Source organism: Chelonia mydas, chromosome 1, assembly GCF_015237465.2.
Source record: "Chelonia mydas isolate rCheMyd1 chromosome 1, rCheMyd1.pri.v2, whole genome shotgun sequence".
NCBI classification, from domain to species: Eukaryota; Metazoa; Chordata; order Testudines; family Cheloniidae; genus Chelonia; species Chelonia mydas.
In genome coordinates, this window is record NC_057849.1 from 7,420,550 (window position 1) to 7,486,507 (window position 65,958).

Sequence of the window (65,958 nt, forward strand, 5' to 3'; positions counted from 1 at the left end):
AATCCAGCTTCAGGAGAATGGCCCGGAGCCGCAGCCGCCATGGCCCAGTGGGGAAGCAGCTTCCGTCTCTGGAAATCGCGGGCCACCTGGAAATGGACCATTGCACTTGCTTGGACTGCCCGCGCTGCAAGCTAGAGGGGCGGGACGGCGCCCGCACTCTGGGGGCCGGCTCTCCTGTGTGGCATACACAGTGTATCTGTGCAAGGGGGTCAGCAACTCTCCCAGGAGACACAGAAGCTCCAAGCTTTCTGCATGCCGAGCCTGCATGGCAGGGGCAGGACGGTCCCAGAGCGGCGAAAGATGAACCGTCTGCCTCCTCTCCGTCGTCTCCGGAGGGCAGTGAGTCCAGGGTCTCTGACTGGTCTGCGGGAGAAAGCGCTCACACTGCCTCTTGCCCAGCGCCTGACGAGCCCTCGCTGGCACGGGTGCATCTCGCTGCTCCGCGGACAGCAGCACACCGGCTTGACATCCACCTGGCGCAGAAGGCCCTGGGCTCCTTCATCCTGCCGCCCTGCGTCATACGCTCTCAGGCCACCTATGCTGACATGGAAGCTGAACGGCTGAGAGCCGCTGCCCAGGAACACAGGCGGGAAATGAACATCCGGCTGCAGCGCAGGAGGGCCCAGAAAAGCCAGCTGGGAGGGCCCTGTCAGGAAGCCCTGGGAGAAAGAGCCCACCCCATGGGCACAGGTCTGCCGGGATTCCCGACAGCTGGCTCCTTGGGCCAGAGACTGATCGGAGAGTCCCAGAGCCAGGCAAACCAGTACCTGTGTGAGACGTGCCACGGCCTCTTCACCGCTGGTGAGGAGGGACTCAGCCCCCTGCCCTGTCCTGCCGAGGGGGCTGGGAAGTCAGATGTGGGGAGGACTCAGCTAGACACTCGCGTGTGCCCAAGGGACAGGGAGACGTCAGGTGATGTCTGCAGAGGGGAGCAAGGTGCAGCCTACCAGCAGCCTCAGGATCTGGGCCGTGCAGCTGGCACCCCCCTGTACGAAGGTCTCCCTGGCCCTGAGGATGGAGAGGGAGCTGGGGGCCAGACCTGGGCCCCACCAACACATCACCCCCAGCCAGTAACCAGAGACGATGCGGGAGACAGAGGCTCGCCCGCAGCCTCCGATGAGCTTGTGTGCACCCTGTCCAGCAGCCAGTGGCCAGCCAGCCCCTCGGAGCAGCGTCCCCGGTCTGCAGAGGGGCTGTCCCAGTTCAGCACTGAAGGTGAATGGGAGATGGTCGGAGACTGGGACAGCGAGGCCGTGGCAGCCTGGGACACGGAGGGGGCAGGCAGCCTGGGGTGGAAGGAGAGGAGAAACACCGAGGGGCAACACAGCATGGGAGAGATGCCAGCGGAGGGGACACGCCCCAGGGCTGGAACCAACATGAGGCAGACAGAGGCGCTGGTGCTGACTGCGGCACTGCCCAGGGCTGAACAGCCGCCCCGTGCACCTCCAGGGAGAGGGGCCGAGCCACCGTCTGTCCCCTGCAAGGGGAAGGGCCCCACCTTCCGGGGAATCATGCTGGGCTTCCTCAAACGCGTCACCTCCAGGGCATCAGTGGGGAAGAGGGAATGGGTCGACGTGTCAGTGGCTGCACCCCGCGGAGCCCCGCCACCCCCTCGGAAACTCGCCCCATCCCCCAAGAGCGTGACCTTCAATGCCAAGGTCCATGTGCAGGCAGAGGTCAGGAGATGCCAGCTGTGTTCCAGTGGGGAGGAGATGGACGGTGCAGGGAGAAAGGATCCAGCTGCAGCCGCTTGGAGCAGGGGGCTGCCAGGGAATGGGGCTCCCCAGGGAGCTGGGGTGGCCTCCACCGATACCAAGCGAGGAGAAAGGTGGAGGGGCAGTGTGACCAGGGGAGAAGAGTCTTCCCCAGAGGGAACAGGGCCCTCAGCAGAGTATGGTGGATACCAAGAGCAGATGACTCTGACAGTGACCAAATGCAGGGAGGGGAAGGCACATGACCACAGTGGGACGCCGGCTGCGCCAGCGGGACCTCCCGCCCCATGGCCACCACCCCCAGCCTGCCCTGCCACCAGGGGCACCAGAACAACCGGCAGGCACACGGGAGAAGGAGGCGGAGTCACGTCTCTCAAGGCGGCAGACCCACGGCAGCAGGGGGCTGGGCGGGCACACGGCCACGCAATCCGGCACGTGTCCACGGCAGGAGCCTTCACCTCAAGCCAGCTGGACGAGCAGATGGTCATCATCGGGCTGATCCTGGAGAAGAAGCTGGGCTTGCGTCATGGCCTGTACGCCTGGGAGCGAAGCCAGAGGAGGAGGAGAGCCCTCTGGGGTCCGGGAGGCAGACGAGAGGGTGCCGGTGCTGAGTGTGCTGGGGACATGGAGGACACAACGGAGGAAAGCCAGTTGGGCGATGGGAGCTGCGTGGCCAGGGCTCATGCAGGTGCTGGACCCGCTGTGGAAGGAGCTGTCAGAGCAAAGAGGACTGATGTACCCCAGGGCCCAGGCACCGACCTTCCCTGGCCGGCCAGGGCCGAGAATCCAGAGCCCGTCCGAGGTCACAGCTCCAAAAGGCTGCAGCGGCAGGAGCACTCGGCAGGAGTCTCAGAGTCTGGCTCCAACCAGCCGTCTCCCAGGGAGTCCTCCAGAGCAAAGCCCAGAGAGCAGAGGGGTTGGAGACTCAGCCCTTCGCTCCCCCGGGGCCGGTCCAGGAGCCCGGTGGAAGGCCCGTGGGGCAGTGGCAGGGCCAGGGGAGCAGACAGCAGGGGGATCCAGGCTCGGAGCAGAGAGCGGAGATCCAGCAGCAGAGGGAGGCCCACCGGCAGAAGAACAAGGTCCAAAAGCAGACAAGGGGAATCCCTGGTGCGAGAGGGAGTCCAAGATCAGCAGGGCGCACGCAGGAGGCCAGGCAAGGCCAGCTCACACAGGGTAGCCCCGCCAGCCAGTGGGGTGGGAGGGAATGCCACCGAGGACGCATCCGGGACAGTCGGAGCTTCTCACCTGGAGCGCCGTGGGCACCAGACCGGGGTGGAAACTCAGCTTCTGCAGCCAGGGTCACGTCCTGCCAAGAGCACAGGCCACGTGTGCTGGTTCCACCAGCATCATGCTCACGCCCACCTTCGCAACGTACACGACAGAACAGCAGCGCTCCGCCAAGAGAACCTGTGTGCCCTCCGGGAGAAGATGCAGGCCCGGCGGAGGAAGCTGTCCCCGTCACTCAACAGCGCTGCCTCCGAAGAGGACAGCTGCCTCCGGGCCTTGGACCAGAGTTAGGGTTGGGTTTTGCAGTTGGCTAATAAACCTCTATTTTGCGTGCAATCCACAGGAGTGATCTGGGGCCCGACACAGCAGCGGGGGGAGGGCAGGGTCTAGTGGCTGGTGCTACTGTTGCCAGGTGTCCAGTTTTTGACAGGAACGCCTGGTCGCTGACCAGGCCATTAAAAGTCCACTTGGCTGCACAGTGGGGCTAAGGCAGGTTCCCTGCCTGCTGTGGCTTCGCGCGGTGCCCGGAAGTAGCGGTGTGTCCCCCTTCCGGTTCCTACGCATAGGGGCAGCCAGGAGGCTCCGCACACTGCCCCCACCTCAAGCGCCAGCTTCACAGATCCCCTTGGCCATCTGAGGACAGGGCAGCACGGAGAGCCCCCTGGCCATGCCTCCGCATAGGAGTTGGAGGGGGAACATGCCGCTGCTTTCAGGAGCTGTCTGAGGTAAGCGCCACCTAAATCCTGCACCCCGACCCCCTCCTGCGCCCCAACCCCCTGCTCCAGCCCTGATCCCACTCCCACTCTCCAAATCCCTCAGCCCCATCCTGGAGCCCCCTCCTGCACCCCAAACCCCTCATCCCCAGCCTCACCCAAGAGCCTGCACCCTCAGCCTGAGCCCTCAACCCCCCCCCCATGCCCCAAATCAATGCCCCAGACTGGAGCCCCCTCCTGCACCTCAAATCCCTCATCCCCGGCCTCACACCAGAGCCCACACGCCCAGATGAAGTCCTCACCCCCGCCCCACACCCCAACCCACTGCCTCAGCCTGGAGTCCCCTCCCACAAGCCCTGGGCTCCTCATTTCTAGCTTCACCCCAGAGCCTGCACCCCCATCCAGAGCCCCCATCCCCTCCCGCACCCCAACCTCCAGAGCCAGCCCAGTGAAAATGAGTGAGTAAGTGAGGCTGGGGAGAGTGAGCGATGGAGGGAGGGGGGATGGAGTGAGCGGGGGGCGGGACCTCGGAGAAGCAGCAGGGGGCGGGGCAAGGGTGTTTGGTTTTGTGCAAGTAGAAAGTTTGCAACCCTATCTGTGCAGTGCCTGGCACAACAGGGCCCTGATCCCAGCTCGGGCAGGGCCTGTCTCACGCGGTGTCTGGCCAGCGCCCGGCACAACAGGGCCCCGATCCCAGCTGGGGCAGGGCCTGTCTCACGCGGTGTCTGTGCAGTGCCTGGCACAACAGGGCCCTGATCCCAGCTCGGGCAGGGCCTGTCTCACGCGGTGTCTGGCCAGCGCCCTGCACAACAGGGCCCCGATCCCAGCTGGGGCAGAGCCTGTCTCACGCAGTGTCTGGGCAGCGCCCGGCACAATGGGGCTCTGATCCCATCTGGGGCAGGGCCTGTCTCACGCGGTGTCTGGGCAGCGCCCGGCACAATGGGGCCCCGATTCCAGCTGGGGCAGGGCCTGTCCCACGCGGTGTCTGGCCAGCGCCCGGCACAACAGGGCCCCGATCCCAGCTGGGGCAGGGCCTGTCTCACGCGGTGTCTGGGCAGCGCCCGGCACAACGGGGCCCCGATCCCAGCTGGGGCAGAGCCTGTCTCACGCAGTGTCTGGGCAGCACCCAGCACAACAGGGCCCTGATCCCAGCTGCAGCCTCTGGGTGCTGCTGTGAGATAACTAATGATAATGAGCAGGAGGTGAGCTGTAATTAGCATCCTTCGAACTGCATTCAGGCCCGTCAGCCCCATACCGGAGCAGAGTCCCCTGTGCTGGGCAGACATGGCATATCCCAAGGGGAGAAGTGTGGGGCATTAACGCTGGGGCCCAGCACCTCCACAATGCTCCTCCTGTCTCAGTGGCAAAACTGGGTGGCTGGGCAACAAAATGGCAGATGAAATTCAATGTTGATATATGCAAAGTAATGGACATTGGAAAACATAATCCGAACTACACATATACAATGATGGGGTCTAAATTAGCTGTTACCACTCAAGGAAGAGTTCTTGGAGTCATTGTGAAGAGTTCTCTGAAAACATCCACTCAACGTGCAGCAGCCGTCAAAAAAGTGAACAGAATGTTGGGAATCATTAAGAAAGGGATCGATAACAAGACAGAAAATATCAGATTACCTCTCGATAAATCCATGCTACACCCACATCTTGAATACTGCATGCAGATGTGGTCGCCCCATCTCAAGAAAGATACATTGGAATTGGAAAAGGTTCAGAAAAGGGCAACAAAAATGGTTAGGGGTATGGAACGGCTTCCGTATGAGACAAGATTAATTAATAAGACTGGGACTTTTCAGCTTGGAAAAGAGAAGACTAAGGGGGGATATGATAAAGGTCTATAAAATCATGATTACTGTGGAGAAAGTAAATAAGGAAGTGTTATTTACTTCTCATAACAGAAGAACTAAAGGTCACCAAATGAAATTAATAGGCAGCAGGAAGTATTTTTTCACACAACACACAGTCAACCTGTGGAACTCCTTGCCAGAGTATGTTGTGAAGGCCAAGACTATAACAGGATTCAAAAAAGAACTAGAGAAATTCATGGAGGATAGGTCCATCAATGGCTATTAGCCTCAGGGCTGGAGAAGCTCTCACTCCCCGCTGCGGCCATGGGGCCGTGGTGGGGGAAAGAGCTTCTCTGGTCTTGGGGCCTTGGGGGGGGGGGGCAGAAAGGAGCAAATGGGGGGTGGGTCCACAGTGGGGGGGTGGAATGGGGCAGTACTGCGGGCAAAATGGGAGAAGGGCCACATGCAGAAGGGGCAGAGTGGGGGCAGGACCGCAGGTAGAAGGGGTGGCGCAGGTCCATGGTTCTGGCGCCAGGGCCCCCCCACTTGCCCTGGCCCATGGCCCTAGGAGACCATGGACCCGACCCACCCCTTGATCTGCCTCTGTTCAGTAGCTATCTCCCCACAGCCAAAGGAGCTGAGAGAGAGAGAAAGAGAGAGAGAGATCTTCTCTGCCCCCCTCTGTGCCTTTTAACAGGGCCATTGGCTAGCACGTAAATCATATTTTAGGATAGTTTGTAACTTTTTATTTGAATCCATCATTTCTTTTATATGTTAATAAAGCAAACTGTACCAAATGAACCACCCCACGGACGTATGAGCTCTGCATGCTATCGCTGAGGGAGGTGGGATGGTCCAGTGGAGAGGCTACATGGGACTCAGGAGACCTGGCTCCTCGGGAAAGTCACTTTACCTCTCTGTGCCTGTGTCTGGGCAGGTGGGGCGCATCAGCTGTGGTAGGTCATCCCCCTGGGGAAGGGAAAACTCTGATTTCAAACCAAGAACATCAGACCTGGCCAGCTGGTTTGTGAAAGTTGTATCAATCACACACTGTGGGTCTGCATTGACTAATGGGACAAGGTGAAAAGACGACATATCATAGCTAAACTAATTTAACCTTGAAGAGCTACAGGTCAAGTCAAGGGCACTTATTATTTCCCGGTTGTCTTACAAATCATACTCATTTGCATCCAATAATATGCCCAGCAACCACAGTGTCATTACTGAAACAGCTTCAAATCCAAGACCAGAATTGCTCTGTCATATATTCACATCTATTATATTAGATACATAAAGAAAAATGTTATGCTTTTAGATCTTCTGTCTGTAGGGTGATTGCTCAGCACACAATCAGGCGTGATTTAAGCGTTATAAGGCCATTCTCTTTTTGATCATGGTGCTGCTATATTCTCTCGGTGTTGCAGAGATTTTTTTCCCCTTCATAGTGAGTGAGATCCCCTGTTGATTAAATTTCCCAAATGGGGTTCAATGTAATATATTTATAACAAAGCTAGGCCAAAGAATTTTGGGCAAAACTTTTTTCAGGGAAAAATGCAGGTTCGATGACACTGAAAAAGCTCGTGCCAGTTTCACTGCATTGCTCAGGTTGGAGAAAAAAGAGGAAAAAAAATCCTCAAAAAGTCAAGATGTTTCCTTTCAACTTTTTTTGAAAGAAAACATTTTGGTTTTTAGATCAGACGTGACTTTTCATTTTGAATTGTCCTTCACTTTGATTTTAATTTTTTTAAATATTTAAAAATGCTCAAAAGTGAAAAATAAATGTTTAATTCGATCTGAACCCTTTTTTTGTCCTTTTCCTTTTCGGTTTCCCAGACGTTTAGGAAATCCTTCATTTTGGATCAACCTGAAATTATTATTGTTTTCCCCAGCACTGCCAGCGAAGCAAACAACCAGTGAGTCACACAGCTCGGTAAAGTACATCCCTCCCGCCTCAGACCCCATCTAATGCTCTTGGGAGCGGGAGAGAAAACGGTGGGGAGAGAAGGAGGGATAGAGATTGGGAAATTAAAAGACGGAAAGGGAAAATGAACAGAAGGGAAGAAGAGAGGCGTTCTTTACGGAGTCACTAGGCCACCAGCAGCTCTGCCCACCTGCCTGGGAAAGGAGCAGCCCATGCTCCAGGAGTTGGCTAAGCCAGCTCTAAACCTACCTGCAGGCAGGAGCTATCTGTTTGAAATCGGGTAAGGTATCAGCCCCCGTCATTCAATGGAACGGGCCCTTGCTATTGAAATAAAGGGCATCTGCATTCAGTACCTAATGGGCGGCTGAAAGTGCTGCTTAGGAATTGCCATATTGGGCTTCATCTTGTTCAGTATCCTGCCTCTGGCAGTGGCCAAAAGGAGCCACGATGAGGAGCCACCCATGCAGCAAGTCTGGGCCAATCTGCCCCTAGTTACATCCCAAGCCCAAATAGCGAGAGGTCAGCTCATTCCCCAAAGCAGGAAGGTCCAGGTCCTGCCCAAACTCTTGTCATGGTGGGCCTTACTGGCTCAGCTCGGGGTGTTCTCATTCCTCACAGACATGCCTGCTCTTCTCCTGAGTCCACTTTTGCAAGCTAGCCTATGCCTTTGGCAAATGCTGCATTCTGGTTTAGACACAGCCATGCTGCCGTCTCTCCAGACTGTTCCCTCCCCTGATGGCAGATCAGGTGAATGGGCTGTCAACGGGGCCATGAAATCTCTCTTCCGCTACCCCGTCTCCTTTTAGCAGTGGTGTTATTTTTGTACAGCTGAACAGACTGGATCACCGGCGGTAGCCAAAGGAAACCGAGGGTTGTAAATAGATGCTCACATGCGTTTTCCTTCAGGAGAGGAAAAACCACCACTCGTCCAGGTGTCTGGGGCTCTGTGGGCCTTGGGATGGTCCCAGGAGCTTCTGTTGGGCTCTGCCAAGACCTAACAATAAGCTTTGGTCTGTCCCTGCGTTTCTTGCCTTTTGATTCAGGCGCACGTGGCAGATCGTTCTCTGGCTGTGGGTGCTCAATCCCAGAGGAACCCTGCATCCTGAGCACTGCTCAGAGCATCACAGAAAAGAAATTGGGGTGAAATTCACAGTGGATCAGCCATGCACGGCCTATGCACCATTTGAGGGGGAATTTCCACACCGGCTTTAGATGGTGTCACCATTCCCCAGATGATGCTAGCTCGTTTTATCCCTGGAGCTCGTCTACAGACATCCCAAGGGTGCCTTTTTGAATGTGGTGGATGCGCCTGATCGCACAGATATCGTCAAAACATTTTCCCATGGGAGGATCCCCCAGTGTCCCCTGTTCCACATGGTCCCTCTTCACCCTCATATCAAAGTTCACTAGCTAACCCCTGCACTGCATTATAAATATGAATAGGATCAGTGACAAGGAACATGGAATAAACATTGCTGGAAATGCACTTAACTTCAGCATGTTTGCCAAGCGGGGCTGCCTCCCTCCAGGGTATGGGAAAGTGGCTTTTGTCTCAATGGGAAAGCAAAGCAAGGGATTCCCCAGTTTCTGGTGTCCCTCTTTGCAGCACACCCAGCCCTGGGAAATGGGATTAAGCAAAATCACAGGAAGGATAATTGTGTGGGAGTAAATTGTTCAAATGTCATAGCGATGAGCTCTGTGTGTGTGTGTGTGTGTGTGTGAGAGAGAGAGAGAGAGACCCAGCTAGGGGGAAAGTCAGCAGATTCAGATGTCTACACAGCTACTTGTATAGTGCTAGTAAAGTGGGGTAGTAGCCACCCAGTGGGCACGGGACTGGGGCTCAGGACCCCTGGGTTCTGTCCTGGCTCTGCTGCTCGGTGACTGTGGGAAAGTCACGCCCCCGCTGGGTGCTTCTATTTTCTCTCCCAAACATCTGCTTTGTCTGTCTAGACACTGAGCTCCACATGTGCACCCAGCACGCTGCAAAACGGGGCCCCAGACGCAGTGGGTCCCTCTAGGTCCTGCCGCAATGACGGGCGATCACTCGTTACCGAGTATGATCATCTTCCATGGGAGTGATGGGTCCTCAGGTGGCTAATAAGGCCAATCCTTGAACCACAAATTCTATTACAATGCGGGCAGATGTTTCCAGGCTCAGCAGGAGGCTGCTGACAGTGACTGGAAGCCAGTCTCTCCTTCCTCCTGCCCATCATGTCCTCTTCAGCTTCAGCCTCTTCCTGCCGCAATAAAATCATAATATGAAACCCCGAATGGGCAGGGGACAGAATTAAGGTCTGAGGTCAAGGTTCATTCTGGCATTTCCAGCCTCGTATTCTTGACCCTGCAGCTTTAATCGTTAGGGAGAGACATGTACATGTAGACACACGATTGAGTCCTGTCGTGCTCATCACAGATTCCGTGCATCTCCTGTGCAGAAGCTGAAAGCTTACAGAGAAATGAGGAGTACTTGCTTGACACACAGGATAAAAGGAGGGGAAAGAACCCAAAAAGGAAGAGCTGTCAGAAGCCAATAGGCCAGCGATGGACCCCAATAGCAAGGCTATGAACTGAACCATGGAAGGGCCCGGGGGACACCCGCAAGAGAATCCCACAGGCAGGATGCTTGGCCCAGGATATGCAGGTCTCATGTGGACCTTGGAAGAAGATGGAACAGACAGAAGTTACTATCTGGGCTGGGGCTGTTAGTAGCGGGAAGGCGGGGGGGTGGGGCACCAGAAGTGAGTGAAATAGAAACACCAAGGGCCATATCCTGCTCTCGTTTACATGGGTGCAACGCCTATTAACTTCATTGGGAATTGCACCTATGCAGATCGGAGCAGAAGTTGGTTCCCGGTGTGAAAATATGACCTGGCGTGTATGGCAAATATGGCTTATGTCTAGGCCATTTGAGAGATTCCCTTTGAATGTTCCAGAACTGCAATGAGTCTAGGGAAACACATATGGAAATGAGCCAGGAATGCAGGGTACATTCATTTGCACCACGGGACTGACATTTTTCTCCTCCAGCCTGAACACAAGTCGCCAAATCCGTGCATGTCGCTGGACTATGTTGCATTTAACAGATTGGATGGAAGGATGCTGTTGTGGTTAATGAACCACACTGGGACATAGAAGAGGTCACTTCAATTCCCTGCTCCGCTGCAGGTGCTGCGTGTGAACATGGGCAAGTCCCTTCTTTTCTCTGTGCCTCAGTTTTCCCCATCTGTAAAATGGGATAACAGCGGTTTTCCTATCTCACAGCAGAGGTTGTGAAGATAAATTTATTAACATGAGAAACTCAGCTACTGCATGGGACTGTACGAGTCATTAGCTAATAAAGCTTCTTTTTCTGGAGCTGTAATATTTTGTCTGGTTTTTATTGTGCATTCCATAATATTTTATGGTTTTTAAATAAATCCGAAGCACAGTGGGGAGGGCTGGAGCCATTTCACCTCCCTTATTCCCTTAGCAACATGTGATGTGTGTTTTCCTTACAATTTATTACTTTTTTAATTACAGTTTCAATCTCACAATAAAAGTTATTTGTATCCCAGCCCGCTGCTTTGTCAGTCATAAATCAGGGCTAACTGTAAACACGCTGCCCAATAAGCCAGCAGGGGAGAAGTAGGTCTACTGAGAAAGCCTTATAAATGGAAAGATCATTTGCTTTCCACAGTATTTTCCCTTGCACATTTCACAGTGTTTACACTCAGAAAGCTCAGGCTCCCCTGAGACCCTTGATTGGTTACATGACCCCAGCTCGATCATTTTCAGGATGTGTTATATATACCATCTGCCCCACCCTGGGAGACGGATGTCAGTCCTTCGTTCGGTCTGGAATTGGATTGTGCCGCTTTGTAACGTATGGACAGGCCGTAACCTCCCACTGCTGTGTGAGCCCGGTGAGTAAGCTGGTTTAGCAGCGTCTTGATGGTTCCTTGATGTGTTAAATTCAGCGTGTAGCTAACAGGAGGGATATAGTTTATGGAGGGGGCGTGGACCTTTAAAGTCGGGAAAAGTGTCTCTGAAACAGCATCGGGGGTTCCAGGTAGCTCAGTGATTCGGTTGAGAAATAAGATGTGTCGTTACTAGGCACTGATCAGATCCAAAACCCTGCTAGAGCCTCATCGCTAGTGATGCTGGTCCAGCCGAGGGCCATGGTACCAGACAGGTGTAATGAACCTCTGGTGCAGCTCGAGGGAAAGGCTCGGCACTGAAATCTGCAGCTGCTGTCTGAGCCTCATAGGTTCCAGTTCTCTCTTTCCCCACTTTACGGCTCTGCAGGGCCAATGGAAGTAACAGACAATTAATTTTGGCCTCTGCAATCACAGCACACAGGGTTTCAAGGGGCTGTTTTCAGTCACTTTTCTCACCACCCCTGCTCCTTAATTCAATGGCCATATCCTGGCTGTCTTCACGTGATGTTCAGCTTGACAGGCGGCGAAGGCAACGAGTGACCAGCTCTCACCCGGATGGCAATGGTTCTCTGCCGGCTCCGTAGAATTGTGAAGTGCCCTAGATTCCCTTGCAGAGAGAGCTCGTGGGGAAAGCTTTCTCGCCAAAGCCACAGACACAAATCACACCAGAGCTTCCAAGAGCATTGGGAAAGGTAAAGGGCAGAACCCTCTACCAAGTCTGCTATAGCCAATCAACAAGGACTGCCATCTTTGTTACTTGTCTGTACAATGCCTAGCACAACTGGGCTTTGGTCCTTGACTGGTGATGACTAGGTGCCAGTGTAACCTAGCACTGCTAACAATACTAACCTGCCCAGAGGACAGTTTCTTCCCAGTGCCTATTGGTTAGACATTGGCGTGTGGCCCAAGGAGGAGAATTCATGTCCCTGCCAAACTTTTGATTTCATTATCATATTTACAAGCATGTTTAGAGACTAATGGATGAAATCTTGCTAGGAATGAAAGTCACGTGTCACTGAATATTCATATAAGAATATATGGCCATACCGGGTCAGACCAGAGGTCCATCTACTCAGTATCCTGTCTTCCAACAGTGGCCAATGCCACTGCCCCAGAGGGAATGAACAGAACAGGTAATTAGCAAGTGATCCATCCCCTGTCGCCCATTGACAGCTTCTGGCAAACAGAGGCTAGGGACACCATCCCCACCCATGCTGGCTAATAGCCATTGGTGGCCCCATCCTCCGTGAATTTATCTAGTTCCTTTTGGAACCCTGTTATAGTCTTGGCCTTCACAACATCCTCTGGCAATAAGTTCCACAGGTTGACACATATTAATCTGAAATGAGCTCTATTAAATGACGCATTCTGCGCCTGCAGCACTATCATAATTCAACTACGATCTCGTCACACTTGTTACATTTTATACCGAGAGTTAAGTATTATTTAGGTCCAGGACAACCAGGCTCCTTAACAGAACTTTTCATTTCAGTTTAGACCAAGAATAAGAAAACACTTTAATTTGTGTGTGTATTGTCATAGGGCCTAACGGCTCCAAGTGAGATCAAGGCATCACTGCACTAGGCGCTATACAGTCTCTGCCTTGATGAGCTTACAATCTATATAGACCAGACAGACAAAGGATAGGGGAGGAAACAGAGCCCCAGAGAGATGAAATAATGTAGCATCCAGTGCCAGGTGCTTCCGAGGAAGCTGCAAGACGCCCTGCAGCGGGTGGCTCTGACTAATCTGTTCCCAAGGACAATTTCCTTCCTAACCCCATTAGTTAGAGGTCAGCATATGCATGAAGCATGCCAGATCAGACATCCACCATCATACAGCGCAGCTGGGTAGATTCTGATAGCACTTTCAAATGAAACACATCCCTGGCAGATATTGGTGCCTGCTCATTGCTAACTAACAGAAGCCTTGTGTCAAACTAAGCAGCCTGATTGTCAGAGGTGCTGAGCACCTTTGGCTCCCATTAACGTCAGAAGGAATTGACGGTGCTCAGCACCTTTGAAAAGGCTGGCCTCTATCCCTGCCCCTGAAGCTGAATGCATTGATGGCTGACATTCACCCCAAAGGGGCAGAGATATAGGCCAGCACTAACTCTATGCCTCTCTGGACACCTCCAAACAAGACTTCAGTGTCTGATGAAGTTTTTGAATTTCACCCTGATGTTTGTAAAGCCCCATACAAGCCTCAGACAGGTGCCACAAGAGAGGTTCACAGTATTGTTCACAAAAATCACAGGTGCTCTTTGAGTAGAACTTTCTCTCATGGGTTTTCCTTCCTCTGGGGGCTCTATCCCTCTCTGCCGGCCATTGGATACTGAAATGAAGGAGGACTGGCTGTAGACCAGTAGTTGCAGAAACTGAAGCTCAGATGTCTTGGTCTGGTGGATTGGTGAGAGGACAAATTCAGAACTGAGGGTGAAGGAGGCTGAGGGCTCAAATCTCCACTCTGCAGTGTCATTTTGACACTGGAGTGACTGCAAAATTGGTGTAATAGCAGCAAATCAGACCTTAACTTTCACCTTCTTCCGAGCCTTCGGCGTCATCTACACCAATTTGTACCTGCTTCCCAACAACACCTCAGTCTAGGTGGCAATTGTGGTAGAGATTCCCTAGTGCCTAAGAAATTCTATAAAGAGGCATCAGTGATACATGACAGTGTCCGAACGTGGGGGTTTAGTGGTTGTTAAATGGATGTATATCCTGTAGTGCAGTGTAATTACATGCAATTTTGTATCATTACATGATTGTAGGTTCAGCAGAGCATCTAGTCATATGGGGGGCTTTGGTAGTTATGTGGTCATATGTACCACAGAGCAGGTAATCAGATGGGCGGTTGTGGTTTTAGGGTACACTGTACAGCATCAAATGACATGGGCAGTTTGTTGTGGTTTTGTTTTTAACTCTAGGCTGTGCGACATCTGAGGTGGGATGGAGCAGCCCCAGCACACCATGCCACTTGTCAATTCCTCCTTCTATCAGCCTTCCACCTTCCTCCTGACGGGCTTTCCAGGTCTGGAAGCCAATCACCACTGGATCTCCATCCCTTTCTGCGTGTTCTATCTTATTGGCCTTTCAGGGAACTGCCTGATCCTGATCATCATCAAGAAGACCCAAAGTCTTCATAAGCCTATGTACTACTTCCTTTCCATGCTGGCTGTGATGGACCTGGGCCTGGCTTTGTGCACCCTTCCTACCACGCTGGGCATCTTTTGGTTTAAGATCAGAAAAATTGAGTTCAATGCCTGTCTCACCCAGATGTATTTTATCCATATACTGTCAGTGATGGAATCCTCAGTGCTCCTGGCCATGGCCTTCGATCGTTTCATCGCTATCTCCAACCCTCTGAGATATTCGTCCATCTTGACCAAGTCAACCATCATAAAAATAGGGCTGGCAATTGTTTCAAGAGCTGTGATCTCCCTCTTCCCAATACCCTTTCTGCTCAAGAGGTTAACCTACTGTGGGAACAATGTGCTTTCCCACTCATTTTGCTTTCACCCTGATATCATGAAGCTGGCCTGCGCGGATATAAAAGTCAACGTCCTGTATGGTTTAATTGTCATTCTTTCAACGGTTGGTGTGGATTGTGTGTTCATTGTGCTATCTTATGTTCTGATCATTAAGACTGTGGTCAGCCTCACAACCAAGGAAAAATGTCTCAAGGCTTTAAACACATGTGTCTCCCATATCTGTGCTGTCCTAATCTTCTTCATCCCAATGATTGGGCTGTCATTTCTCCATCGCTTTGGTAACAATGTTCCCCCTATGGTTAACATCGTGGTGGCCTATATCTACCTTATTGTGCCCCCTGTCTTAAATCCTATCATATACAGCATCAAATCCAAACAGATCCGCAGAGCCTTGCTCAGAACACTGTGGTGGAAAAACGATTCAACGTGATGGACTTTCACCATCAGGCTTCCCAGAAAATTCAGGTGAATTGCTTCGTCGTGTTAAATCAAAGGGTGCCCTGTGCTTAGCCAGAAGAAGAAAACTGCAATTCCACTTGGACGTTGTATCCCGGCTCAATGTTATGTTCTTCCATTTCCTCCTAGAATCACTCCCACTCCCCTGCCAACTTCATCAGACCAAAGGCCCTGATTGCCGGGGTCTGCAAGAAGGGAGGGATCCACCTATGAGGATGCAATTGCAAGATTTGGGCCCAAATCAATTATTTTTTAAAAAGGCCTAGGGCGGTGGAACGGGGAGCCACTAACATGCAGACCCTGAAAAAGCTAGTCACCTAATCAATCTGTGTAAACCTCCCTTCGCCCTGCTTGCCTAAGGTCCTCTCTTCCTGCCTCATGCTGTGCCCTATCTAACATGGTCTGTAAGTGCCTCGGGGCAGGGGCTGTGACCAAGCTTTCCAAAAGCGCCTGGTGATTCTGGGCGCTCCAATTACTGGGGGCTCAACTGGCGGCACTCAAAGGGGCCTGATTTTCGGAGGGGGGGGTGCTGAGCACTTTCTGAAAATCAGCCCCTTTTAAGGTGTCTCAACTCAGGCACCCAACGTTTTCAAAAAGTTCGGCCCAGATCTTTAATTGCTTCTGTAAAGCACCCGGCACATCTGTGGTGCTGTACACAATGGTGCTTTTGCATGGGTTGTCGCTTTCAATGAGCCTCACTGGCTTGTTTTGCATGTTGTTCTGTCGGCTGTTCTGCACTGCACATCATCAATATGTGTTTTACAACATCGTGCCCACAGTAAAGGAGATTTAGCTATTTAAAGCGGTTATGAGAAATAATGACGTCATTTTTCTGTATGCTTGTAAGAGCTGGGATTGTGCTAGGGTCATACTGGCCTCCTGGTCAGAGCACGTATTAGTATTAATATTCAGACTGGAAACAAGGGGTACATTTTTAACAGTCAGAGTAGTTAACCATTGAGACAATTTACCAAGGGTGGGAGAGGATTCTCCATCACAGGCAATTGTTAAATGAAGACAGGATGTTTTTTCTAGAAGACCTGCTCTAGGAATTATTGTGGGGCCTACGCTCTACAGGGGGTCAGACTAGATGATCACCATGCTCCCTTCTGGCCTTGGGATCTAGGAATCCAGTAGACATCATGCATTCACCACTTGGCTATTGTTTTGGATTCTGGGTGCAGGTAGTGCCCCTAGTGGCTGAGAAGAGGAAGGACTCAGTTGCAGTGAATCTAACATAGAATGGGAAGAACTGGTCAATTTTCAACATGGCACCAGGCTGGCAGCAGGGGGTGGGCCAAGATTCAGTACCTGGGCTGATGTTTAATATAGTTATTGATGATCTGGCAAAGGGCCGGGTGTGGGGGGGGAGGGGGGACTGAGGTGGTAAAATTTGCAGGTGGCAAACAAATTAGTGAAGAGTGAGGAGCTGCAGAACCCAAGAAAGGGTGAAGAAAAGGCAGCCCAATGACATATGAAACTCAGGGTTGGCACGTGCAAAGTAAAGTAACATTGGAAGGAATCATTTGAACTACTGTAAACATCTGGGTTCTAAATTAACATAACAGCTCAGCGTCTCTGAAAGTCAGCTTTCCCCATCCTTCGTGGGCTGCTTTCCTAGAGAATGCTTCATTTTAAGAGCAAGCTCATCTGGGTGGACTAAATGACTCCAGCTGGGCAGTGTCAGTGTGCAGTATAAATATTCCCTGAAGCTGCAAACCCAGCCTTTAGTGATCCCCACTTAGAGACTATAATGGGGTTTGCTTTCCTTGCAATGTGAAGAACACTCTTCTCCACCCCCACTCCAGTAAACAGGAAGTCACAGAATTAAGCGTTTGATCCTGTTCTATGGAAGTCAGTGGGAAAGTTGCCACAGCCTTCTATGGAAACAGGATGAAGCCAAAGGTTAGTCAGAAGGAGCTTTGCTTGTAATGGGCCTTCTCCTGCCTGATACTGAGCACTTGCAGCTCCCATTGGGGAGATCAGACGATTCAGAGTCTGGCCACTCCTAGATTATGCTCCATCCCCCACCCTGGCTGGAATAAAGAAGGAAAAGAATGGTGTGGAGAAATCCTCCATGAACCTGAAAAGGTGAAAGAGAAAACTGGGTAGCACCTTCCTCCATGAATGGTCCCACTGACGTCAACGGGGCTTCTCATGGGAGTCAGTGTGTAAAAGGTCTCTGAACCTGGCCCTGGAATGAAGTCCGTTTTAGGTCTCACAGTGCCAGTCTCATTTACCTGGGAACCGACTAGATACTGTTGTAGGAGCAGCAGTGATCTGTATGCTCTGTATGACTATGCTATGTATAACCTCTATGCTCAAAAGGTCTGGTACACCCCACCCCCCCCTTTTATCTCCTCTCCCTCTTTGAATACCTGTGAAGCGGCTTTCCCCCTCCCGCTCCCTCCTGGAATGCTTGTGGGATGAATGGGCTGCTTCAGAAGAGCTCCAAGGTAGACAAGTTGTCTGGGACTCTGATTGGACAGCGATCACACACCCAATGCATGGACACTGCCTGAGGTGGAGTGTGACCAACCAGATGCAGCCAAGTCATCTCTAGTCACAGGCCATGAGGAGCAGGTCCTTAAAAGGGGACAGGGCCGTGCGCTCAGGAGTGCACTCACAAGCTTGTACTTCCCAAAAAGGCCCTTCTCCCGGACCACCTGACCAGGGGTTCGCTGAGTTGCATTCCATCATGCCTCGGGAAGACTTACCTTCATCACACCATCCATTGCTGAGCTGTGGGACACTTACCTTGAAGGATCCTGACATCTCCAGTGCTGGACCTGTCCTGGGAGCATGAGTATGCAAGTGTGAGTGTGACCCGATCTCCCCCTTTTCTTCTTTGGAGCTGTCATAAATATAAAGGGAAAGATAACCACATTTCTGTATACAGTGCTATAAAATCCCTCCTGGCCAGAGGCAAAATCCTTTCACCTGTAAAGGGTTAAGAAGCTACGGTAACCTGGCTGGCACCTGACCCAAAATGACCAATGAGGGGACAAGATACTTTCAAATCTGGAGGGGGGGAAAAGGCTTTTGTCTGTCTGTGTGATACCTTTGCCGGGCACAGATCAAGGATGCAAGCCTCGAACTCCTATAAAGTTAGTAGTAATCTAGCTAGAAAATGCGTTAGGTTTTCTTTGTTTTTGGCTTGTGAAATTCGCTGTGCTGGAGGGAATGTGTATTCCTGTTTTTGTGTAACTTAAGGGTTTGCCGAGAGGGATTCTCTGTGTTTTGAATCTGACTGTCTGTAAGGTTATCTTCCATTCTGATCTTACAGAGTTGTTCTCTTATCTTTTTTTGTTCTTCTAATAAAGTTCTGTTTTTTAAGAATCTGATTGGATTTTTTGGGTCTTAAAAATCCAAGGCTGGTTTGTGCTCATCTTGTTTATTCTCAAGCCTCCCCAGGAAAGGGGGTGTAAGGGCTTGGGGGGATATTTTGGGGAAATAGGAACCCCAAGTGGTCCTTTCCCTGATTGTTTGTTAAATCACTTGGTGGCAGCGTTTACCTAATCCAAGGGCAAAGACTTTGTGCCTTGGGAAAGTTTTAACCTAAACTGGTAGAAATAAGCTTAGGGGGTCTTTCATGCGGGTCCCCACATCTGTACCCTAGAGTGGGGAAGGAACCCTGACAGGAGCTTAGATATCAGTGTAATAAACGTTCTGCTTTCTGCCAAATTCTGGTGGGTTATTAATTATCCCTAAGCTTACGAGCTGGCCCAATTTCGGGTAACAGATACTCCAAGAAAGTCGAGGACACCCAGACACACTTTAGTGGGAGATAGGTTTGCCCAGCATCTCTCAGAATCACTTCCAATGTTTGTGTATCCAAGACAGAGCTAACGTATGGGAGCAAGCAGCCCAAGGCTTGTATAGATTACTCCACAAGAACGTAGACTCCACACAGCAGAGACTAGACAAGGGTTCTGTTCTGGGAGACGGCACAGTTCTGTGGTGAAACCCCTGCAGGCTGGAGTCTCCGTCTGATGGAGGTGTTCATGCTCAGAGAGTTCCAGCACTGTCCTCGGGCATTCAGACGATCAAGCTCCGGGCAGGTGCATGCAAGGATGGGGGAATAAGTAGGAGCTGTAGGTTTGTTGCACTAGCACGTCTGAAAACACACGTTGGGCTCCATGCACACAGCTCAGCTCCTCTGAGCCGGCCATCATATTCTAAACCCCTGTTCCGGTCTTTTGCAGCTGGCAGTTGTTCAGCGCCTCGGAAAGCCTCGCCGCTTAGCTTTAGGAGCTTAAATATAGATTTAGGTGCCTAGTATTCGCAAATGTTGGCCGTGGCTCCAAGCTACTAGATGAGCTTTAGCTGACACTGATGACTGTGGGTCAATATCTGCAGCGCAGCCAAAAGAGATCATCACGCCCTTTAAGGCAACGGCCTCCCAGCTTCCATTCTGTAATGCCCCAGCTCACGCCTGCTTGCTCTGCACCATTTCATCACCTACCACGTTTATCGCTGGCTTTTTTTCCAACAAGGAATTGGAGAGGGGGTAACAGCTGAATTCACACCTTAGATTACAGCATACATGTACCCCCAAGGAACTTGCATAAGGTCACAGAGAAAGTCTGGGGGGGGGGGGGGGGACAAGGACTTGAACCTGGGTGTCTGGAGTCCTAGTCCAGTGCCCTACCACAGACTAGCCTCTCTCTCAAGGCAAATTCTTCCATCAGTCTACCTAGTGCCTAGCAGTCCCTTTGGTGTAGGAGCAGCCTGGCCCTTGTGTAGGGGGCACTAGGGGTAAGCAAGGATACTTGCATGCCAGAACCAGGCCCGGGCAGGCCCCTACTATATATGGGTGTCAGTTCTCAAGTTCCTCAGTTACCATTCCTGCTAGCAAGGCTCTCCATCTCTCTCTCTCACCAACAGGCAGTTTTATCAAAGCTAAATCTCACCTAATTCCTTGGCCTCCTGGTGCTCAATCAAGAGTCCCTAGGGGATCTACCAGCTTTCCACTGCCTGCTTCTGGATGGGAGGTAGGGCGGGTGAGCAGGGAATTAACTCTTTCCCTGCTGGACGGAGCGGACATTTCTGCAGTCCAGTCACAAATTGACCAGGACATATCGATACCGGACCAGATGGTCACCTGTCCCGTTTATAGTAGCTGAAGAGCTGACCCAGGAGTCAGGACAAAGAAGGGTTAATATAAAGTGACTGGCCGGCAGTTGCCTCGAGCACCCATTTCTGTTTAGAAGTCATTTGAGAGGCCTCAGTGCTAATGCTGTGACCCCAGTGGGCTTTCCAGAAGGCATAATAATATAAGCTGCCCTCCCTGACAAGTCTTAGGTGCTGCAGGCGGGCAGGTGAGAGCTGTGCGTGGCTTTTCTTGGATGGTGAAGAAATCCTCCTTGCTTGTTTCATTCTGGTGAGTCAGAGGCTTAGTGTGAGCCTGGTTCCGTAATTAGAAGGTCAGGGTCACTGTTTGCAAGAGAATTCGGGCTGCTGCTTATAGTGATCATCCGGCTGCAGGGATCAAACCACACTTTGCCAAAGTCTGGGTTTTGCTGCTTGCATGTGCTTTGCCCTTGATGCCGTTGTTTCCTGAGGCTTTTGGTTGGAAGGCTCAAGTTAGAAATACAAAAGTGATTGCTTTGAAAGACAGGGACCCATTCTGAATCTCTGTTATGGCTATGCCTAAGCAAGACCTGATTTTTAAACCGTGCTCAGCACCCATGATCAGAAAATTAAACCCTTTTAACCTGTCCCAATTTGGGTCCCCAAAATCACTTGTCACAGTTGAAAATCTTGCCCTGCATATACATGGTCCAAATACGGTTGCCAGATGTCCTGATTTTATAGGGGCAGTCCCGATATTCGGAGCATTTTTTTATATAGGCACCTATAACCCCCCTGTCTGTCCCCCCCAAAATTTTCACACTTTCTAGATGGTCGCCCTAGGTCCAAAGACCCGGAGTGAACTACAGCTAGGAAAAGATCCCCTGCTCATGTCACCTGTTTCTCTGCCAGTCACCCTGTCTTACAGTGTTTTAAAAGGATGGGGCTACTTGTCCAACAGGAGTCTCACAGTGTGATGACACCCTACTTGTATTGTAAAAGGATTAGAAGGCGAAACTGACTGATTCTGTTCGTTGCTATTAATAATTCAGGAGGCTTGTCCCTTTTACCTAATCATTAATGCAAGTGGGTTATTGAAATGTTCAGCAGTAGATTTTTGGCCAACTGTATATTACGCTCCCATTTATAACGGGTTAGTAAGTGATTAATAGCTATTGCCATGTTACACACTCAAGTAGTATGTGTTATAGGTTATTATAAGCACATCGGTAGAAGGTATCATAAAAGGCTTTAAGCCGTAGTTACAAACAACGAATTAACCCATCAGACTCTATAACAATTGGCCAATCATTTATCAAAACATCCGTTAATCATTCATGAACCCTCTGTAATGTATTTGCAAAAGGAGCGTTAATACAAAGTGGGAACCTGTTGCTAGAGATTGTGGCAAGTGAAAGGCTGATCCAGGGACGTGGCATGCTCGGAACGTCAGAGTGTTTAAAAAATATGTAAGAGAGAAGATGGAATCAGGGTGTGTCTGTCTCAAGGCCTATATCCAATGGAGCTCGGAAGTGAGCTGAGGCCTCTCTGGCATTCACAAGAAAACCCGACCTTGAGTGAAATAATGATCATGGTTTAGCTCTGATCCAAAGCCCATGGAGGGGACAATGGAATGCCTCCGATTGACAGCAGCGAGCCTTGGATCAGCTCCATAAAGCCATCGGTGCTCAGTCCGCTTTCATTAGCGATGGGCCTGAACCGAAACTGCAGATGGGAATGCCACCAAATCTGGGGGAGACCAGGGCCCAGATGCAGCTCAGGGCCGTTTCGGCTGTGCTGAGCTATCAGGGCTCATGTAATAGCTCACCCAGCGCTCCGTCCCCTCTTTTGTGCCTGGCCCTGAGGAGACAGACTTGTACAGTAACTCACACAGTGCATGGAGTGAGGAAACTAGCTAATCAGTCAGCTGCAGCCCTCTAAGCCCAGGCAAGACTCTACAAATCAGGAAACAAAACCCCAGCAATAGGACAGAAGGGAGTTTGAGCCAAAAATAATATCTCTCTCTCTCTCTCTCTCTCTGCTACAAATATTTCAGCGCACTTTTTCTCTAATTACATTTGTTGATTTACTAAACAATATTGTATTAATATTCTGCAAACCCCTCTTACCGGTTGTCACAGCCCCACAGGATCAGTGCTACGCCCCCAGCTTTGGGACGGTCTCTTGGAGGAACCCCTCGGTGTGCCAGAACCGGTAGGGGTCTCACTCTGCCTCCAGAGTAGGTTCCACGTGGCCTCACCACCTCCCATGACTGAACCTCTGGGGCTCCAGCCCTCCTGCTTCACACCGTGAGCTCTGTTCAGTGAGGCCAGCTGAGCTAGACTCCTGGTGGAGACTTGTCCACTCCTGGTGAAGACTTGACACACTTCATTAACGACTGGCAATATGTGAGTATTTTATTATCATCCAGCTGCAGGTCTTTCAGGTGTGGTGGCACAGGGGGAGCAGCAGGAAGTCTCACTGGTCTTCCCATGAGGATTTCATGGGGGCTGAGTCCGATCTTTCAATTTACAGTGGATTTTATGCTCATAAGAGCAGGTGGCAGGGCATCGGGTCAATTCAAATTGGTTTTCGCAGGATGCCATTTTGGCGCTCCACTGTCCCAGCAAACTGCGGGTGGTGAGGCAGTGGAGATTGCGCTCGATCTGTAAAGCTGCACATGACTTGTTATAATTTATCCAGTCCATGATCACCGATGCTACGCCCAGGTATGCCGAATCGTGGTACAAAATTCTTAAACAGAAGTTTTACAACAGTTTTTGGCATCTGCCTTTTTACAGGGAAAAGCCTCAACCCAGCTGGAAAATACATTAACTAAAACACACTCATAATTACAACATTTAGACATTTAAACAAAATTAATTTGAATATTTACAAAAGGTTCCCAGGAAGGGGGATGTGCTGCCTGCCTAACCTTGACAGCTTTACCAACGCTATGCTGCTGGCAGATTACACACTGCCGGCAGCATTGCTTAAAATATTCCTTTTTGTTACAAATATCCTTGCTGATTGCAGGCAAAACTGAGGAATCACTCCCCATATTTTCCTGTATTTGTTTTATAGGCAGGTCAGGTTTTAATGGCTTTTATTTTTATTTGGGTGATTTGCATTAACACAGACATTTTTGGGTTGCTTTTGGACTCAGAGTTATCAGCCAACTCCGTCTTAAAAGGACACAATTAACTTTTAACCTTTAACTCCTGCTTTTAAACACACATTGATTTGAAAAGGAAAACACAATCAGTTTGGGCTTCCCCTTTGGCAAAGTGACCCTTGATTACACAGAGCCACCTTCAGACTTAGTGTGGGGCACTGACTACAGCTTCTGTCTGCTATTTGTTACCAATTCAGATTTGAAATCTTTTTTTTATTCTCCTGGCTTTGACTGCCCTGCTGCAGCCCCAATTCTGGTTTTTATTAAAAAAACATTTTAAATCTTGTAAAGCATTAAGTTACCTTCAGGATTAAATGCTGAATACCAAAATTAAACAACACAAATTTCTTTTGTCTGGCAAAAGTATTTGTTCAGCTTTACAACCTGAAAACACCAATTTATCTCAAACTTATAAAACAAAGACTGTACACACCAGGAGTGTTTTTTGAGCAAATTTGACTAACTTGTTTATAGTCAAATGATTTTACTTAAATAACCTCTTGCCTGGATTATTTACAGACAGTTTGTTTAATTTCTTCCAGTAACTACAGAGTTAACTTCTTACTCGGTTTTTTTAACTTCCTCAAACTGCTGCTGTCTGCTTGTTTGGCCCTGATCCTTTTTTCTTTCTGCATTATTTTGTTTTCTCCCGGGCACAGGCATTGCTCTACGACCAATTGAGCAAGGAGGGGGGCTTTTTGGCTAACCCCCCTTTTATTTATTTATTAACACCTAGTGACATACACACCCATTTATTTTTTACATCTAGATGCATTTTATTTAACAATAGCCTTAATTTGTCATGTCCGGGCTTAATACAACCTTTCCCTTATTTGAGGCGGTACCAACCCCTCAGCACCGGTGCAGTGTAGGAAAGGACAGGAGCAGGGCTAGGGACAACAGGAAAGGGAGGGAGAACAGCAGCATTAACAACATGAGAAAATGGGGGAGTTACACTTACTGACCATAGGAATAATAACTCCCTGCTGAATCAAGGAGGTGACTACAGGGCGGATACCTTTCTTGGCCTATTTTGAGAGAGGATTTAGATGAATTTTAGGAAGGGGTCTTGCTGGGTTCAGGCAGAATTTTAACCGGTTGGACAGACCCAATGTGCCCAGCCTGGTCGGCATGATTAACCCACAAGGAGAGAGGGACCTTAGCCAGCAGTTCCTGTTGCAACAAGGAAGGACTTCAGTCGGTCTCCTCTTTTGGAGCGTCCACATACAAAACTGCCAGGACCTCACTGTGAGCAGGACCAGGCACATCCAGATACACACCATCTGGGGTACAATAGATTGTACAATTTAATTTACACAGCAAATCCTTTTCCAAAAGGTTAATAGGTGAACAAGGGCTTAGGAGGAAAGCATGATGGTTCAACAAGGACAAGTGCAGAGTCCTGCACTTAGGACGGAAGAATCCCATGCACTGCTACAGACTAGGGACTGAATGGCTCGGCAGCAGTTCTGCAGAAAAGGGTTACAGTGGACGAGAAGCTGGATATGAGTCAGCAGTGTGCCCTTGTTACCAAGAAGGCCAATAGCATTTTGGGATGTATAAGTAGGGGCATTGCCAGCTGATCGAGGGACGTGATCGTTCCCCTCTATTCGACATTGGTGAGGCCTCATCTGGAGTACTGTGTCCAGTTTTGGGCCCCACACTACAAGAAGGATGTGGAAAAATTGGAAAGAGTCCAGCGGAGGGCAACAAAAACGATTAGGGGACTGGAACACATGACTTATGAGGAGAGGCTGAGGGAACTGGGATTGTTTAGGCTGCGGAAGAGAAGAATGAGGGGGAATTTGATAGCTCCTTTCAATGACCTGAAAGGGGGTTCCAAAGAGGATGATCTAGACTGTTCTCAGTGGTAGCAGATGACAGAATGAGGAGTAATGGTCTCAAGTTGCAGTGGGGGAGGTTTAGATTGGATATTAGGAAAAACTTTTTCACTAGGAGGGTGGTGAAACACTGGAATGCATTCCCTAGGGAGGTGGTGGAATCTTCTTTCTTAGAAATTTTTAAGGTCAGGCTTGACAAAGCCCTGGCTGGGATGATTTAGTTGGGGATTGGTCCTGTTTTGGGCAGGGGGTTGGACTAGTTGACCTCCTGAGGTCCCTTCCAACCCTGATATTCTATGATTCTATGGTCAAACAAAGGACCAGTAGAAACGGACAGAGGTGAAGAGATGGGGTGGGGAATAGGAATATTGCCCACCCCATTACATTTTAAACATAAATCTATAAGATCCTTAGAGGGATCTGTGGGGGTACCCTGAAGAGGCATTGAAGGGTAGAGAGAGATATCTGCTGTTGGCCCGCAGGGGTTTTGAGGAAAAGCTAATCTCTCTTGTCTTTTTTAATGGTGTTTTAAGTATTTTCTGGGAGTCCTTGAGACTCCTCAACTGAGATTTACGGTACCGTTTTTCTGTTTTCCTATACCAATCGAAATATGCATCAAACTGACCTTATCCAACATTATTGGCAAGAAGTGTACCTTTGAGGTGCACAATCTAGTCAAGGTCAAAACTTCCCTCTAAGGGAAACTGTAATTTCGGATCATCCCTGGTATACCAATTCCATTTCTCTAAAAACTTGCAAGTGAAAGGACTATAATTTGCGTACATGTAGTACGCCGGTGTGCCTTTTGGCAGGCGGTGATCCTTTTTGACTCACCGGCCCCCATCTGTACCTAGCGAGAGCGGAATCCTCTTGGATCCTCCGGCCCCCAGTACTTCACCTGGAGAGAGGGGAATCCTTTTTGGATTTCCCGGCCCCCAGTACTTAACTCAATTCACTCGTCACACTTACACAGGGAAGGTTTTTTTAGGGTCTCCACAACTGTCTTACAGCCTCCATTCAGCAAAGAGCGTCGGCTGCTGCCGCATACTCTGTCACTTCAGGTGAGGTGATCAGACCGTCAGTGGCTTGTCAAGCCGCCTTCAGTGTGGGAGCTAGAGACAGGGGAGGAAAGAGGGTACGGAAACAGACTGTCCGAGGACGGAAGGGATGGGATTACACTCTCCTAGACCCAGACAGGCCCCTTGCCGGTCATGCCATGCAGAGGGAAACTGCCGAGGTCAGGGCATTATCACGATGCCCGCTAGATGGAGTCACAGGGCTTGCTTTATAGACACCTCTGACTTTGCAGGGCGCTCTGGGCATCTTCCTGTGTCTCACACTCACACCGGTCTACCAACCTTCACTTTCAAACTGGCACACAGACCCGGGTCTATCCACGACCTGCCCAGCCACAACCAGTGGCTCTTCCCAGGGAAACCAAACCTGGATGGGACTCTAACCCACCTCAAGGGCATTGGGCGTGTCTGGCAGCAAAAGGTCCGGATAGAGCATACAACTCACCCAATCCCAGAGCCTATGGGCGGTCCTCCACCAGAAACCCAATATAGAGATTTCAAAAGGTCTCTTACCTTTCTGATGGGCCCGGGGTCTGGTGGGGAACAGCTTGTGGTCCTTCGGCTCTCGGGGGTCGCCGTCTATCCGAGTCATGGCACCAATTAGTGGCAGAAAAATGTCCACGTGTTGTGTTTGATCAGAATCAGCCTGAGGCCCTTTATTTCAAGCAATGCACATTGCAAGGAGAGACAGGCAGGGCTGTTCTGCCGAATGCAGAAATACAGGCACTTATATCGCTTAAAACCACAACCGGTTACACATACTTTTACATCGATATTTTGCCTTGTTAGGAATCTATCAAAACAAGCTTCCTTATTTGGGGTATAGAAAAACAAGCTTTTTCCTGTTATTCACAGGTGTTTCTCTTGTGGTTTAACATCCTTTCTAACACTACTGTTGTGGTTACACTTTAACATGCCTGTTTGTTACAAATTGTTCTGCTTAAAACTTTTCATTTTGCCTTCCCTCCTGCCCCTTATACACAGAAACAAACTTGACCGTTGTCTAAGGCCTAGACAGGCTTGACCAAAGTCTGAGGCCTATTAAATTTTCCTTCACATTATCGATCCCTTTCTTAATGATTCCCAGCATTCTGTTCCCTTTTTTGACTGCCGCTGCCCATGGAGTGGATGTTTTCAGAGAACTATCCACAACAACTCCAAGATCTCTCTCTTGGGTGGTAACAGGTAATTTAGACCCCATCGTTGTATACGTATAGTTGGGATTATGTTTTCCAGTGGGCATTACTTTGCACTTATCAACATTAAATTTCATCTGCCAGTTTGTTGCCCAGTCACCCAGTTTTATGAGATTCCCCTTTGTAGCTCTTCGCAGTCTGCTTTGGACTTAACTATCTTGAATAATTTTGTCTTGTATGCAAATTTTGCCACTTCACTGTTTAACCCTTTTTCCAGATCTTTTATGAATATGTTGAATAGGACTGGTCCCAGTACAGACCCCCGGGGGACACCACTATTGACCTCTCTCCATTCTGAAAACTGACCATTTATTCCTACCCTTTGTTTCCTATCTTTTAACCTGTTGCTGATCCGTGAGAGGACCTTCCTTCTAATCCCATGACTGCTTATTTTGCTTAAGAGTCTTTGGTGTGGGACCTTGTCAAAGGCTTTCTGAAAATCTAAATACACTATATCCACTGAATCTCTCTTGTCCACATGTTTGTTGACCCCCTCAAAGAATTCTAATAGATTTTTGAGGCATGATTTCCATTTTCAAAAACCATGTTGACTCTTCCCCAGCAAATCATGTTCATCTATGTGTTGGATAATTCTGTCCTTTACTATAGTTTCAACCAATTTGCCTGGTACTGAAATCAGGCTTACTGGTCTGTAATTGCCGGGATCACCTCTGGAGACTTTTTTAAAAATTGGCGTCACATTAGCTGTCCTGCAGTCATCTGGTACAGTGGCTGATTTAAACGATAGGTTACAGACCACAGTTAGTAGTTCTGCAATTTCATATTTGAGTTAGTTCAGAACTCTTGGGTGATACCATCTGGTCCTGATAACTTACTACTGTTTAATTTATCAATTTATTTCAAAACCTTCTCTATAGACACCTCAACCTAGAACAGTTCCTCAGATTTGTCACCCAAAAAGAATGGCTCAGGTGTGAGAATCTCCCTCACATCCTCTGCAGTGACCCATCCCGGCTCACACAACGGGGTGACATTCATCCCCATGTCTCTTAGGCTTCCCTGAACTTAATCCCTTTCCCCCTGAACTTGGCAACAATGCAACATATAGGGTAAACTGAGGCACACATAGGGGTCATTAAAATATTGCAGAAAATTCCCATTTCATCACACCGGTACAGGGAGTAAAAGTAATATTATCCTGCAGCCAAGCAGCATTCCTAATGGTCTTCAGATGCTCGGAGCAGGTTCTACAGATTACATACATGCACCTTAAAATCTCAGCATGGACTGCCGTGGCTGGAGATGCAGGACAAAGAAAAACGGAAAGTCCCCCAGGGCATCCAAGCCAGAGAAGCAATTGAAACATTCTGCAATGGGCACTGCATGCGCTTTTTTCCCCTGCAGCCCTCTCCATGGGGCTACCTACTCCTGACCCCTTTGGGGTGTCCATTACATTAGGTGGGGCTACAACCTCCCTCCTCCTTTTCACTCAGGGAGCAAAGGGCCCAAGAGTCAGGCCTCTCCCTGGTCCCTGTGAGCAGACCTGGGCCAGCGCCCCTGGGTCAGAGCAGGTGAGCCCAATCCAGCCGATGGAAAGGGGCTGGGCTGCACCTGGGCCTATTAAGGGCTGCAAGAGGCCAGCAGAGGGTGATTGGCGCAGGCAGTGACGGGGAAGGGAGGCCGCCGTGGGGTGGCGCGAACTCCTGTGGTGGGTCCCTGAAGGGAGGGGCTAGGGGCTCAGGGTGGAAGCCCTGGGCCTGCTGCGCTGACCAGAACTGGGAAGCGAATTTCTTGTTCGTGGCGTGGGCAGCGAGTGTCAAAGGACAGGGCAGGCGAAGTCTCCCCTGACCGAGGCCCTGGTCCCGCCCGTGTTCTGCCCCGAGGCCCTGCCCTCACTCCCCCTCTACCCTGAAGCCGGCAGGGGCTCACTCAGCTCAAGCCGGTTGCCTGGAGCTCAGGCCCACAGGTGGCCAGAGGCAGCCCGGGGTGGTGCTTGGGCCAGCCTGGGGGCCAGTGGCCTGGGCGGCACTGGGGGCGGGGGGCGGGGTGGCAGTTCAGCCCGGCACTGAGGCCAGCGCTCGGGGGGCTGGCAGGCATGGCTGTGGAGGGTGTGGGGGAGATTCCTTGGGGCTCCTCCAGCCTCACGGGTTGGGGGGTCCTCAGGGATCCTCTGGCTGAGCAGGGGGCGGGTCCTGGGGCAGATGGGGCAATGCTGGCGGGCTAGCCTCTCCGAAGGAGGGGTTCGTTCACCGCCCAGGGTTAGTGGCACCTACTTGCCGAAATCCCTTCAGACGCAGTATCACTAGACGTGCTTCATTTCAATACTCTTTCTCTGTCCCTGGCAGAGCGGAGAGACGACATGGAATAGCGTCACTGGATTTCAGCCGGCACACCATGCCCTCTCCCAACAACACTGACTTCAGCCTTTCCTCCTTCATCTTGTCTGGCACACCCGGTCTGGAAGTTGCCCGTTTCTGGCTGGCGTTCCCTCTGTGCTCCATGTACCTTGTGGCCATTGTAGGCAACGGCGCGGTGGTGTTCATTGTAAAGACGGAGCTGAGCCTCCATGCCCCCATGTATTTCTTCCTCTGTATGCTGGCTGCCGTCGACCTGGCGCTATCCACCAGCACCATGCCCAGAATGCTCTCCTACCTGTGGTTTGACTGGAGGGAAATCAGCTTCGGCGCCTGCCTGCTCCAGATGTTCCTCATCCACTCCCTGTCTGCTGTCGAGTCCACCGTCTTGCTGGCCATGGCCTGGGATAGGTACATGGCCATCTGCCACCCTCTGCGGCACGCCACCATCCTCACCAATCCAATGACGGCGAAGATAGGCCTGGTTGCTATGGCTAGGGGCATGCTGTTTGGCCTCCCTTTGCCCTTGCTCATTCTTCGCCTGTCGTTCTGCGGCTCCAACGTCCTGTCGCACTCCTATTGTTTGCACCAGGACATTATGAACCTGGCCTGCACCAGCACCACAGCCAATGTCGTCTATGGCTTGACTGCTATCCTCTTGGTGATGGGACTCGACGCGCTGCTGATTGCCTTGTCCTACTTCATGATCATCAAGGCTGTCTTGCAGCTGTCCTCAAGGAAGGAGCGTGTCAAGGCTTTCAGCACCTGCGTGGCCCACCTCTGTGTGGTCCTGGCTTTCTACGTGCCACTGATTGGACTGTCCGTGGTGCACAGGTTTGGGAAAGGCCTCACTCCACTGGTTCAGGTTGTCATGGGGGACGCCTACCTCCTGATGCCGCCCCTGCTGAATCCTATTGTCTATGGAGCAAGAACCAAACAGATACGCAGACGGATCCTGAGGTGGATTCTCCATCACTGACCATTTTTAAATCAAGATGGGATGTTTCTCTAACAGCTCTGTTCTGGGAATAATTCTGGGGCAGGTCTCTGGCCTGTGCTACACAGGAGGTCAGACTAGATGATCACAATGGTCCCTTCCGGCCTTGGAATCCATAACTTAAGATAGTTAATGAAGGAGCCACTGAGAGACTTGCCTCCACTTTGTCTTCTGGATCCACCTGTCTTCTCTTAGAATCATAGAACATCGGGGGTGGAAGGGACCTCAGGAGGTCATCCAGTCCAGCCCCCTGCTCGAAGCAGGGCCAATCCCCAATTTTTGCCCCAGATCCCTAAATGGCTCCCTCAAGGATTGAACTCACAACCCTGGGTTTAGCAGGCCACTGCTCAAACCACTGAGCTCTCCCTCCCCTCTTGTCTTATACTGAGATTGTCAGCTCCCTGGAGCAGGGACTGTCGTTTTGTTGTATGTTTGTACAGCACCTAATACAACAGGGTCTTGGTCCATTAGTTAGGTTAGGTTCATTAGTTGTGTTATTTGTGTTGACTGCGAGGCACCAAGTGGTTGGGGGTGCCAAAAAGCGGTGCCCCCCCAATTTTTTTTAAACAACGGAACACAAGGCTACCGCGGCTACCCACCTCCCGGCTCCAGAGGGGCTGCCCGCGGCGTGGCCAGTCCCTCCCCCTGGGGGAGCAGCCGGCAGCGGAGCGGGGAAGGGGAGGGTCTAGCACTAGCAGCTGCGCCTTCTTCCCCGCACCGCGGGCTGAGCTGAACTCCCCACCGCCCCTGGGGCTCTCAGCAGCTGAGAGCCGCCGCTGAGAGCCCCGTGGACGGTGGGGAGCCCGGCTCGGGCGCGGGGCCGCTGAGAGCCCCCAGGGGTGGTGGGGAGCCCGGCTCGGCCCGCGGCGCGGGGAAGAAGGAGCAGCTGCGCTCTGCTCTTTGGGCGGAGAAGCTGGGTGTCTATTCTGCCTGCTAGGTGCCTAGCTGGGCCACGGGGAGCCGCGTGGGCTCGCGGAGCGCTGGGGGGTGGGCAGGTCCAGTCCCTGGCCTGGGGAATGGTGTATGTGAAAGCAACCCAGGCACCCCTCCCCCAGCCAGTGCCACCCCCTCCAACACCCACCAACCAGCTACCTTCTCCCCTGTGAACCCCTTGCCCCAACTACCCACCCTGTCCTGCCACTTTTGCCTCTGGGCAACCTCCATCTGGCAACCCTCCCCCAGCCAGCCACGGTCATCTTCACCCCTGCATCAACCTCGGGCCCGCCCCCCACCTCCTGCCGTCTCCCTCCTGCCCACTCCTCCCTTGTGCAAACCCCTCCCTGCCACCTTCACCCTCCTGCAACAACCCCAGGCTCATACACACCCCCGCCAGCCAGCCCTTTGCAACAACCCCCTCCTGCCCACTTCTCCCTTGTGCCACTCCTTCCCTGCCACTGCACCCCCTGCAATGGGCCCCTTTTGCCTCTCTGCAATCTCTTCCCTGCCACTACACCCCCGCCTCCTCCACTCTTGGCACTTCCCTTAAATCAGAACGTTTTATAGGGAACCGGTTGTTAAGATTTTGGCAGCTCATCGAGGCTTGTTAAGTATCTGTAGACCCTTCCCTTTCTAGGTCCTGAGATCCAATCTATCCCCGATTAGCGACCGAGCTAGGTGAACACTGCAAAAAGTTATCAGCTAATATTCATATGAATTTTCAAATGAATTCTCCTTGTTCATGGCTCTTTTGCTTTCACTTTCCAAGCCTATTTTAGCAAACAAGTTTTCTGGCAGGCACATGTGCAGAAACAGTGAATTTGAAGCAAATATAGCTGAGTATTCACAAGAAGCAACTTGATAGGAGCCAAACTTCACATCAGGAACCTGATCGAGAGTCGTGTTTCTCCAGTAAGGGACCAGGAACAGTGACCCATGTGTTCAATTGAAAGAGCTCAGATTCCTCATCGCTGACACTCCTAACAAACAGCTCATGAACAAGCTACAACCCAAAAGTTATGCTGGAGGAGTGTATGGCAAATAATTTCAAATAATGAACACATTCAAGAAAATCATAATCTGTCTACAGATAAATAGGAAGTAGTGAACAAATGTAAAATGCATAGGAGCCTCAAACTTGCCATCCCCTCACTCACTTTCCACAGAAACCTGCATCAAGTTCAAGGTCTTTATCTTCAAGGCTCTTAATGAGTTGGTCCTGGGATGCATAAACAAGTGACTCTCAAGTAGGAATAGAGATGGCTTTTTTACCTCTGAAGTTGGCACTGGTGCAACCACTGCTGGAATTCTGTTTTTAGTTCTGGTGCCCACAGTTCAAGAAGGATGTTGATCAATTTGAGAGGGTTCAGAGAAGAGCCACGAGAATGATTAAAGGGTTAGAAAACCTGCCTGATAGCGATAGACTCAAAGAACTCAATCTATTTAGCTTAACAAAAAGAAGGTTAAAGGGAGACTTAATCACAGTTTATAAGTATCTACATGGGGAACAAATATTTAATAATGGGACCTTCAATCTAGCAGAGAAAGATCTAACACGATCCAATGAGTGGAAGTTGAAGCTAGAAAAATTCAGACTGGAAATAAGGTCTAAAATTTTGACAGTAAGGGTAATTAACCATTGAAACAATTTACCAAGGGATGAGGTTATATTCTCCATCACTGATAACTTTTAAACAAGATTGGATGTTTTTCTAGGAGATCTGCTCTAGGAATTATTTTGGGGAAGGTCTCTGGCCTGTGCTGACTCGATGGTGGGCAGACTCGATGATCAGTGGTCCCTTTTGGCCTTGAAATCTATGACTCAATCAAAAGATTGCCTCTTGGTCTGGGATGAGGACCACGGTTGTTAGAGGGCTTTCCCTTCACCCGCTCCCCTGACTCTTGTCATGCAGACAGAACGCAGATGACCAGAAGCGCGAAGTTCAGACAATACGATGTTTATGGGGGTTAGTTCCAAGCAAGCATGTCCATAGCTCTACACGCCGGCAGAGTCTGCTACCCAGTGTTCCATTCCCAGCTCTGATGCCATAGAGCCTTTACCCCATGTTCCCCTTCCCCATTTCCTATTCCCACCTCCTCCTTCTTAGCAGGCCCAAATATACCTGCAATGCAGGCCCCTAGTCACACCCCTTATGGTCATATTCCGTTTTGAAGGGTTGTGCGTCTGGGGTCTTCATCCCACCTCTTTTGTATCCCATTGGAGGGGTAAGGAGTGAGGTTGTGTTCTGTCCAAAGCTAGGCTTTTCTTTGCCTTTTAGTGTTTCTGATGCCTCCCTCCCATCCCCCCTTGCCCTTCCCGACTAGTTGCTTGACCTTGGCTTGTGATAGGAGTTGAGTCAGTCTGAAAGTGTGTGCCCATATATTACACTCCCACCATGCCCAGTAACTCTTTAATTGTTCTTATCTGGTCCCACTATACTAACAAACCCATCTGGCCAGGCAGAAGCAACACACACAGTGTCTCTGTTCTTTGTTCACACATATTAGTATAAGATGTAAGAGTATCAAAAAGTCAAACCCAAAATTCTATCCCAGGCTAACAAATAGGCCTATATACTAACACGAGTCAACAACTTTGTACCAGAGGATCAATGGAATATCTGCATCTACATTCATGTAAAACGGTACAATCCCTGCCTTGAAGAGATGACAATCAAAGGGCCCAATGGAAGCCTCAGACCCTGATCCTGTCTCTTAAGAGCTGTTCACGCAGCAGTGTAACAAGAAGTTTTATTTAGCCCACAAAGTCATGAGCAACACTCATGTTCCAAAGACAAGCTGTCCATCACATGGCCTGGAAAAACCTCAGAGTTCTGTCCCTAGGCAAGTCCCTGCAAACCTTGCTGAGTCCCAAGGCATGTCTGCCTTCTCTCAATGGGTCAATTGTATCGCTGATGGTCCTTAATGGGGCATCAAGCAGGCTAGGCAGAGCTGACACCAACTTCTCTGGGGTGTCACCCAGAAGCATAGCATAAAGACAGTATAGAGTCAATATTCATAACTTTAAATACAAATTGATACATGCATACAGATCGCATAATCATAACCAGCAAACCATAACCTTGTCCTAGACACCTTATTTGACCCCCCTTTATACAAGATTTGGTGCCACTACGGGACCTTGGTTGCAACCATGTTCTATATGGCCCCAGTTCAAGTCAATAACGTGACACACCCAACGCAAAATTGATGCAGGAAGGGATGACACAAACATTGCTGACTGCATCCCAAGAGCTCCCCATCCTTGGTTCTGCCTTACTACAGCTCGTATTGGGTTAGAAGCTGTGCCAGTGTAGAACAGAAATGGTTTATCAAAGTCATGTTCAATAACGTGATTGAATCTCTTTACAAACTCAAGGTAAAACTTGGTTAGAACAACAGTGGATTGGATCTGCTCTTGCAGCATGGTCCCTGTATGTCTCATGTGATCTTGCCAAGAGCTAAAGAACAGAGCTACTTTATCCACACAAGCTCTGGCAAATGTTTGAAACCCAATTAACATCAAGTTAATGTAGATATTACTGTTGTTTATAATACAGGAATCTTGGCATTTAGCCGTGAAAGCAATATGGTAGTTTGCCTCAGTTTCCCTTTTCATACAGCCCATCAGGTCTGGAATGTCTTTTCCTCTGTGAAAAGTTCCAGGACTGTTTACAGGCTCTAACTGTGAAACATCAGTATAACAAGGCCTTTTAACATAAAGTGTGTTTTTATGTATCGCTCTTAGCATGTTTAAGGGATTTTCCAAAGGGCTAGGCACATTGTACATTTTTACAGTTCTTGGTACTAGCAACACATTAGCTACAAAATTTACCATTAGCAATAACAATGTTAGGTGAGAAAAGCTAAGCAGGAGGGAGTTATGCCAACCGAACCAAAGTCAGGCTAAGAGAGGCTGCTGGGAAAGTCTCTGAAAGTAGAATGAAGGAATATTTGTTTAAGTTACAGAGAGTGAGAAAAAAGGGGAGGCCTGCATTCCTGCATTTTTGTACCAGATGTGCTGGGAACAGCCCTTGAGATACAGAGGCTCTGTTTTCCACTCCCTGCTCTTGTGTTATGCCTGTTTTAACTCCTCGTCTCCTGGTTGACACCCGTACCGATAAGAAAGTTAGTGAAGCACTACGATTTGCTAAAAGTTATCTACAACAAGGGGGGTAGATGTGCATGCATATAGAGAAAGAGGATTTTAACTAATATGGGGGGGTGGGCTGCTTTATGAATAAATCTGTGACGTGACAGGACTGTCTATAAAACCCTACGAGTTTTACTTAGAGGCTGCTGGTTCTCTTTGGAGTGTGCACTCTTCAATAAAGAGCGTTGCGTTCGGACCTTGCTGGTGTTGCCAGTCTCTCTCCGGTCAGACAACGAACCGTGCCATCTGGGGTTCGAGTCCTCGACAATTTGGCAACTCCACCGGGACCCGTCTGACTCTCCGGCGAGGGATCAGACTCTAAAGCAAGGCAGCGCGCATCCTCCGGCTTCAAGGAGCCTTGCCAGTGATCTAATCCCTGCGTCGGCGATAAGGCGTGTTCTGTGAACCAGCAGGAGCCCATAGAAATCCAGCAACATCCACCTACCCGTTGAGTTGGCTCCAGATCCAGGTCTTCGGGGTTTGAGTCCCTGGAGAGGGTCTTCGGGGTTCGAGTCCCTGGAGAGGTAAGCGATCGCTTGATACTAAGAGTTGGGGATTGTGGGTTTGAGTCCCCTTTCCACCTAGGATGGGACAGTTTGGCAGTAAATGCCCAGGGGACGCCCCGTTGTCTCTGATACTCAGAGATTGGAAGGGAATCTCTGGAACCCCTGGGTTAACTAAATCAAAAATGAATAATTTATGTCAGGTTCAATGGCCAGCTTTCACCACTCATTTGTCCCCGACTAAAGAATGGCCGGCCTTTGGAACTTTTTCCGCAGACAGGATGGATTCCTTAAGAGATATTTGGGTCGATCTTAGACCGGGACAAATGGATTATTTGTTTGTATGGTATGATTATAAGCCAAAAGAAGGACGTCCTCTTTCCTCCTCCTTTTCTTATTCATCTCAGGGGTCTCCAGCCCCGCTCTGTGCTATGCCTGCTTCTGCCCCTCCTCCGGCTTTCCCTCGGCTTTCTGACCTATGCTCAGGACCCGTTGCAAGCCTTAAGACAGGACTTCCAGGCAGAAAAGGAAGCACTGGCTAAGCAAGTACCAGTCCTTCAGAGACTTGTCAAAATTCAACCATTTGTGCTCAGCATATGCCGTAACAACAGTGTGTCTGCCATAAGAGGAAACTGAATAGTTAAACCGCCAATTGGCCGTGCGTTCTGTCCAGGTGACAAGCCACACGGGGGAGGACTCGGGTAGCCCTTGTGAGTGAGAATATTTAAGAGAAGAGACCAGGAGGGCTGGGGGCTAGTTAAGAAGCCCACCCTCCTTGTGAAATTGGTAGTGGAACAAAGCTGGTGCTCATGGAAAGGACAGTTCAGAGAGAAAAACAGGATCGGGCCCAAGCGGGCAGGCAACAGATAGAGAGACTGGAAAACAGGTTGGAAACTTGGAGGGCATAGTGAAAAAAAAGAAGTAAATAATTACAGGAATGGGAAACTTAAATCCCGGAATAATACTTGGAATGGTAAAATCTGAGTTGATCGGGGTGTCGTTTTGGAAAATAAGCAAGTGATTTAAGGAAAGAAAGTGAGAAGTTAACTCTGTAGTTGCTGGAGGGAATTATGCTAAAGAAAAAGAATTTTTGGTTTCTTTGCAGCCATTCTGAAGGAAAAAGGGGCCTTTTTTTCAAAGAAATGTCTGTAAATAAATCCAGGCAAAGAGACTATGTGATTGAAATCATTTGGCTATGAAAAATTTAGACAAATTAGCTAAAAGAACATAAGGGGTTTTATTGGAACTTAACCGCCCAAATGTATAAAGGAATTTAAATATATAATGCTACTTAATTAAGATCCTATTAGACTCTAAGGGGCTACAATAGTTGGTGTTTTCCTTTTTAGAGTTGTGTGTTGTGAAAACAGGAATTAAAAGTAAAAGGCAATCAAAAGTCTGGTAAAGTTTATTGTGCCCTTTTTAAAGTAAGAATCTTTAAGCTGTGGATCCAAAAGCAAGCCAAAAAGCATTTGTTTTAATGTAAATTACCTAACTGATAAGGTAGAAGCCACTGAAACCTGGGCTGCCTATGAAACAAATACAAGAAAATATGGGTAATTCCTCTGTTTTGCCTGCAATTAATAAGGGTATTTGTATAAAAAGAAAATATTTTAAGCAATGACTGACTGCCCAGAAGGGGTAGATCTGTGTTCTTTTTGTCTTTCAGAAAATTAGAAAATACTGATGCCAAGTAAAAAGCAATTCAACATCTCATGAATTTACTGGCACAATAGGAATTCTGTTCTGTTTTCTATGTCCTGTCTTGTGGTGTTTGTCTTGTGGCCAGAATTGCTGTGTTTAATTTTTCATAGGACAGTTTAGTTTAAAACTAAATAGAAGGGTTAAATCAAAATGCAGATACTTGTTTTATTCAACTTGGAATACAAAGTGTTTGGATAATATCAGGAAAATGTGATATACTGAAGTTTAATACATTTGCTTAAGTAAGAAAAAGAAATTTAGTTGTCCAGATCTTTTAATTAAAAAAAAACTGTTGTTAAAATGCGCACACCAACAGTCTTTGGAAGCAAAGAAATGAAAGGTTAACCCACTGCCCATATTATACATGGGATCCTTCTGGCTACCTCAAATTTCTAGCCAGAGGGCTGGGGTGGGAGGAAAGCTATTGGACACCAGAGGTTGTACCAAGTGGACTCCTCAAAAGTGGGTGTGCTTGTCCTGGCTTGTTGCTCCAAAGCTCCGTAATAAAGTCATTTTCCTAGAAGGGTGTATGTGGCATACATTAAACAATAAAACTAAAGTGCTGTATAATGGGCAATGTACATGTGTTCATTTTTGAACAAAGGGGTGTCAGTGGAAAGTGAAAGTTTCCTTTACAGGTTAATAGAAGCCAAGAAGGGGAGAAGAAAAGGAACGGAGGACGAGCTAATTCAACGCTGTAGCTGGCAGGCTCGGTCCAAAGATAAGACGCTGGCCTGCCCAAGGACACTACTCACAGCTAGGATTTGGCTAACAGCCAAGAAAGAGGGGGGCTTGAATGTGCCCAAGCAGCTGTGAGATCTGTAAAATACTGCCAGACATTAATGAAATGTGTTAGGTCTCTGTATTTACAGGTGAAAGAAGTCCTGCTCCAAGGATCCTGAGCAAACCTGCCATTTGTTAAAACCAGGTGACTGGGTCTACATAAAGGTCCATCAACAAAAGACTACTCTGGCCCCATGCTGGAAAGGTCCTTATTAAGTCCTGCTAACTACCAACGCCGCTGTGAAGTGCCAGGGACTGACTGCCTAGACCCATACTTCTTACTGCAAAAAGACCCCTCCACCTCAAGATGACTTCACTTCAACTACTGATCAGCCTGTCCCTCCTTCTGGGTTTTTGTCTTTCCTCCTTTTGGACAGCAGGGGAAAAAACAAGGTGAAGTGCTAGTAACCTCTCCCTTGTCCACTGACAGAGCTAACCTGTATTGCACCGCTAGGGAATCTGACCTGGAAAAAGGTTCCCCAGAAGCAGACAGCGTCGGACTTCAAGGGAGCCATGCACATTCACCCCACCGTGACCCGGGTGAATCAGAAGCAGACAACATCTGTGCTCAAGACAAATGGACTGCTACCCCTTTGGGCGACCTGAAGCTCCGGCTGCAGCTAAAAAAACCTTGAGTTGGTGGTGTCCTCTCAGAGAAAGATGGCCCTGTTCTCTAAGCTGGGTTCTTGTGTTTTTAATCTGTTTAGTATTTGTTATCTTTCTTTTCTGGGGAGTTGAGACTATAGAATCACACAGTTCTAACACATTTATACGTCTTGCCCATGAAACGAAATCTCGTATGCCAGCCCTACAAAACACTTCATGCTGGGTGTGCTCATTAATACCAGCAGACAGCCAAAAAGGTCTTCCCAGGGCTCCTATTCCCCTTAGTGCAATGAATATGACCTGGACCCCGTCCTGAATGAATTCTTCAGGCAATTGAAATATTACCTGGGCTGATACCTGCATCTCTGAAAGCAGGTATCTAATAGCTTGGAAACAAGTTGGTCAATGGTGCCTCTTAAGAGAAGGGAAAATAGCTTTGGGTAATAGTGAGTGCACAGCCTACTTTAATGGCACTCATTTCGGGAGTAAAAGGGGTCCTAATATCTCTCTCCTGGATGGGGCAACCTCTTGCACCTCCGCGTGGTATAGATTCACGGGTAACAAGTGCAGTCTGCATGGGGAAGAACACTTTTTGTATAAAGATCATACGCTGATTGACTATTATGTTATAAATTGCACGCTTGGGTATAACCTGGCAACTCATACTATGTGTTTATGTTCCTCTAACGCCTCCGTGGCTAAATTCTCCCTCCTCCCATCTTGGACCGGATGGTACAAATGTATTAATAATACCTGGTCCAAAGTCACGCCTACCCTTTTTGGAGTATACTGGGTGTGTGATAACAAGGCATACCTAGCCCTCTCTCCTTCCTGGAGTGGATCCTGCTACTTGGCTTGGTTAGAACCACCTGTAGTATATCGCGCAAGTCTCCCTAAAGGGAAAATCAGAAATGTAAGATGGGCTGAGGAAGATGCGAATGACTCTCGCCCCCTTACTTGGCGTGCCCTAAATGATTGGACGGGTGCTTGTGCAGGATTTGTCTTCACCTGTGGAGGTATCCCTGGCGTAGTGGGGAAGGAATCATGAGACTTCAGGGAGTGATGGAGATGATGTCAAATACTACTGCCGATGCCTTGGTAGATTTGGCAACCAAACAAAAAAAACTAAGGCACATGGTTCTCCAAAACCGCTTGGCATTAGATATTTTGCTGGCCTCTCAGGGAGGAACACGTGCGTTAATTAGGCAAGAATGCTGTGTATATGTTCCGGACGTTTATAACGCCACCTGGGAAAGAGCAAACCACCTTATGCAAGTTGCAAAAGACCATGGAGGAGAGTGAGTCCACTCATGGTGGAGCAATTTGTTCAGTTGGGTTCCAGATATAGGTGGCTGGTTACATAACTTGCTTCGCAGTGCCGTTGTAATTGTTTGTGGCCTAATAATTTTGTATGTTATGTTAAGATGTGGCTGTTGAATGGGTACCAAGCTGTGCCCTACCAACCAGTGATTGGTCCCCAGTCACTACCCACAGAGGCCAGTATGTCCCAAGAGTTCCCCTATGGCACTCTGGGGACAAAGGGGCAACTGTTAGGTCAGAAAAGCTAAGCAGGAGGCAGTTATGCCAACCGAACCAAAGTCAGGCGAAGAGAGGCTGCTGGGCAAGTCTCTGAAAGTAGAATGAAGGAATATTTGTTTAAGTTACAGAGAGTGAGAAAAAAGGGGAGGCCTGCATTCCTGCATTTTTGTACCAGATGTGCTGGGAACAGTCCTTGAGATACAGAGGCTCTGTTTTCCACTCCCTGCTCTTGTGTTATGTCTGTTTTAACTCCTCGTCTCCTGGTTGACACCCGTACCGATAAGAAAGTTAGTGAAGCACTACGATTTGCTAAAAGTTATCTACAATAAGGGGGGTAGATGTGCATGCATATAGAATCATAGAATCATAGAATATCAGGGTTGGAAGGGACCTCAGGAGGTCATCTAGTCCAACCCCCTGCTCAAAGCAGGACCGATCCCCAATTAAATCATCCCAGCCAGGGCTTTGTCAAGCCTGACCTTAAAAACTTCTAAGGAAGGAGATTCCACCACCTCCTTAGGTAACGCATTCCAGTGTTTCACCACCCTCCTAGTGAAAAAGCTTTTCCTAATATCCAGAGAAAGAGGATTTTAACTAATATGGGGGGGGGGCTGCTTTATGAATAAATCTGTGACGCGACGGGACTGTCTATAAAAACCTATGAGTTTTACTTAGAGGCTGCTGGTTCTCTTTGGAGACGGGCTGCTCTCTACTGTTGTGTGCACTCTTCAATAAAGAGCTTTGTGTTCGGACCTTGCTGGTGTTGCCTGTCTCTCTCCGGCCAGACAACGAACCGTGCCATCTGGGGGTTCAAGTCCTCGACAACAACAAATCCATTGCAAGTGTCCATCTACAATCATGTTTGTTATGCCACACCTCTGGCTCAATACCATTGGGATTTGGGACTTTTAGGGTCACCCTGCAGCTTCCCTTTGCAAAATTAAGTTCTCTTTTTCCTCCAGTGTCCTGAAGGATCAAACCCTGATTTCTCTTGCTTAACAGAATTCACTGGCTGATTGGGTTTGCTCTCTGTGCTAACAGCTATTAGCAAGTCCTTCTTCTCCCTGCCAGCCAAGGAATTTGCATTACCACAGACAGGAGCCGGTTCACCAGTTTTCAGATCCTTAACTGCTGCCAATTCCAAGGCTGGACTCTGTCTTAAAGGGATACCATCCATTTTCACTAACAACCCAGACTCCGAGTTCTGTTGTTCTTCCCTTACCAACCTCTGCTTCCACAGGGAATTAGATGATGTTAAGCTCACTGACAGAACAAGAAAGTATCTAGAGATGAGAGTATACCTGGCATCCCCTGCATTCTCGAGAGATTAACTGCCCAGCTGTTCTGCTCTGCAGGCTCAGCTACCCAGTCTTCCCTTTGAACCTGAGACACAGTCTGGTCACGCAAAGAATCAGCATGGAGACATTCCTCTCTCAACAACCTTGTCTTCCCAACAAGCTGGCCAAACACAGCCACTTGGTTATAAGACTGTTCAACTTTCTTAACAGCTTTCACTCCATCTGAGACCTTCTCAAAGCTCTCCACACTGGATCTTTCAAAAAGAAAGTCAGTGGATCCATTCACAACAGAAAATCTCTGGCTGTTAGGAACTGAAACTTCCTTGATTAAATCACTTTCACAGCCTCCAGCTACAGCAAACTGCTTGCAAACACTACCATGGGGAGTCCTTTCCCCCGGAATTTCTTTAAGCAGAAATTCATCCCTCACAGAAATTCTGCCTTTACCCTCTTCACCTAGGGCTTGCTCTACAGGAACACTTCCCTGAGCAACAACAGACTCTTTCTGGGTCTCACTTACATCCAGAATCACCTCTGGCCCATCAGGTGGATTCCAACACAATCCCCTTTCAGGGAAACTTATAGACTTCCTAGATAAAAGGTTAGAAGCCTTCTCCTTCCCTTTGCCACACACAAGCTCAGGAATCTTTTCCTTCTTGCTAAAAGTTTCCGCACCATCAGTAGGTAACACAATCATAGAATCATAGAATCATAGAATATCAAGGTTGGAAGGGACCTCAGGAGGTCATCTAGTCCAACCCCCTGCTCAAAGCAGGACCAATCCCCAATTAAATCAATCACATTACCTTTCTGCTCTCCTTGTGCCCTGGCGAGGGTATCACCCTGATTAGACAGAGTTTCCCAGCCACACATTAGCAACAGGCAAAATACAAGCACCAGAATTGTCTGGTCTCTGGGATTTTGCTAGGACACTAACTGGATGCGACCTAGTTACAGTGCCATTCTCCCTAGCAGACACAAACTTAGGACCTTTCCCTTCCTGGGCTTTAGTTGAATCCAGAACCAACTCTGAGACAACCGCACTATTCTCAACCATCACAGGCTGAAAGGCCCCTTCTGTCTGCTCCACAGACAAAGAAGAGCCGGAGATACATTCTCCTTTACCAGACACACAGCTTGGGATCTCATTCCCCTTGTCCCAGCACACAGGGCTGGTCACAGACAACTGCTTGGAGATCAGGGTAGCTCCCTCCATAGGCAAGTCAATACCCTTGACAGACACAGGCACATTTCCTTCACTGTCACAATCCTCCACGCAGGTAACAGGTAAGGTATAGGGACTCTTATCTTCCACTCTCCTCGCCTTCCCAAACTGCTGACTAGACACAGCCATCAGCTCACACTGCTGCCTAGGCTCATCCAAACTTTCCTTACCAAGCACCTTGCCACTCCCAACTGACAAACGGCTGCTCTTCGCAGTACCCTGAGCTACTTCCAGCAAATCACAGTTACCTTTTCCAGGTTCACTTTTACAAGCCGTACTAGCCAACAATCCATCACCCATCAAAAATTGACCCTTTCCTTCCTCAGTTCGGGCTTTAACCTGACCATCCACTTTCATCTGCTCCTGAGAAACATTTTCCTGACCAATGAGTTCTTTCTGCTCTTTATCAAACTCCAGATTCACTTCTGTCACATTAGACAGGCATTCAGAAACTTCCTGCACAGACAAACAGCTCTTTTCCTTAGACAAACATTTGGAGAAACCCTCCCCAGGCAAATCATTGCCCATAATAGACACAGGTTTAAGATCATTCCTTTCCTGTGACTGGTTACCTGGTCTGAAAAAAGCTTTAATAGTTTCCCCAATCAAAAGATCCTTAGGCAATAACTTCCTTATACCAACTCTAGCTTCATGCGTAGTACCATTCCATTCAAGGGGGATTCTGGCTAAAGGCACGCTTACAGTAAACTCATAGAGGACTACAACATTCACACTCTGATTTGGTAAGTAATCTTCTTCTTTGACAAGATCTGTTTTAACAAGAGTCAGAGTAACAGCCGTGGTAGTCTGTATTCGCAAAAAGAAAAGGAGGACTTGTGGCTCCTTAGAGACTAACCAATTTATTTGAGCATAAGCTTTCGTGAGCTACAGCTCACTTCATCGGATGCATACATCAGATGCATCCGATGAAGTGAGCTGTAGCTCACGAAAGCTTATGCTCAAATAAATTGGTTAGTCTCTAGGGTGCCACAAGTACTCCTTTTCTTTTAACAAGAGTGATGTTAGAAGCCATAATTTGCCCTAAACAGCTTTTACCATTGACTTTTACGCTCTCTATGAATTTTTCATTACCACTCCCATACAGAGCATTGGCACAATGTATGGGGCCACCCTCTACTGAACTCACAGAAACAGCATTACATAAAAGCTGGCAGTGTTGGGGTGCATTTGGTTACACCCTGACAACTGCTCAGAGTTATACAACATATCAACATTGTTATATACTGGACTTTCAAGAGGATACAATTTCTGCTGTTCTTCCATTGCTTTTTTTGACTTGGAGCTGAAGTGTGACTGTCTCCTGTTGCATCTGGTGAGCTTTCTTCTTCCTTTCGTCAGCTTCTTTTTCTCTCTCAGCAGCTTCTCTTTCAAATTCAGCGTTCCTTTCTTTGGCTTCTTTCTCCAGCTGGGCCAAGGCTTGCTTCTCTCTCATTCGAATATCCGCCAGTTTTTGTTCATGCTCCAGTTGCAGTTTACACGCTGCCTTTTGCATTCCAGTTGCTTCTGCAGTCTCTGTAGCATCAGCTAAGGGCTGTGCTCCTGCCTCCTGATCACTGGCCACCAACAGATCTCTCAGTTCTTGATTTGTAGCTTTCTTTCTAAAGCTTATCGTCTTTTCTGAACCCAGATCTTTCAGGGCTTTTTTGTCAAGGCCCTCATATGCTCTTTGCTCACCCATTGCAACTGCTCTTTAACCAACCAAACTCTCAATACCAAAATTCAAATTTGGATAGTGTTGGGTTCTGACCCAAAGCTTAATTGACCTGCTTCTGTGGATCCTAGCACAACTACGCCACTGTAACTCTGAGGTGTTTCCAGGCCATGGGATGGGCAGCTTGTCTTTGGGACAAAGAAAGAAAGACCACATGGCAAGAGACTATAAAAAGCTGCTGCAGCTCCCCCATCTGGTCTTCAATCCTGCTTCTTACCTCTGGAGGGACTTTGCTACACTGAAGCTTTGAACCAAGGACTGAAAGACCCATCCCAGCTGTGGATGTTCTCCAGAGACTGGATTTGAACCTGCCGTTTATTCCATCACTGCTACAAGCCTGAACCAAGAACTTGGCCATTACTGTATGTCATTGATTCCATTGAACCAATTCTAGCTCTCATCCATATCTTTTTCCTTTTATGAATAAACCTTTAGATTTTAGATTCTAAAGGGTTGGAAACAGCATGATTTGTGGGTAAGATCTGATTTGTGTATTGACCTGGGTCTGGGGCTTGGTCCTTTGGGATCGAGAGAACCTTTTTTCCCTTTTACTGGGGTGTTGGTTTTCATAACCATTCGTCCCCATAACGAGTGGCACTGGTGGTGATACTGGGAAACTGGAGTGTCTAAGGGAATTGCTTGTGTGGCTTGTGGTTAGCCAGATAGTAAAACCAAAGTCCTCGCTGTCTGGCTGGTTTGGTTTGCCTTAGAGGTGGAAAAACCCCAGCCTTGGGCTGTAACTGCCCTGTTTTAAGCAATTTGTCCTGAATTAGCACTTTCAGTTGGGTCCGGCCAGGACCAGAATCGTTACAAAAGGCAAAGCATGTTTATCTGCAAAATGTACTGGATCAGAATGAAATTCCCAGCTGACTGAGCCGTGCCCTGGTGGGCGGTTCGGAAGGCTGATAAATAACCCAGCGCAGTAAGCCTGACAGATGGCAAACCCAGGCAGTGTGCAGCAGTGAGCTTTCCTGTCTGACGAAGCAATGAGAATTCTCGGCGTCCGTTACTGGCGGACCCTGGTGAGTTTGGACGATGCTGGCTGAAATGTCCCTAAACTGAGCTCGGTTGTTTTGAGAGCCATATTCTACCACCTCTACTCATGTTGAGTTTATAAAACGACCCATCTCCCACAAGATGATGAGTGCCCTTGGACATGCTGAACACCCTTAGCTCCCCTTGACTTCAGCAGAGTTGGGGTTTGTCAGCTGCTGGCAGAATTGAGCTCTTAGCGTAGGCAGGGTTTAAAGGGATGAGCACGGGAGACTTCTCAAAGCGCCAGAAGAAGATACTCAGAGGCTGTTTTCTTGAGGGAACTGAGATGTGGTGAGTACCTTTTAGTATCGGTAGTCGTATGTAAGGACTAGTCATCCATTTATTTATTTTGCCATTTAGCAATTTGTGCTTGGCCAACCTATATTCTTGTTGAGTGCACCTAAGCAATCAGAGGAGCTACTTCTTCAAGTTGCATCCAAGATAATGATCCACTCAAGACAATGATCCATAGATTCATAGCGTTCAAGTCCAGAAGAGACCATTAGGTCATCTAGTTAAAAGTCCGGTTGGCAGTGCTGCCCGGATAAGGCAGGCTAGTCCCTACCTGTTCCAACACCAAGCTGCACCCCAGAAGTGGCCAGCAGCAGGTCTGGATCCTGGGGGGGGGGGCACGGAGTTCCTCGCACTGCCCCCCCCCCGGAGCACCGGCTCTGCACTCCCATCGGGGGGTGCCTGAGGGCAAGAGCCGCACGAAGCCGCTTGCGCACCTCGCTGCTTCCGGGGCGCAGCGCGATCTGCAGTGCCAGGAGAGGCAGGCAGCCTGCCTTAGCACCGCCGCTGCACCACTGACCGGAAGCCGCCCAAGGTAAGTCTGAGCCCCAACCCTGCACCCCAATCCCCTGCCCCAGTCCTGAGCCCCCCGCCAACCCAGAACCCCCTCCTGCACCCCAAGCCCCTCATCTCCAGCCCTATCTCAGAGCCTGCACCCCCAGCCCAGAGCCCTGACCCCCTCCCTCTCCCCAAACCCCTCATTCCCAGCTCCGGTGGGTCACGGGCATCAACAATTTTCTTCAACTGGGTCACCAGGAAAAATTTTGAAAACCACTGATCTAGTCTGACCTCCTCTATATCACAGGCTGCAGAATTTCACCCATTTACCCCTGTCTTGAACCCAATGACTTGTGTTTGACTAACGCATCACTTGTGTTCCTCTAAAGCGTATCTTCCAGGAAGGCATCCAGTCTTGGTTTGGAGATAGCAGGAAAATCCACCACCTCCCTTTGGAGTTTGTTCCAGTGGTTAAACACCCTTGATGTTAAAAAGGTGTGCCTCATGTCCACATTTAGTTTGTCTGGTTTCAGTTTCAAGCCATTGGCTCTTATTATAACTTTCCATGCTTGATAAAAGATCCCCTTAGTAGCTGGTATTTTGTCCCTGTGAAGGTGCTTGTACATGGTTATCAAGTCAGCTCTCCACCTTACTTTTAGTAAGCTAAGCAGACTCAGCCCTTGAAGCCTCCACTGTCCGGCATTTGCTCCAGCCCTTCAGTCATTTTTGTGGCTCTTTTCTGCACCCACTCCAATTTTTCAATCTAGGCTCGGGGCCTGGACACAGTATGCCGGCCCTGGTCTCCCCACTGCCATACACAGAAGTAAGGTCACCACCTGCTTTTACTCACTGCTCGCCTGTTTATACAGCCAATGGTAAGTTAGAAACAACCGAGGAGGAGAAAGACCAGGATGATTGTAAGCCATGATGTGATGCAGCTGGGAAAAAGGCCCATGAGATCCTAGAATGTGTCAGGCGAGATAGGGAAGTATTCATATCCTTATACCAGGCACTGGTGAGACCTCCTCTGGCAAACTGTATAAAATTCTGGTCACTTATATTCCAGAAAGAAAAATACAGATTGGAAAGGTGCAGAGAAGGGCTCCTAGGATGGTCAGAGCAATGGAGGGCCTGTCTTACAAGGAGACTAAAGAACTTGGCTGGTTTAGCCTAACACAAGGCAGGCTGAGCAGGGATCAGATTGCTCTATAAATACACCAGTGGTGGGGGGTAAAAACCAGGGAGGGAGACGAGCTCCTGAAGCTAAAGGACAATGTTGTCAAAGGAACAAACGGGGAGAAACTGGCCATGAGTAAACTGAGGCTGGAGAGGAGAAGGAGGTTTGTGACCATCTGAGGAGGGAGGTTCTGGAACAGCGCCCAACAGGAACAGAGGGGAACCCAGCTTGTTTTAAGATGGAGCTTGACACGTTTATGCACCGGATTGTATACCAGGGTCACCTGACATAGCAGGGGACTGGACTCATTGACCCAGGAGGTCCGTTCCAGGCCTATGTCCCTGTGGGTCACATTTTGCCCATTTTGCATCACACTGGGCGCTCATGTGGAGTTGCTTGTGCACTATGACCCTTCTCTGGGCCCTGGCCGATGGATCTGTCCCTCAATAGATTCAGGAGAAAGCATGACTCAGCGTTATCATCTGGAAAAGGAATTGTTCTTGGGCTCCTGTTTAGTGATGTCACAGGAGTTTAATTCCCTGAGTTTCTGCTAATCTCAGCATGCTGAGCTGCCAGCTGCCCCCTCCCCATCCACTAGCCCCAAAGGAAGGGTGTTTCCGGCCTTAAAGTGCTGGCCTGGCACTCAGAAGAACTGGCTTCAGTTCCAGGCTCTTCCACAGACTTCTTCTGTGACCTTGGGCAACTCACTTAGTCCCTCTGTGCCTCAGCAATATGTGTTTTAATACGGCTCAATGTAGAGGTTTACATTTAGGAAGAAGGGACACAGGCCATCCTTACCGGATGGGGCACCCAATCTTGGGAAGCAGTGACTCTGAAAAAGACTTGGGGGTCATAATCAGCTGAACATGAGCTCCCAATGCAGTGCTACAGACGAAAAATCTAGAGCAACCCGGAATGTACAACCAGGGGAATCTCGAGTAGGGGCAGGGAGGTTATTTTACCTCTGTGTTTGGCTCTGGTGCGACCACTGCTGGGATCCTGTGTCCAGTTCTGGTGTCTACAGTTCAAGAAGGACATTGATAAATTGGAGAAGGGTCAGAGAAGAGCCCAGAGAATGACTAAAGGATTAAAAAACCTGCCTTAGAGTGATAGCCTGAAGGAGGTCAATCTATTTAGTTTAATGAAGAAAAGGTGACAGGGTGACTTGATCACAGTCTGTAAGTACCTGCATGAGGAACAAACATTTAACCATGGGTTCTTCAGTCTAGCAGAGACAGTTATGACAGGATCCAATGGCTGGAAGCTGAAGCTAGACACATTCAGACTGGAACTAAGGAGTAATTTTTTTCAACAATGAGGGTAATTAACGATTGGAACAATTTACCAAGGGCTGTGGTAGATTCTCCATCACTGACAATTGTTAAATCAAGGCAGGAGGTTGTTCTAACAGCTCTGTTCTAGGAGTTATTGTGGGGCAGGTCTCTGGCCTGTGCTAGGCAGGGGGTCGGACTCGATGATCACAACGGTGCCTTCTGGCCTTGGGATCTGCCCAGTGGTGTCAGTAGCTCTGCCCTGCTGCACGGGGTGTTGTACTGATAAATATGTCACAGACTGACAGGCGCTCGGACGTTACAATAATTGGGGCCAGAAGGAGATTTCATCTCTGTGTGCCCCATACGGGTGATTTGGGGCACTGGGTGGAGAACCTGAACTCTTCCCAACACCCCGTGGTGATGAGGCCTGTCATCAGCACAGCCCCCTTTGACGAGGGAGTTCCGGGCCCCTCCTGCAGCTCGGCAGTAAGAGGGGGAATCAGGACATGCTTTGAGAGAGCGAAGGGTCTGGAGAGTGTTGTCTGACTGAACAGAGCCTTGCTGGGGGGGCCCCTCGGTCTGATCCTGACCCCACCCACACCATGAGCAGTGAGAGCCGCTCTGGCCCTGAAGACAGACCTCACACCTGCATCCAAATTTCCATCATCACCAAGTTTGGGGGTAGCTGGATCTGGGGGAGAGGGTTGATTGGGTCCAATAGAGAGCTAGCAGCAGGTATTTGGAGCTGGGCTTGGGTCATGCCCCTTTCTGTTAAGAATGTGGATGGCCCTTGCTTAGCTGTTGTGTGCATGTCTCATGCCTGAGCAAGAAGAGGAGACCCTCTGAGCTGTGCCACAGGAACCAGTGACTCTCCGAGCCCGGCACTGTTCTGTCCGGCTGTCTGTGGCCTAACCCTGTTCCTTAAAACCGGGGGCTCTGTAGCCCAGTGCAGAAGGGAAACAGTGTTGTTAGTAGATAGGTCTGTTTGTTAGCATCGGATAGAATGTTGGGTTTGACTTTTTGATACTCTTATACTAAAATGTGTAAAGAAAGAACAGACTCTGTGATGTTGCTTCTGCCTAGTCAGATTTGTTAGCACAATGGGAACAGATAAGAGCAGTTAAAGTGTCACCCCAGAGCACACTTTAAGATTGCCTTAACCCCTGTCTCAAGGCACAGTCAAGCAACCAGTCGGGAGGGGCAAAGGGGCTTGTAGGGGGAAGGTATAAAACACTAAAAGCCCAAAGAAATGCCTGTCCCTGACCGCAGCATAATCTCATTCCTTACCCCTCCTGTGGGGTACAAAAGGGGCAGGATGAAGACCACAGACCCAAAATGGAACATGACCCTAAGTTGTAAGGGGCGGGACTGTGGGCATGTATTGGGCCTGCTAAGAAGGAGGAGGTGTGAATGGGAATCGGAATAGGGAATGGGGAAATGGGAATGGAGAACGGGGACATAGGCAAGGCTCTGCGGTGTCAGAGCTGGGAAGGGGGATACGGGGTAAAGGCTCTGCGGTGTCAGAGATGGGAACAGAACACTGGGGAACAGACTCTGCCAGTATCTTGAGCTCTGGACATGTTTGCTTGGAACTAACCCCAATAAACATCACATTGTCTGCACTTTGGACTTCTGGTCTTCTGCTTTCTGTTTGCATGACAAGAACCAGGGAAGGGGGTGAAGGGAAAGCCCTCTAACAAGCGTCTCTGTCACTGACGGACTGTGTGGCCAGAAATGTCCGCTAACTAACCCTCAGTGCCTTCGTTTGTGGGTGCTCCGCTTAAGATAGGGGGACAGCAGCACCAACTCCTGGGATTTTATTGGGAGTCTCGCACTATTTCCTGTCTTTCTTAAAGCCCCAACTTCTGGGATCAAGACACTGTGCGGGAATCCCAGTTTTCAGTTTTCCTAAGAAAGTTTTTTTTTAAAAGTGAGTTGCAGAAAAGCTAGAAACCCTGAATCAGGTGCACACCAAAGACTGAGAAACGAAAGGCACATGAAAACGAACCCCACATTAGTATATTTTTAAATCTCATTATTTTAAAACCAATCTCATGATTTTGGGTAGTATGAGTCATACTTGTTGTATGGGGCCGAGCAATACTGCATCCCTAGTTCAAAAGATACGCTCTCATTCAGCCACAAGATGCTGGGCTCAAGACCAGAATTCGATGAGTGAAATTCCCTGGCCTATATTTTGCAGAAGCTCAATACAGATGATTGCAATGGACCTTTCTGGTCCCAATATCTATGAACGTGGGTATGCAAAGTCTGATGAGCCCCACATCACTGGACAATGGAAAACATTCGCCTTGACCCTTTCAGGTCTCAGATTTCCCTTCTGTAATAATGCCGATAATTTTTGTGGAAGTGCACAAGCCAAAAAGGAATGTGTCCTCTATCCCCCAACGAGTTCTTGCGAGCTATAACCCTATGACCTGACCTTCCCGTATGAGTGCCGACAGCTGCCAGGACTGGTGCACTGTACTGGGAAATATTTACAGACCGTGCAGCCCCTGGAGACACTGAGGGACTGATTCTGATCACACTCAAACCAGTGTAAATCCACTAACATTCATAGAGCGAGGCCAGCAGCAGTGAGATCAGAATGGGGCTCGCTGTGATACTGATAACGATAATTGTTTTGATTCCAGGCTTCTGTAAAGGCAGCTGGACAATAGCAACACGCCCCACCCATGTCAGCTTCCAACAACGTCAGCTTCAGCGCTTCCACCTTCACCTTGATTGGAATCCCAGGGCTGCAGGCAGCTCATTTCTGGCTGGCCTTTCTTCTGTTCTCATTGTACCTCTTCGCCGTGCTCGGGAATGGCACCATTATTTATATCATCAAAGCCGAGCAAAGCCTCCATGAGCCCATGTACCTTTTCCTCTGCATGCTTGCAGCCATTGATATACTGATCTCCACATCCACCATGCCGAGGATGATGGACCTCCTCTGGTTCAACTCCACCACCATTGGGTTTGATGCCTGCCTGCTCCAGATGTTCTGCATCCACTCTCTGTCGGGCATGGAGTCCACAGTCTTGCTGGCCATGGCTTTTGATCGCTACGTGGCCATATGCTGTCCCCTGAGGCACGCCGCCATCCTCACCAGCCCCAGCATAGCCAAGATAGGGCTGGCAGCAGTAATCAGAGGAGCTACCGTGATGGCCCCCTTGCCCATTTTTATTAAAAGGCTGCCCTTCTGCGGCTCCAGAGTCCTCTCCCATTCCTACTGCTTGCACCAGGATGTGATGAAGCTGGCCTGTGCCGATATAAAAGTCAATATCATATACGGTTTGATTGTTATTATCTCTGTCATTGGGCTGGACTCCCTGCTGATCTCCCTGTCGTACATCTTCATTCTCAGGGCCGCCTTGAGTCTGAGCCAGGAGGCCAGGCTCAAGGCACTGGGCACCTGCATCTCCCACGTCTGTGCCGTCTTCCTGTTCTATGTGCCATTCATTGGCCTGTCCATGGTGCACAGGTTTGGGAAGATACACGGTTCCAATGTCCATGTCGTAATGGCCAACGTCCACTTGCTGGTGCCCCCAGTACTCAACCCAATAGTGTATGGGGTGAAAACCAAGCAAATCCATCAAAGGATCACAAGGCTGTTCCAAAGAACTACCCACTGATGGGACCTTTCGTCTAGCCAGCTGCATAGTCATTCAAAACAGAAGCAATCATTAATAGCCCACATGGCCAATCCAGAACATCACTCGACAAGCAGGACCATTCCTCACGCACCCTTGTACCCAAAGCAAACCTGATGTAGATCACAGAGGCACACAGCCACCCCCTGGAGTTTCCCTTTCGTCCAACAGCCACAGCTAGAGCGGCACCAATGGGGGAACAAGAGATGAGCCTGGGTAAGCCAGCCCTCTCCCCTGCCCTCCCTATCGGCTCCTGCGGGAGCTACCTGAATGCAGCAGATCCCAGCAGCCTTGCTCCCCACCAGAAGCCTGAGGAACTTCATGGTGGCCTAAGAGAGCCACCAGCCCCTGGAACTGGCATTGAAATCAACAGATTTCCATCGAGCACTGAACACAGCATATGGCCTCCTAACTTCAGTTCTGCGGCTGACACTGATACACTACGTCACCTTGAGTCCTGCATGGTATATCTGTATCGGTGGAATACATGACACCCAGTCTCTTAATAGTTGAGAATAAATAATAGCTGCCAAAAAAGAATAAATGAAGCATGATCTTACATCTGGTACTCCTGGGGGAATTCTGTGCCAAAAAATTAAAAATTCTGCACACAATATTTGAAAATTCTGCAAATTTCTTCATATTTTATTTGTCAAAATAACACCATATAATCATGCCAGTTATGATTTCTTTTGGTAATTTATTTCAAAATATCTGTCAGCAAGTATGTCTGTAACAATCCAGACCAAAAAAAAAAGATTCAGGTAATTTTTTTTTTATTTTCCAAATAGATTCCATATGAGGCATATTAATACAGAACTTTGTGTAATTCATTTAAATTACATGACAGAACTGTATTTCCTGCACCTGTCCGAAGCCGTGCAAAGGCTTGGGGGAGTCAGAGATAATGGAGGAACTGAGGGAGAGGGAAGGAGGCTGCAGTGAACCTGGAGGGGTGTTGGGTGTGGGTGGGAGAAGTATGGAACAGGTGCTGGGAGAGGGGAAGGTGGGGTGGGGCTGGAATGTTAGGGAGTTGGGGAGCCTCCCCCATGCAGACCCTGGCTGACCCCCAAGCCTCTCCCATTCAGTCAGGCACATCTGCCCCTGTCCCTGCACCCCGCATCCCCAGTCTCTTCAGACCCCTGCCCCCATCCCCAGGCTCAACTCTCATAGACTCATAGACTACCAGGGTTGGAAGGGACCTCAGGAGGTCATCTAGTCCAACCCCCTGCTCAAAGCAGGACAAGTCCCCAATTTTTGCCCCAGATCCCAAATGGCCCCCTCAAGGATTGAACTCACAACCCTGGGTTTAGCAGGCCACTGCTCCAACCACTGAGCTGTCCCTCCCCACCAACTCGGTCACCCCACTCGCTCCTGAGCCCGTGCTCCAGTTGGCCCCCGCCTCCACTAGCCATTCTGAACCCCCCCCACAGCAGGCCTGGGTGCCCCACTCTGTGCTACCCTGGCTCTGCGGGCAGGGTGCTGGGATGAACCCTGCTCCTGTGGGAATCCCGCAGCACGGGGCCCAGACGTTTGTATTTTCCCACATAAAACAACATTTCGCCTCAGAAGTGCTGCAGTGCCCCCTCTTGCCCCCAGAGGCCGCTGTGGCGCTAGACCAGCCGGCATGAGCGCAGCCGGCTCTTCTGGCGCCACAGTGGCCTCTGGGGGGCAACGGGCAGCACTGCAGCACTGCTGAGGTGGAATGCATTTTAGGTGGGAAAATACAGCACGATGCGGGGCAGATGGATTCTGCACTTCCCCAGATGCGCAGAATTCCCCCCAGAATAACCTGATTGACAGACCCTCTCATATCTGCTCCCATTCAAGATTATGTGTGGGAATAGGCCATCTACTCTCGAGCACCTTATTCATGGCCATATTTGGTTTTTTCCCAATACATGCAAAGGAAGGACAGGTGTATGACTGAAGCACTCCTTTTCATTCCTGGAATTACTTTCCAGGGGGCATGTTTGTACATTCCAGCTGTTCTGTCTGCCCCAAGGTTCACATTTTGGTGGGGAAACTTGACGCTGCCCTTTTTTCAAGCCACACTGTAGAGCAGAGATGAAAATGCTCTGATGCCTGAGCTCATGTAAACTGGCATAACTCCGCTGACACTGAGGGACTGGCTCAGAGGCTATTACTCCCCTGCATCTGAAAGGGCCATGTTTACAGGAGAAACTACATTTACATTTTCACACTCGTCAATTTTTTATCTCCTTTCTTTACTCAGAATGTGTAATGTTTGTCTCAGACATAGCTATATGCAGACATAAATGTCAGAAATAACGAGCTCTAACAGGTGTCGCGGATCCACAGGATTAGTGCTGTGGCCCCCCAAGCTTTGGAACAGTCTCTGGGAGGAGCCCCGTCAGTGTGCCGGATCCCCTATGGGTCTTGCTCTTCCTCCAGAGTGAGCCACATGGCTTCACCATCTCCTTAAACTGAACCTCTGGGTTTTCTGCCCTCGTGCTTCACCCCATGAGCTCTGTTGAGTGAGTCCGACTGAAGCAGACCCCCGATGGAGGCTCGTCCACACTTCAGGGATTACTGCTCCTTGCCCAGCGTTTGCAGCAGCGTTCACAAACCAGTCGGGTTTATTCATTAACTGGAACATGGCATAGGTAGTTGTCAAGGTTCCTTCCCCACTCTGAACTCTAGGGTACAGATGTGGGGACCTGCATGAAAACCTCCTAAGATTACTTTTACCAGCTTAGGTTAAAACTTCCCCAAGGTACAAAATTATTTTACCCTTGGATTTCTACTGCCACCACCAAACTTTATCTGGGTTTACTGGGAAACGTAGTTTGGACACGTCTTTCCCCCCAAAATCCTCCCAACCCTTGCACCCCACTTCCTGGGGAAGGTTTGGTAAAACTCCTCACCAATTTGCATAAGTGACCACAGACCCAATCCCTTGGATCTTAGAACAATGAAAAAGCATTCAGTTTTCTTACAAGAAGACTTTTAATAGAAGTAAAGGAATCACCTCTGTAAAACAAGGATGGTAGATACCTTACAGGGTAATTAGATTCAAAACATAGAGAATCCCTCTAGGCAAAACCTTAAGTTACAAAAAAGACACATAGACAGGAATATTCATTCTATTCGGCACAGCTCTTTTCTCAGCCATTTAAAGAAATCATAATCTAACTCATACCTAGCTAGATTACTTGCTAAGTTCTAAGACTCTATTCCTGTTCTGTCCCCGGCAAAAGCATCACACAGACAGACACAGACCCTTTGTTTTTCTCCCTCCTCCCAGCTTTTGAAAGTATCTTGTCTCCTCGTTGGTCATTTTGGTCAGGTGCCAGGGAGGTTACCTTTAGCTTCTTAACCCTTTACAGCTAAGAGGATTTTTCCTCTGGCCAGGAGGGATTTTAAAGGGGTTTACCCTTCCCTTTATATTTATGACAGTAGTCTTTATGGCAGCAGAGAGAACTGAAGGTTAAAGCACAGTTCATTCTGGTTAGCTCAGAGCCCAGCCAAGCTGTAGTAACCCTTTGGTTCAAGCTCTGTTGGTCTCCCAGTCTGACTGCCCTGGTCAGAGTCCAGGTGAGATCCCCAGCTTCTTCTAGCAGCCAGCTCTTATCCCGCGAACCCCACCTCACACCTCTCCAGTCCTTTGATCTCAGGCCAGCGATTGTTGTTCAGTGGGGAAGTCCATCTCCTCATGGGGCGTTGGGTGCTAGCTGCCAATGGCTTGCTGATTGGATTTGCCACTGTTGTCTCAAATGCTCCATTGATATGGAGACTATGGCCCAGAAAGCTAGGAGACTCCTAGATCTACGTCTCTAAGGTCCAGTCTACACTACAGACCTACCTCCGTATAACTATGTCACGTGAGGATGTGAAAAATCTACAGGCTTAAGCGACGCTGTTACACCGACCTAACCCACATGTAGACAGCCTATGTTGGTGGGAGAGCTTCGCCCACTGACATAGCTACCGCTTCTCGGGGAGATGGCTTAACTACACTGATGGGAGACCTCTCTCCCATCGGCTTAAGAGCGTCTTCATTAAAGCACTAAGGTGGGACAGCTGCATTGGTGCAGCTCCACTGATGCCTCATTTTAGGTTCCCTTAGCCTGCCCTGGGTGCAAACAGTCCTTTCCCACCCCGGCTGGGTAACAATGCAGCACACGGGAAAGTTTCTTCTGGCAACTTGCAGAAGCTACTAGATCGCACGCCCTGGTTCTCAAGGGAGACTTCAATCATCCTGATATCTGCTGGGAGAGCAATACAGCGGTGCACAGACAATCCAGGAAGTTTTTGGAAAATGTAGGGGACAATTTCCTGGTGCAAGTGCTGGAGGAACCAACTAGGGGCAGAGCTCTTCTTGACCTGCTGCTCACAAATCGGGAAGAATTAGTAGGAGAAGCTAAAGTGGATGGGAACTTGGGAGGCAGTGACCATGAGATGGTCGAGTTCAGGATCCTGACACAAGGAAGAAAGGAGAGCAGCAGAATACGGACCCTGGACTTCAGAAAAGCAGACTTGGACTCCCTCAGGGAACTGATGGGCAGGATCCCCTGGGAGAATAACATGAGGGGGAAAGGAATCCAGGAGATCTGGCTGTATTTTAAAGAATCCTTATTGTGGTTACAGGGACAAACCATCCTGATGTGTAGAAAGAATAGTAAATATGGCAGGCGACCAGCTTGGCTTAACAGTGAAATCCTTGCTGATCTTAAACACAAAAAAGAGGCTTACAAGAAGTGGAAGATTGGACAAATGACCAGGGATGAGTATAAAAATATTGCTCGGGCATGTAGGAGTGAAATCAGGAAGGCTAAATCACACCTGGAGTTGCAGCTAGCGAGAGATGTTAAGAGTAACAAGAAGGGTTTCTTCAGGTATGTTGGCAACAAGAAGAAAGCCAAAGAAAGTGTGGGCCCCTTACTGAATGAGGGAGGCAACCTAGTGACAGAAGATGTGGAAAAAGCTAATGTACTCAATGCTTTTTTTGCCTCTGTCTTCACGAACAAGGTCAGCTCCCAGACTACTACACTGGGCAGCACAGCATGGGGAGGAGGTGGCCAGCCCACTGTGAAGAAAGAAGTGATTCGGGACTATTTAGAAAAGCTGAACGTGCACAAGTCCATGGGGCCAGATGTGCTGCATCCGAGAGTGCTAAAGGAATTGGCAGATGTGATTGCAGAGCCATTGGCCATTATCCTTGAAAACTCATGGCGATAGGGGGAAGTCCCGGAAGACTGGAAAAAGGCTAATGTAGTGCAAATCTTTAAAAAAGGGAAGAAGGAGGACACTGGGAACTACAGGCCAGTCAGTCTCACCTCAGTCCCCTGAAAAATCATTGAGCAGGTCCTCAGGGAATCAATTTTGAAGCACTTAGACAAGAGAAAAGTGATCAGGAACAGTCAGCATGGATTCACCAAGGGAAAGTCATGCCTGACTAATCTAATTGCCTTCTATGATGAGATAACTGGTTCTGTGGATGAAGGGAAAGCAGTGGACGTGTTATTCCTTGACTTTAGCAAAGCTTTTGAGACGGTCTCCCACAGTATTCTTGTCAGCAAGTTAAAGAAGTATGGGCTGGATGGATTCACTATAAGGTGGGTAGAAAATTGGCTAGATTGTCAGGCTCAACGGGTAGTGACCAATGGCTCCATGTCTAGTTGGCAGCCGGTATCTAGCGGAGTGCCCCAAGGGTCGGTCCCGGGGCTGGTTTTGTTCAATATATTCATTAATGATTTGGAGGATGGTGTGGATTGCACCCTCAGCAAGTTTGCGGATGACACTAAACTGGGAGGAGTGGTAGATACGCTGGAGGGTAGGAATAGGATACAGAGGGACCTAGACAAATTGGAGGATTGGGCCAAAAGAAATCTGATGAGGTTCAACAAGGACAAGTGCAGAGTCCTGCACTTAGGACGGAAGAATCCAATGCACCGCTACAGACTAGGGACCGAATGGCTAGGCAGCAGTTCTGCAGAGAAGGACCTAGGGGTTACAGTGGACGAGAAGCTGGATATGAGTCAACAGTGTGCCCTTGTTGCCAAGAAGGCCAATGGCATTTTGGGGTGTATAAGTAGGGGCATTGACAGCAGATCGAGGGACGTGATCGTTCCCCTCTATTCGACATTGGTGAGACCTCATCTGGAGTACTGTGTCCAGTTTTGGGCCCCACACTACAAGAAGGATGTGGATAAATTGGAGAGAGTCCAGCGAAGGGCAACAAAAATGATTAGGGGTCTGGAACACATGACTTATGAGGAGAGGCTGAGGGAACTGGGATCATTTAGTCTACGGAAGAGAAGAATGAGGGGGGATTTGATAGCTGCTTTTAACTACCTGAAAGGTGCATCCAAAGAGGATGGATCTAGACTATTCTCAGTGATAGCAGATGACAGGTCAAGGAGTAATGGTCTCAAGTTGCAGTGGGGGAGATTTAGGTTGGATATTAGGAAAAACTTTTTCACTAGGAGGGTGGTGAAACACTGGAATGCCTTACCTAGGGAGGTGGTGGAATCCCCTTCCTTAGAAGTTTTTAAGGTCAGGCTTGACAAAGCCCTGGCTGGGATGATTTAGTTGGGGATTGGTCCTGCTCTGGGCAGGGGGTTGGACTAGATGACCTCCAGAGGTCCCTTCCAACTCTGATATTCTATGATTCTATGAGACACACACAGGACTCAAAAAACAAATTACAAAATACTTCAACCACATCACAACAGGAGTTGTTCTCCTTGTCCTCTGAAGGCAAGACAAGAAGCAATGGGCTTAATCTGCAGCAAGGGAGAGACTTAGGTTAGATAGTAGGAAAAACTCTCTAACTCTCAGGGGAGTCAAGCTCGGGAACAGGCTTCCAAGGGAGGTTGTGGAATCCCCATCACTGGAGGTTTTTAAAACCAGGCAGGACAATCACCTGTCAGGGCTGGTTTCAGGATACCTGGTCCTGCCTCAGTCTACAAGGGGACTGAACTAGATGACATCTTGAGGACACTTTCAATCCTGCATTTCTATGATCTCCCACCTGCAACCAACCAACCCCAGCTCGGTAAGGAAGCCTCGCTGAATCAATATGCTTCATCCTAGAGGTAGCTGGTTGGGGCTTGGGAAGATGGTAGGTGGGAGCAACTTCCAGAGTGGGAAAGCCAGGCTGTCCATTCTGGGGTTCAGCTTGGGAGGCAAAAGCAAAACCTTCCCATTACCTGCTGATTGCTGGGGGGATGGGACCAGGGGCACAGACAGATTCCAAGCCATGCAGGACTAATTCCAGACTCCTATACACTCCTGTGGTGCATTTCTGCTGCTCTGCCTCTTCAAAAATAGGGTGAAAGCTGCTAAACAGACAGGACACTAAGCACAGGCGGCCCCGAGTTTTACAGGAGACATTTATGATAAGAGCCTTCCTGTAAAATCAAAGGGCAGGTCTTTTTCCTGCAAAATAAGAATCTTTACATGCTATGAGAAATGGTCCTGTTACAGGGCACGTAATGGGAGGAGAAAGCCCTGTGTCTCTGAGCACCCTGGGGAATGATCATCTGCTCCTGCTGGAGGGGAGAGAAGGGAAGGTCCTCATAGGTCAGTCACGTGTGGTCCATTCCCAAATGATTGTCTAGGAGGCTCTTGATCTGCTTTGCACACACAGATGCGACTTGGTTGCTTAGCCTTCTTGGTTGGACTCTCCTACAAGCTGGAGGTTGCTGCCGTCAGAGTCCCCTCCCTGAGAGGCAGTCACTTTGGTATACGCTTTCCCCCTTGATCCACCTTGGCCTGCATTTGTTAACCAGCCAAGCATGCAGCAAAGCCCATCTTTTAGCCTGGGCGATGGGAGTGATGGGGGCAGATGAAGCAAATGTGACCTGACAGTCACTGTCCCTGTGGCTCTTAATGGGCCAGCTGAGGGAGTGGCAGAATACAGGCAGCTCAGCCCATGAAGGGTAGCTTTGTCTGTAACCCTTCTGCTCGTCAGAGTTGGCAGCAACAAGGGCCGGGTTCAGTATCTAGGGGTTCCATTCCAATAACACAATGCAAAACCAGCTCGAGCCCCCACCCAGTGACCTGGGACAAATATATACCACCCCCGCTGGGCGCCTCCAAGAGGCAATACTTCCCCTCTCGCAGGCACAGAGTCTGAGTGTAGCAAAAAGCCTTTTAATAACAGAGAGAAACAACGTGGCATTATGTTAGGGAAACACCACCAACAGGATTCATAACACAACCATGAGCAAAAAACCCACCCCAAGCAAATTGGGGCATGTCCTTTCCCTTTGGTTCTTGAGTCCAGCAACCCAAAATAACCCAAAGTCCCAAAAGTCCAATGACCCAAAAGTCTCTGTCCTGGTCAGGGCAGCCCCAGAGTTTGAAAGTTTATCTACAGAGTTTCACCTCCCAACCTGGGTGGAGACGGGGGGCGGGGGGGTTAAGGGGCACCTTACATGGTCCAAAGCTGATTGCCCCATCTCTCCATGGGGCTCTGCTCTGCCAGCCACCCCAATGAGCTGCTCCAGGCATCCAACAAACTGCTCTGCTCCACCAGCCGCTCTACTTTGCCACCCGTCCCATAAACTGCCCCACAATATATCTTCAGGCTCCCCCACTACTTAACACAACGCTCAGTGATTTCAGCTCTTAGTAAGTTTAGCTCTTTTGTGATTTCAGCTTGTAGTAGAGGAGCCTCAGTGCTGGTGCACCATTAGCCCAAAGTGAAATCAGCTCAGCAGCCTGTAACTAGACTCCTAAGGGAACCAAAATTAGCTCTGATATTCCACAGTAGAAAGAGAAAGAAGCACAATTAACATGTAAGGCTCTCACCAAGGAGCCCATACCACAAAGCATTAATACCTATCCCCAACACCTCTTCATTCACTGGGTTTTGGAACCCATGACCCTTGCCTAGCGAGTGCTGCTTAGTTGATGGTGAGTCCCTCCATCATAACAAAAGGCCGAGTACAGTTCCACTGTCCTTGATTCACATAATCAGGATAATAACAGTTTATTCCTGCCCCAATAACAGAGAAACTGGGGCTCCTATAGCAGCCAAAGTGACCATCTCGGCAGGGTGGGTGTGCCTATGCAAATGAGATCAGCCCCTGACGTTCTTTTCCACAACCCACCATGACTCGCCACCAGACATCAGGGTAGAGCTCATCCTGACTCTGCTTTCATGTCTAAGGAAATGTTTCCAGTTTTATCTCATGGGGTGCCTGGAATCCTAAGACTGGAGCTACAAAACAGAAATAAACACAAACTGAATACATACTGAGACTGCAGGGCAGATGCAGGGGGAAATCATGGGAAGGCTGAAGAAGGATGTGGAAAAATTGGAAAGAGTCCAGTGGAGGGCAACAAAAATGATTAGGGGGCTGGAGCACATGACTTATCAGGAGAGCTGAGGGAACTGGGGTTATTTAGTCTGCAGAAGAGAAGAATGAGGGGGAATTTGATAGCAGCTTTCAACTACCTGAAGGGTGGTTCAAAAGAGGATGGAGATAGGCTGTTCTCAGTGGTAGCAGATGGCAGGACAAGGAGCAATGGTCTCAAGTTGCAGTGGGGGAGGTCTAGGTTGGATATTAGGAAACACTATTTCACTAGGAGGATGGTGAAGCACTGGAATGCGTTCCCTCGGGAGGTGGTGGAATCTCCTTCCTTAGAGGTTTTTAAGTCCCAGCTTAACAAAGCCCTGGCTGGGATGATTTAGTTGGGGATTGGTCCTGCTTTGAGCAGGGGGTTGGACTAGATGACCTCCTGAGGTCCCTTCCAACCCTGATATTCTATGATTCTATGATTCTAAGGCTGCGGTGAGCACACTGTGCGTAGGAGACCTGAGGAAAAAGAGACCATTTCTGCAGGGGATCACCCAGGTCGGCGCTGAGCTCTTTGTTTCAGGTGATTTGCTCTGCCAGCCAGTAAAAATCAGAACAAGAGTAGAACCAGGAAACCCAGACCTCACTGAATTGGCAGTCACATATGAATTCCCAGACATATTCGGAGACACAGGATTTTTGCCTGGACATGGTGAAATACAGAGCTCAGGTTACATGCGTTGACTGAGGCCCAGTGATTTCCTTAGGGTTCTGTCTGAAGTACATGCTTCGGAATTCAGAAATCCAGAGAAGAGGGGATGTGGGAAATGCACTAAATTAGCCGGGAGCCTCTCAGAAGAGAGTTTCCAATCCACTCTCCGGGCCCTCAGAACAATTCGGAGCAGCGTTTTGTTGTTCTGAGGTTACCGAGTTCCATAAAAAAACCCTTGTCGGGTCTAAAATCCCTTCTTTTGTTTTCAAAAGAGAAGACGCCATCTTGTACGTAATTCAACCTTGCACCACCAGACACTGGCCTCTAGAGTTAAGCTGGCGTCAGTCTTTAGTGGGCACAGGGCAGAGGTGAAAGTAAGCCAGTACGCCCCGGTACGGCGTACTGGCAAGTGTCGGTGCACCGTACTGGAGCAGCCCGGCTTCCCCAGGGGGCAATTTAAAGGGCCTGGAGCTCCAGCCACTGCTGGAGCCCTGGGGTAGCGGCTGCAGGGCTCTGGTTGCTGTTTAAAGGGCTGGGGCGGTAGAAGCAGGGGAGCCGCGGGCCCTTTAAATAGCCCCTGGAGCCCTGGGGTAGCAGCAGCTCCAGCTGCTTCTGCAGCCCCGGTCTTTTAAATAGCCACTGGAGCCCCGCCACTTCCCCAAGGCTCCGGGGGCTATTTAAAGGGCCCGTGGCTCCCCTGCTTCTACCTGGGGAAGCGGCGGGGCTCCAGCGGCTATTTAAAGGGCCGGGGCAGTAGAAGAGGGGAGACCCGGGCCCTTTAAATAGCCCCTGAAGCCCCGGGCTGCTGCTGCTACCCACGTGGTGGGGGGGCCCTTACCTTACAGGGTGGGCTGGGGCTGGCTCTGACCCCCTCAACCCCGCCCCTTCCGCCATAGGCCCCGCCCCTTCCGGGGGCCAGAGCTGGCCCCAGCGTCCCGGGAAGTCACTCGGCTTACTTTCACCCCTGGCACAGGGGGCGTTTCAAGCTGTTGAGTTGAAAGTGATTTTATCCCTGGTCAATGTAGGTTAGAGTCTAGAGAAGCAAAGCCAGGGAGGGTCACGTGTCGAAACTGGTTCGGTACCAATTCAAGGGGGTGACTCCCCCGCTATTCTGAGTCACACGTGGTTCTTCTTGTAGACACACTTTTGTCATATTTGCCTTCTGACCAACTGGGTTTTATGTGTATGACTGACAGTCTCTACTGACAGTTACAGCAGAGACCCCTCAGCCTGCGGGGCGCGCTCCCCAAGGGGGCACAGAGGAATGTCGGGGGGTCATGGTGAGGCCAGGGCCAGCCCGCACAGGGGTTTGGGGAGGGAGCGCCAGCCAGGTTTTTCCCACCCCCAGCTCTGCTCCGGTCCCGCCCCCAGCCATGTCCCTGGCGCCGCGCCTGGCCCCATCCCTAGCCTCAGCAGGGCTCCGCACCTGGCTGAGCTCTCGGCTGCTCTGCCCCCAGCCTCAGCCACTCGCCGTGGCTCAATTCCTGGCCCGGTGGCCAAGCCAGGAGCGGAGCTACACCTGGCCGCGGGCCCAGCTCAGCTGCAGCTTCACTCCAACCCCCAGCCTCGGCCCCTGGCACGGCCCCATTCCCAGCCCCAAATCCACCCCCAGCTGCAGCCCCAGCCTCAGCCTCCATACACCCCTGTTCACACTGCCCCACCCCCGCCCGCCCGAGCCACAGCCCTGTTCCCAGCTCCGGGGACGGGGGGGCCGAGGACAGGGATAAGAGCGGGGCGTCACCCTCAAAAGTTTGGGGACTGCTGAGTTAGAGGCTTCTTTCAAATGCTCTGTGGAAGGCAGAAATCACCTGAATTCACATTTATAGCTGTCTTTCAAACATAATATAAAGAAAACTAGTCTACGTGTTTAGAAGCAAAGTGGAAGTGGTAAAACGACATTCCGGGATCTGTGTAAGCAGACAGGGAGATCATAGACGTTTTATAGCGAGAGAGGTGTCATCTTAGCCACACGGGTTGGATGGGCATTCAGTCGCTGCTTAAAGTCAGAGATTTCCTAAAGAGTTTATTTAACTAGCGTAAACCTTCATTTCATAAAGCAAACAAGCAAAAGTGCTCAGGTGTGGGATATAACCCTGGAGAGGAAAGACAGGAGCATTTATATGAATCCTAGGCAGAGAGCCTGGAAGCAAACGTACTTAGATTTCAAATATTCTGATGCACAGAGATACAAGCAGGGTTCAGTTAGGTGGCTTGTTTAAATATTTTGTGAGTCTTCTCTCTCCCACTTCCTCTGGAAGACTTTTCATTTGATTTTTTCTTTTTTCCCTCTAATAAAAAATACAAATGATTTGACGAGACCACATTTTACTCTTTATTTCTGGAAATAGAACACAGCTCAGAGCTCATATTCTTTTAGCCCTATACTCCCGGCCCCCCTGAACAGTTTGAGTCACAGCCCCCACCAAACGTACCTCTATAGTGACCCAAGTCTCTCAACTCCCACCTGGGGAGTAAAGTCACCAGGGTGTCATTAGGAGGTATAAATACTCTCACTCAGTTGATCCTGGCCGAGTGCAGAGTCCTGCAGTTTGTGTGTGACTTCAGCATATGCTGAGAGGGAAGAAGATGCAGCCAGGGTTCAGGTGAGCTGGGGCAGTTTATATTAAAGCTAATCAAGGATCTTTCTAAAT

General features: G+C 49.4%; 4 protein-coding genes and 1 long non-coding RNA gene across 5 annotated transcripts in view; all 5 read left to right on the plus strand.

Moving 5' to 3' along the window:
- Positions 1-14,242: 14,242 nt before the first annotated feature.
- On the plus strand, positions 14,243-15,655 carry LOC102947858 (olfactory receptor 51G2). Its single transcript, XM_007071382.3, has one exon. It carries the CDS (start codon positions 14,243-14,245, stop codon positions 15,212-15,214), a length of 972 nt encoding a protein of 323 aa, XP_007071444.2. The 3' UTR covers positions 15,215-15,655.
- Positions 15,656-29,956: 14,301 nt separating this feature from the next.
- LOC102946055 (olfactory receptor 51E2-like) lies at positions 29,957-30,895 on the plus strand. The gene has a single exon (XM_027833559.2). It carries the CDS (start codon positions 29,957-29,959, stop codon positions 30,893-30,895), a length of 939 nt encoding a protein of 312 aa, XP_027689360.2.
- A 4,625-nt stretch (positions 30,896-35,520) lies between these two features.
- On the plus strand, positions 35,521-39,341 carry LOC122462649. The gene is made up of 2 exons (XR_006285342.1): positions 35,521-36,526; positions 38,175-39,341. It is a non-coding gene; the product is annotated as an uncharacterized LOC122462649 (long non-coding RNA).
- Positions 39,342-52,345: 13,004 nt separating this feature from the next.
- LOC102945826 (olfactory receptor 51E1) lies at positions 52,346-53,905 on the plus strand. Its single transcript, XM_007071375.3, has one exon. The coding sequence runs from the start codon at positions 52,364-52,366 to the stop codon at positions 53,303-53,305; it is 942 nt and encodes a 313-aa protein (XP_007071437.2). The 5' UTR covers positions 52,346-52,363; the 3' UTR covers positions 53,306-53,905.
- An 11,970-nt stretch (positions 53,906-65,875) lies between these two features.
- LOC102947411 (olfactory receptor 52K1) overlaps positions 65,876-65,958 on the plus strand; it is a 3,076-nt gene continuing 2,993 nt past the window's right edge. The window contains exon 1 of the mRNA XM_043526780.1: positions 65,876-65,910. Coding sequence (XP_043382715.1) covers positions 65,876-65,910 — 35 coding nt within the window. The remainder of the gene's footprint in view (positions 65,911-65,958) is intronic.

Excerpts from the sequence above, each read along its gene's own strand:
- LOC102946055 (XM_027833559.2), top strand. The coding sequence starts at position 29,957 with ATGCCCTCTCCCAACAACACTGACTTCAGCCTTTCCTCCTTCATCTTG.
- LOC102945826 (XM_007071375.3), top strand. The coding sequence starts at position 52,364 with ATGTCAGCTTCCAACAACGTCAGCTTCAGCGCTTCCACCTTCACCTTG.
- LOC102947858 (XM_007071382.3), top strand. The coding sequence starts at position 14,243 with ATGGAGCAGCCCCAGCACACCATGCCACTTGTCAATTCCTCCTTCTAT.